The sequence below is a fragment of the Marmota flaviventris genome, chromosome 15 (assembly GCF_047511675.1).
Source record: "Marmota flaviventris isolate mMarFla1 chromosome 15, mMarFla1.hap1, whole genome shotgun sequence".
In the NCBI taxonomy this organism is placed as follows: Eukaryota; Metazoa; Chordata; class Mammalia; order Rodentia; family Sciuridae; genus Marmota; species Marmota flaviventris.
In genome coordinates, this window is record NC_092512.1 from 41,056,943 (window position 1) to 41,129,031 (window position 72,089).

Consider the following 72,089-nt stretch of genomic DNA (forward strand, 5'->3'; position numbering starts at 1 on the left):
ACTCTTAGGGATATCCTCATTCCAGGGTCATTTTGTGATTGCCCATTATTCCTTACCCAGATTGAAGCTAAGACAAGAATTGATTTAGGAGACCAGAAGAGGGAGAGAGAGCCCCCTGGGCTGGGCCTTTACAATTTAGCATCCCTAATCAGTATAAATCCATTTCTAGATCAGATAGACTTCATCACGTTCCACTCAAAGCCTCATGTATGATTTACTGATCATTATCTGCAGTCCACATCAAGGCAGAGAGCCTAGATATATTTACAGGCATCCACTAAAGCCCAGGGCGATGAAAAGGATACCTGAGAAAATATTCGGAGGCTGCTTTTGCTACCAGAACGTTATTTTATAGGCACTTGCAGATGCCCTATTATAAGAAATGCTTTAGAGATGAGATAGTAGGAGTGGAGTAGTTATGAATGAGGGGGACTGAACCTCAGGATGGCTGTGTGCCTCCACCCAGCAAGCCCAGCAAGATGAAGACTCAGGCTCTATGCCCTGGAATGAAGAGATAGAAGAGGAAGAACATTCAAGAGGCTCTAGGGAGCTCCCCTCTTTGCTTAGGGCAAGAAAAGCACTAGAAGCTCTTTACAATCAACCCCTTGCATGAACTACCAGCAGTTTTGACCAGACAATAGAAGTGGAGGCAGGCAGGGAATGTGGAGGCAGATGAGCAAACATGAGAAGAGCCATCTTTGTTGGCCAGCCTGAAGCCTGGTGGTCACTGGTGGTGGCCTAGAAAGAATACACCCCAAGTAGGGGGCCAATGAACAAATCTCTCCAGATTGGCATGGAGAGATTTGCCACAACATTGGCAAACATTAAGAAAGGACTCAAATATATAAAAGGCTTTGAGGCCTTGGCACTGGAGGATGGACCTAGCTGCACTCTGCCATTCCAGAGAGGCAAGACATTAGCACTGGTGGCTTGGCTCTGGAACCTGCTGATTAATGGGTATATTTTCAAAGGTCTAAAGGAAGAAGACTGTGGTCCCTTCATGTCTTGGCTTTCTTGTGTTGATCTGAGCTGCAGTTGGAAATCTTGGGAAAGAAGGCCCTAGGGGGAAAAAAAATTGTTTTTGTTTTTGTTTTTGTTTTGGGGATTCCTCCTTACCTTTGACACAGCTGTAAGTTTGGTTCTTTCCCCTAGAGCCCTCTTCAGTTCTGGGAAAGTACATGGCCAGGTTCCAAGTTCTAGCCAGGCTGGTGTATGTCACAAAGATCCTGGTACCACACTGCACTCACATTAAATTAGCATCTTGCAGAGGAATCCGAGGGTTGAGGGGGTGGGTGGGACCAAAACTAGGCCTCTTCATTGTTGCCAGAGAAGATTTTCCTGTTTTTAAGTTACAAGTAAACAGTCTTTTCTTCTTGGATAAGTGCTTTAGGTCAAAAGCAATTGGTTTTTCTGATCCAAACAAGAAATGGAAGAGGACTGGGAAGGCACTTCAGTGCTAGAGCATTAGCCTAGCTTGTGCAAGGCACAAGTTCAACCCCAGGACAACACAAACACTCACAAAGAATTGGTAAAAACAAGGCTAAACATGTTAGACTTTCCTAGGAGAGTGTTATTCATGCCTGTAGATTCTTTCGTGTTTCATAATCATACTTACATAATCACAAAAGGAAAAGATGTAGAATGTTAACCGCATTTATCATGTTAAGATGGCCTCAAAAAATTGACTAAGTCATATACGAGCTTTTTCTTTAACTTTTAATAGGTGTAGCCTTTCCACCAAAATAGGAAAAAAAAAAAAAAAAAAAGAAGAAGAAGAAGAAGAAGCCATGTAATGGAATTTATCATGTTTTGTCAACAGGTGTCAATAGCTATCAATTTTATGAAATCCCTTAACACATTTTATAGGATATGTTTTACTCACTAAATGCTATGGGTCAGTGTGCATATAGACAAATGGAAAAGAAAAAAACATACTGCAAAATGATGCCAGCAAGACTGTATAATGATATGGGGATAAAATATTAACTAAAAAGAGCACAGGAGGGCTGGGGCTGGGGCTCAGTGGTAGAGCACTTGCCCAGCATGTGTGAGACACTGGGTTTGATCCTCAGCACCATATAAAAATAAATAAATTAAATAAAGGTTAAAAAAAGGTCAGAGAAATAATCTAAAAAAATTTTTTAAAGTGCAGCACAAACTATAATTTCAATTCTAAATAAAAAAAAATGTACATTAAATTAAAATCTTAGAGACAGAAAGTAGAATGGTAGCTTCCAAGGTCTGAGAGGAGGAGTCAATGATGAGTTAATATTTAATAGTACAGAATTCCTATTTTGTAAAACAAAGAGTTCTGGTGGTGGTGGCTGCATAACAATGTGAATGTATTTAATGAAATTTTAAAGGTATATATTCAATTTTAAGAGATTAGAAGAAAATGCAGGAAAACCTCAGGAGTTGTCACTGTGGTAGAATTACACATAATTTATTTTATTTATACTTTTTTATGTTTTCCTAATTTTTTTTTTCTTTAAGAAACAGGGTCTCACTAATTTGCCCAGGCTGGACTCAAACTTTGATCCTCCTGCCTCAGCTTCCCAAGCACTGGGATTTCAGGAGTGCTCCACTGAATCCGGCTCCTGGTAAGATTTCATAGAATTAAGAAACTGTATTCCAAGAGAGTCCAGTTTCACTCTCTTCTTGTAAAATGGTTGAATCCCTAGGTGTGGCACTGTGCCTTTCAGGTTCTTCAGCGTGGACTCTCATGTACGTAATCTCTCTGCACTGCTTCCCATGGCCCCATTGATGGTGTAAGGAGTTGTGGTGACAGAGCGGATGTGGTTTCATACCTTGCATCATGATGGCCTTCGGTTCATCATCTCATTGTCCAGTGCTTTAGACATCGCTGCCCCCAATTCTGACTATTCAAGATGTAGCAGTAGACATGAAGGTTTTGTTTTGTTTTGTTTTTAACTCTTTAAGAAATTACTTTGGGAGCCAGGTGTGGTAACACACACCTGTAATCCCAGCTACTCAGGAGGCTGGGGCAGGAAGATGGCAAGTCTGGGGCCAGCCTGGGCAACCTTCAGGAGATTGCCTCAAAATAAAGTAAGACAAAACGGGCTGCAATGTAGCTCAGTGAAGGAGCATTTGCCTAGTATGTGTAAAATCAAGGGTTCAATCCCCAGTAGGCCAAAAGAAAAAGAAAAAAGAAGTGCAATAATGGACTTCGTCATTATTGGAATCCCAGGAACTTGCTGCCTGTTGGGTCCCATGAGGTAGACTCCATCAGCATTAGGACTGAGGAGCTGCCAGGTATCCCTGCAGAGCCACTGGGACCTTGCTTCATTGGAAAGTGTGCAAGATCTCTGCTTCTACTTTGGCAATCACAGGAAAATGAATATGATGAAATTTGAATTAGATTATCCAAATGCTTTGGTAAGATGTTTGTAAAGAGTTAACAAGAGGTATGTTCTAAAGGTATTTTCAAAATTAATCCAGTCTCATCTACTTTTTAGCTATGTGGCTTTGACGTACAGTTTCCACATATATAAAATAGGAAGAATACTATTGACCTCATAGGGTCACAGGGAAGCCTAAATTAGCAAATGTACTCAATAATATTAATTCTCTTTCATCAGCTATTGTTTCTTGATCTATTAATTAAGGACATTTTTTTCACTATTGATTTTTGTCACCTGGATTTTTTTTTCCTGTACAGAGGATTGAACCCAAGAGTACACTAAACTACATCCTCAGCCCTGTTTATTTTTTATTTTGAGACAAGATCTCACTAAGTTGCCCAGGCTGGCCTCGAACTTATGATCCTTCTGCCTCCGCCTCTCAAATCACTTGGTCACTTGGATTGTTTATAAAACCTGCGGGTAGTTTCAGATCTTTGAATGTGATCAGTGACTTGCCTCTGGTATCAATGGTGGTTTTCAAGGTGGGTGAGAAGCAGAATCTCTCTGCTTGACCTCCGGAAGATCTGGGACTCCTTCTAAATCCTGCCCTTTGTATTCTCACTCCTTGGCATTCTCCATCCTCCTGACTCTTCTCTACCTCTCTCATCCCCAGGTTCTGTGCCCCCTGCCATAGCTCCCAAACTTTCACACCCTCCTAAAGAAAGAGACTGTTGTAGGGACAGATGAGGCAAGGTACCGAAAATAGCAGGAAACAGTTTTATTTAGCTGCAGCCAGGCTCAGAGGGCACAGCTTTTGCTGTAATCAATCAATCCCCCGAACCTCGAGTTAAGGTAGTTTCAGGGTTTTATACCCAGCATGTAAGGGGAGGGGTTCAGAAGTTCACAGTTTGCAGAAGTTCACATAAAAGCAGCTTTTTCTTTCACTGTTTTGGGCAAGTTAACCCTTCAAGAACAACACCTGAGAAGGGGAGAGCTTCTTCTCCCCTTTCTTTCCTCCCCCTGCCAGCTGTTACCATGGAGCCCAATTGGTAACTTCTCTTTTCTTAAAAATGAAGCCCAGCTCAAGGGCTTTATGAAAAACTAGTAAGGGGGTGTCCAGCACCTAGAGTGCTGATTTCTTCCCGGCCAGTGGCCAAGTAAGACAGAGCAACACGAAAATTGGAAGTTTATCTACATTGAACTCTTTTGTAGAGACTCTTTTGCTGACAGTCCTAAAATCAGCCATGGTGAAGATTTCTGGAGAAGCCCAGTTAAGACTTTTCTGTGGAGAAAGGGGGTGCCACTACAGGAACACTTTCATCCTGATTTGAATGATTACCAACAATCACAGTATTAGTAAATCAGGCCAACTATCAAAGATCCCTTTATATAATTGCTAAACTGGGCTCAGTGGTACATACCAGTAACCCTAGTGACTTGGGAGGTTGATAACATAGGAAGATACAAGTTTAAGGTCATCCTAGGCAAGTTAGAGAGATTCTGTCCCCAAATAAAAAATAAGAGAGTTAGAGATTTAGCTCAGTGGTAGATTGCTCCTGGTTCAATCCCCAGTACAGTCAATCAATCAATCAACACAAAACCCTACTACACTTATCCAAATGATTTGTAAGCTAAATTTAAAACCTGGAGAAGGAGCCAGTTTTTAAAAGTTAATACACAGGAAAACAGAAAATCCATTCTAATAGCCTTTTTCAGACACACAAGAAAATCTGTACATTGACTATCGGGGATGGGGGTGGGATGGATGGCATGGAATTTGGAAGGAAAATTGGAGGAATTGGAGGGAGCAGTTAGTGCCATGGTATTTAACAACATCAGACCAGAACTCGGGACAATCTTGGTGGAGAGACCTTCAAGGATCCCTACCTGCCTGTGCTCTGCCCTGGAACTCAAGTGTTGATTGCCACTTTATTGAGAGAATGAGGCCACCGGGCCTTATCCAACCTGTGCCCATCAGATGTTCTTCCTTCTCTGACAGCACATGCGTGACTATCTTTCTATCAGGCTACACCTTAAGTCTCTGGGTGTGTCAGAACAGCTGACTTTCACTTTATTGACCCCTTGAGGCATATTGTGACAACTAAACATAGATCCCCATTTGCAAGAGGGAAAAGGATCCCAGACTACCACGAGTCAAGCTCACAAGTGCAGAGTCCACATCCTTGTCTTTTTTCTTTTCCTGACTCCAACTGGGAGGTGGTCAACATTTGTCAGGTACCAACAAACAAACTTAGAAAAGGATTAATACAAAAGAAGTGGAAAAGTTGGGCCGGGTAGTCAGAAGACGTGAAAAAGTAAGGGGAGAAAGTTGGGTTTTGAACTCTAAAATCCAAGCCACATCTGCCCTCCACCTCCAACCAGACGCACACACTTCACAGTCGGCTCTACTGGGGATTAGAAGAGCTACCCTATGAGTTTTATAGGGTGGGCACTGTACTTACAAATGTAGTTGGAACTAATTCAGTGACTTCAACATATGTTTTCTATAATTCAGATTCTTAGGATAAAATGTTCTCATGAAATTGCAGATCAGCAGAGAAACTGGTTTATTTTGGATACTATTACTGCAAATGTAAGGATGGGTATAGGATTTTGCATTTGTTAAAGCAAAACTCTTGCTTGAGACCCAGGGATCTCTGAAATAAAATAATTTATTGAGTCATTACAGATGCTGGCCAGGAAAATGGACCACGTCCTAGAACAAGGTCCCACAGGTTTTAGAAGCAAGGCTATGTAGCAGTTGGAAAATCACTGGGCCAAAGCTAAGAGCATTTTTTATAACAAAATTTTGGGTAAGGCAGGAAGAAATTGTTTACATTGAGCCTACATCCGCTGTAGATAAACACTTGGGATAAGGAGGGCAGTCCATAAGGAGAACTAGTTGTTCTTTTGGGATTGGTTGGGGCTATAAGCAGGACATGGTGGTGCCTAGGTGGGGATGGGATTTGAGTTAAGGTTTTGCCATATAGTCAGGAATGTAAGACAGTCTTTTTTCTTGGATGTAGCTTGCTAACGGATTTACCTCCTCCATCTCTCCTCTCCCTCATCCTCCAACCCTTGTAATTATATTCAGGACATCTCAAAATTTTTCTCTTTATCATACTAATGCAAAAATGCTTCCTGAGATATTAAACAGGTCTAATAAAAGATGCTGACAGTTTAGGGTCTAGCCTGGAGGCAGTAAGTATAGAATCAGTTTATGTCAAAGGGCAAACTGAGGTTAACCACAAGCTACATGATTTCATGTAGAGACAGAGGAAGTCATACAGGTGTGATTCAAAATTCTGAGTGCAATGTGAAGTTGGGGCACCAGACCAGATGTAAAGGAGAAAGGTGTAAATGTGAAGGGTGAATGATATCTAGCCTGTACAGTTAACATGCAGTTAGGCAGATGCCCCCACAGCGTGATATAATAAAAAAGGTGGGAAGAGTTGGTTCTACCTAAAGATATAAAGAAAAGGGTGAGAAGAACAGTTGAGTTGTTTTCATCTGCCAAAAAGAATGCAGGGAAAGGTTGTCTGGGGGGGAAGTGAGGGTATCCTAAGGTATTGAAGCCAGATTTAAAGTTAAGTAGTCAGTGTAGTTTAGGTAAATCAGGTAAATTTAGGTAAATATAGAGTAAGATCCAAAATGGAGGCCATGTTGAGAATGAATTCCGGGAAAAGCAGAACAACTCTTGGAATGTTAATGAAGTCCGGGAAAAGCCCAAGGCCCAGAGCCCATCCCAAAGAAGTGTTAATGAAACAGCTCCCAGCAAACTTGAAGATGCTGACTCAAAAGTCCTTCCTGCCCAGATTACTTCTTTGGCCCACCTGTGCCCCACCCTTCGGGCCTTCCCACCTACATTCCATCACTGAAAGAACCAGATGAAAAGGGGAAACAACAGCACTTCCACGGATTCCACCTCTTGGGTCCCCTTCTTCCTCCCGGAGAAGTCTTTTCTGCTGTCCTTTAATAAACTTCTATTTTCCACTCTGACCTTGTCTCGGTGTGCTTCTCTCGTGTTATACTTCAACATTGGGGAAGCAAGGACTCGTCACTGGTCAACAGCGGTAACAGTATTGAGAGGGTTTTCTGGAAAAGCCTCTGGGGGAATGAGGGTATCCTAAGGGATTGAGAGGATTCTCTAGAAAAGCTTCAGAAGGTGGATTTCAGCTTCTGGTGAGTATTTAGAGAATGGAAAGATGATCCCCCAAAATAGCAAGCAGTCAGCAAGAGGGGAGTAAGAAATAGGAGGGAAAAGAGAGTTCTTGAGAGAACTGTGACTCAACTTTGTCTCTAGGCAGCAGAGGAGAAAAGTGGAGGAGTGATCACTAGAGGAATTAACAAGGAACAGGTGAGGTAGGATAAGAGCGTGAGGTTCACTGTGGGAATCTCAAGTCCCCAAGAAAGATGAATGGTTGGAAAATGGAGCTGGAAACAAGAGTAGAACAGGAGATAAAGAACCCAAAAGTCAAAAACAGGAAGAAAAGAGGAATACAGAGCCTGAATTAAATAAGTTAACACAATCTTACAAATACCAGCATTATGATACTTAAGTAACAGTTGGGGCTATGCTACTGAAGTGGCCCAAGAATGGGAAATTCTAGAGCTGAAGTTTTCAGGGAAGAGAATCCCAGTGTGATACAGAGAAGGCCACTTCCTATGCACCGAAAAGCTGGGGGGGTTCTCCCCACAAAAAGTTATTTGGAAAAAGGAAGCACACTGGGTACAACTAGGAATGATCTGAAACACTGAGTAATGAGTAACCACTTACCAATTAGAAAGGACACCTGTTGAAATGCAGGGTCCTGGGACTCCCCACTTCCCTTGCTCCCCTGTTGTTTTGGGACCCTATAAGTGTGTAAAGGCCTTAGGGAAGGGACTTAGAAGAGCTTGAGGTAGGGTGGCAGATATTTATCCAACAAGTAGGAAAGTACTATAAAACCCTATAATATTGTGATAAGTGGGCCTTGTCACTATAAAGTTAATTAAGAATACTATTTCTCAACTTCTCTTGGATTTCCTAAAAATATATATGAAATAGAGAAGTTTAGTTTGTGCCCAGCTGACCCCAAACTGTACTGAGCAAGCTCAAATAATCACCAGGCAGTGAGCTAGTGACCTCACCCTGCACCCAAGATAGAATGTGGACCTGCCTGGAAGCCGCATGCCCACTGCCACTTGTGTTAATAGGCTGCCTAGGTTTGAGGCAGAGTGACTCACACAGCCATACCAGTAACTTCCTGGAGAATTACTGCTTCCACTCACTATGTGTTTGTGAAAGCCCTAAAGTTTAAGAGTGATTGGAGATAAGATGTGGAGGGGGAAATCCTATTCATGAAATATGAAAAGTAAAAATATTGACAACTTCCCCTTCCCCTTTCTTTGGATATTCTTCTCTATAGAGTGATACTAGTGGGGGAAGTGCAAAAGAATCTTCAGAAAAGTGATTTGGCTATAAATAACATAAAACTGACTTCCGAAGCCAAAGTCTGAGATCACTATATGAGAATACATAGTAATCAAAATCTCCAATGCATAATTCAAAAAGAGGTTTGGGGGCTGGAGATATAGCTCAGTTGGTAGAGTGCTTGCCTCGCATGCACAAGGCACCGAGTTCAATCCCCATCACAGCACACACACAAAAATAAAGGATTGGGCTGCAGAATCAGCAGAGAGGAGACTTATCCTGGTGGTTTTACAAACTGTAAAAAACTGCCTATGGGGAAGGGGGTTTGGAGATTGGGAAGAAGGGAAGTCAGTGTAGAGAGGCACCAGCCAGGCAATGGGCAATGAAAGGATACTCCACTTTAGCACCTGGGGAAGGAATGACTTGGATTCTTCCAATCCCTGTCCCCAGAGGGAATCTGGAAAGAACCTAGAGTGGACAAGCAGCAGCTTCATGCAATCCCTCTCTAATGCAATTCCTCTCCAACACTGGCAAGAGTCTAGAGGTCTCTATGGGGCTAGGCGGCAGCAGAGGTGGAAGAAACCCCTGAGGCTGAACTGCTCAGGCTGGGTCCGTGGGAGGCTGTCAGACCAGATGGGCTCCCCGACTTTGCAGTCCTTAACAGCAGTAAGGTCTGCAGAGGTTTAAGCGCAGTGGCAGCAGCAATGCGGGCACCTGTGCATGATCCCCTGGTGGTGGTGTGCGGCTGGCAAGAAGTACCAAGCAGCATGGCATCTGTGGGGGCAGCTACTCCCATGCTGCCCAAGAGTTAGGAACTTCTTTCCTCCTCTGCTACTGGGAAGCAGCTCAGTGGGGCGGGTGGAGTCTGAAGTCTCCACAATTCACTGGCTGGGGCGGCGGGGAATTCTTGAGAAACCGTGGATCGTGTTGTAATTGTGTGTGTGCCATCCCGCAGTCTTGAATCGAATGTGCAACAAAGGCTGTGAAATGTACCGGGAAGCCGCTGCAACTGTAGGTCTGTGGTAAGAATGGAAATCCAGGTCTCAAAAAGCCCGTGATGGATCAGCTTCACCCAGTGCTTTAGCAATTGTGTGTTAAAACAGAAAGAAAGGCATCCTGGGTTGAGGCAGGAGGATTGCAAGTTCCAGGGCAGATTCGGCAACCTACCCCGGCTCTAAACAACTTAGCAAGACCTTGTCTCAAAATAAAAAATAAAAAGAACTTGGGATATTGCACAGGGGTAAAGCGCCCCTGAGTTGAATCCCCAGTGCCCCTGAAAAAAAGATGGAAATTTGGATCTTCATGGAGGCACAGAATGGTGACCAATTAAATGTTTTAAAATAAAAGCACTTAAGGAAAGAAAGAAGCCAAAGAAAGTTTTTTATGCTGCAAATAGATTTCTGGCTGCGTAGAAGTTTAAATGGAAGGCATTCATGAATGGAAGAAATAAATATAGAGACATGAGCCATCAGACAGAAAAATGCAAAGAACAATTGCCATAGGCAAATGAGGGATGAGAAAAGGGTTAGGGAAACTTCAGGGGAAATATGAGTGGGAACTTTGTAGTGAATAAGCAGATTTTTACTTAAGAAAAAAAATACAAAGAAATTGCTGAGGCTGACCTCAAACATGTGATCCTCCTACCTCAGGCTTCCAAGTCTCTGGGACTACAGGTGCTACTGCAACCAGCCCTCCTTCTTGAATCACATTATCTAAAGACTTCTTTATCCAAAAAGGGAACTTTATAGACCAAACAGACCATGAAAAATGTCAGGGTCTATCTTGCAGACAGACATTAGTTTACCAAGATAATAGATCCCTGTTAAATCTGCAAGTTATAGTCAATAGGCTTTTCTGCTGCAAATCCAGTACCAGTTTTTGTTCATTTTGTGGTGTTGGGAATCGAACCCAGGGTCTCAAGCATGTAAAGCAGGAACTGTACCACTGAGCTATTCCCCCTGCCCTTCATTTACCAGTGTTGAGGGACCATCTGTCTTTGATGAAAATACTCCTAGGGAGTTATGAAGTGGTATTGTAATATTTTGCACCTTTGTTAAGATGATTCAGGACCAAGCAATGATGTTTTTAGTATAAAGATCATCATGGAGATATAAACCAAAATTACTGGGCCAGAATACATATGCTATTGATACCATGCAAGGGCTCACGCCCAATGTACATAAAAGCCAATACTGCCAGGCATGGTGGTGCACACCTATAATCATATTAGATTAGAGCCCATCCTAACAACCTCCTTTTATCTCTCTCTCCTTTTTTTTTTGGTGGTGGTGCTGGGCATTGAACCTAGGGCCTTGTGCATGCGAGGCAAGCACTCCACCAACTGAGCTATATCTCCAGACCGGCATTTGAATCTTAATGAAAAAAAAAATCTGGCATTGGAAAATGTCTGACTAAACATTGTTAGACCAGGACGCAAGAAAAGACCACTGACTCCAATTAAAATCAAATTAAAGCAAGCTTATTATTTCGACCGGCCGGGCTGCCTCTCCCTCCCAAAACGGCAGGAACAAGACAGCAACTCCAGCTTTCCTGCAGCCCAGCTTTATAGCCCAGAAAGTTACACAAAGGGGGGGTTATAGATAACAGAACTCTGACGAGCATAACACTGATGGTAGTTTACATTTTTTGCTGGCCCCAACATCGGAATTTATGAGGACCATTAGAGCCTCAGAGAGGGTCGTTGTCTGGCCAAGGAAGGCCAAGATTTGTGAGGCGTCACTAAAGTTTCAGAGAGGGCTGCTATCTGGTCAGAGAGCCAGGCATGGGTGAGTTCAAGGCACAGGCAGGCATTCCAAGCAGGTTCAGAATTTGCAGTTATTTATAGTAAAGCCGAAATTATCTTTTCATGGCTTTGTGGCAAGATGGCTCCCAGTTTTAAGAAAAGATCAGGTTGGGTCTATCAACATGTGCCATTTTTATTAAGAATTCCAGAAAATTGTGAATTGGGGAGGGGTACTGCCTTTTTTTGGTTAAAGTTTCATTTTTGTAATGACATAACATTAGGTAACAGAACCATTGAGACCTCATTTAAAAATTAATCCCTTTTATGACATAACCAGGCCAATTGCTAGAAATGGTGAGTCACTACTCTTGGTCAAAGTTTTTGAGGAACTGGAGTCAGTCAGCAGCCATCTGGAGAGCCCAGCAAGTGGATCTCTCATCTTTTATTATTGTGATTTTTCTAGTTCTGTTCACACTGCCATTAATCTGTGTTTGTCAAAGATTCTTTGATGAAGAGGCATGCCTGGATTCAGACGCTCCAAGGCTTCAAGTCACTCTCCCAGTTGTCTTCTTTTCTGTAGTCTGCCTGGCTGAAAAATACTCACATCCTGGGCTACTGCATCCCTTGTTCCCTTCAAAAAGGAAAGAGGGCCCTTCCTACCAACTAGAAAATTCTGAGAAAAAGCTGACTGGTCATTTATGTATCCTGCTCCCAAAGAAGCTTTTGGTTAACTAGGAGAAAGAAAATCCCTACTCAAAAAATGGGGTGCTAATGAATTTATTAATAAAACAACAAACATCTCTTTGGAGCCCTCAAAAAAACTAGTTTTCATTTAAAGTTTTTGAGTCTGTGTTTGGCCCTGATGATCTGGTGGCCTGATTTTCCTGAGTGATCCTTATTTCATGTAGTTTTTTCAAATGAAGATGATTATCAAGTGCAAAACTATAAACGTTCACTATTGCACACTATCATACAAACTCATATGAATGAATGAATGAACTCACAAATCTGGAAATCACTTGTCAAATTTTGTGCCCATGTTTTAGAAACCTGGTGTATTACTTTATGTTAGAACACACTAGATTAAAGGAATCTCTGGACCTTTCTTCTGTCATTTGTCTGTTGACCCACTCAAATGTGATGCTTGTGACCTTGGGATCCTTGTTGACTGTCTAAGTCTGGGATATTGTTGACCTAGCACAATCAGTGAAAAATGTTTGCTTAACAATTGAGAAATCATGTTTTCCAAGTCAAATTCCATTTGAGGTGTGAGGTTGCTGCCTTCCTGATAACTGCCATTCCAATTTTCTTTGAATGAGACTCTTGAGTTTCTAAGGGAAGGTATTTAAAGTTTTGTAAAGCTTAATCCTAAGTCTGTCCTCTTCTGCCTTCAAACTAAATATGAGGCTCTTGCTCTAATGACTCTCTCTAACAATCAGTGACAGGAAGGATAGTTGGAAAGAGGACAATGACAATAAAAGTGGGAAACTGGTGAGGAAGTAAATGTACACAAGAATATCCACATCTGGGTCAGATGGTAGCAATGAGAGTGGAAAGCAAGAGATATATCTGAAAAACACTGTTAAAGAAGCATCCATAAACTTGGTGACTAAATGGATGTACACAGAGAAGAGGAGGAGGAAGTCAAAGATGGTTAAAAGGCTTGTGGTCTGCAGTAGAGCCAGAGAAAAGGCTCTGGCATTTACAAAAAGGTAGAGCATGGACCTGGGGTTTTAGACATGGAGCTTGATGGAGATGGGACATCATGTTCAAGTGGTTGGAAACCCAGGGCCTCTTTTAGTTAATGTTCAGGAATGAAAGTGCAGAGAGATAGAAATCCAGGCCAAAGGCCAGACATGTGCCTAGCCACCTCCCAATTGATACTGGCTTTTTATCTAACACAGAGCACAAAACCAACTCAGGGACAAGCAGCATGCACAAGAGGAGCCACCCAATTCAGTAACATAAAGGACTTCCCATGTTTTCTTAACATACTTAACATGTTTTCAGGGCCATACTCATACTTAGCCCTGAAATGCTGAAGCTCATCAGCTGGAATATATCTTTTTTTTTTCCCCTTTCTTTTCTTTTTAAAAACCTTTAAGTGAACATTTTTTTTTAAAAATACAGAAAAATAGAAAATCCATATTAGGAATTCTCAAGGTTCCATCACTTACCCTCAACTAACATCAAATCATGGTCAATCTTGCTTCACCCTAACCCTGACATCTTCCTGCATTATTATTTTGAAGGAAATTTCAGGCACAAGAACTTTCACCAAAAAAAAATTTCAGTATGAATTTCTAAAGATAAGAACTCTACTAAAAAATAATAAGTCATTCTCATGCCTTAAAAAATGAACCATGGTTTCTGGTATTATCAGCTATAAAGTCAGGTTCAAATTTCCATTTTAAATCAGAATTCAAGTTGAGACCACAGATTGGGGTTGGTGGATAGGCTTTTACATTTCTTTTACTCTGGATTTCCTTCTAACCTCCATTTCCCTCCTTGCAATTTATTTCTGAAGAAATGGAGTGGTTTTCATCACTCTGATTTTGCAGCACTCTGGGGTTTGCTGGCCGCATTCCCTTGGTGTACTTTAACATGTTCCTCTATCCTCTGTGTGTCTTATAAGTAGGAAGCTGTAATCAGGTTCAAGTTCATTTTAATTTACATGTTGTGCAGAAATATGCCAGTAAATGTGTTGATGGAAGCTATAGCAGTGGATGGGAGTAGGAGGAAATGAGGTAAAATGACAAGGGCCTGAGGACAGACCTAGGGAAGCGCGACAATTGAGAGATAGGCAGAGAAGGAGAAAAAAAGGAAGGACAGGCTGAAGGGCAGACAGACCCGGCCACTCACGGCTGGTGCAGGCGCACGAGTGTGACAGGGGGCAGCGCTGCCCACTGGCATCACACCCTGAAAAAAACACCAGGAACACCACCTCTCTACTCCAGGGGATTCTGGCAGTCCTGGGAGAGAAAAGCAAAAATTGGCTCTGGCTCTTGAAACTCAAAAACACTGCGCTGCCGGCTCTTGGAGCACCTAACAAACACATCCCTGAACATTGACCTCATATCCTCCAACCTCATGGGGGCTCCCCAGGAGCCAGGGTGGCTCTGGTCGCCGCTTGGTCTGGAGAAGTTAAGTGGTGTCCTCGTGGCCCTCATCACGTCGATACCTCCCTGTAGACCCTGCAACTGCCTTGGCAATTGCACCCTCGCCCACTCATCTGCCGCCTTGGTGGCCGCCCTACAGAGGGCTCCTGCTTCTGGGTTCCAGCCTTCACTATCGTGTGCTGGGTGGATCCATGTCATTGACCTGCTTCCCCTCCCTACTTCGGGACCAGCTGTTCTCCAAAGCGCTCACTGTCCTGCTTCCTATAGGAGAAGTCGCTCTTGCGCTGAGCCATCACTATCGCTAGTGGACTTTCCCATTCAGCAGCACCAGCCTGAAAAAGCAGTAGGTTGCATGCACCACCACATAGATGTACCTCGTCTGAGTGGGTGAATCAGGCCAGCTCTGTCATTTGTGACCCTGCAATGCCCATTTGGTTACTTGGTTCCCCATCAGTTCAGGAACGAAAGCAAATCTTTCTCCGCCTTGTAGAATCCTAGAAAAAGTGTGATATGGCCACAAAGGTGTCCCTTCAGAAGGAAATGCTGGTCAGTTTCTGAGCCCTAACAGGAAATTTGTGAGCTGAGAAACAGCTAATTCTGCTCTCCTTCTCTAGCTGCTCAGGCACCCAAAACTCTGCATGACAATCACTGCTTTAGATTGACATCACATGTCTCTGTTCATGAGAGTACCAATGGATGTCCAATGCTGCTTGTCTATACAAAATGTAGATTCAAATAAAGGAGGCCATAACCTCAACCTTAAAAAGTAAGGCTTTTGAGAAATGGAACAAAAGATAGTTACGTTCAGATGGGGCCAGGAGGGCCTAGCACGTGGCGTAGCCCTGCGAAGTTCTAGGTAGGGCTGCAAAGTAGAAGCATTGGTTGTTAGTAGATGGCCAGAGTGAAGGGAGGCAAGAGATGTGGAAAGAAAGGACCCTGACATTTTATTGAGCATTGAGCCAGTTTTGGGGTGTGTACAAAGATTAATTTCTGAGGATTGAGGGGTTAAAAATGACTGGCCTATAAACCAGCATATTTCATTATTCTTCTCCCCCTGAGATAAAACCAGTATCTGCCAGTGTAGCTCATATCCTCACTGAAAGTCTCCTAACAAATTGCAGCCCCAAACTCTGCCCAGGGTATAGAGTTTGTATCAACCACCAGCTGCTTCTGAGATTTCCAGTGCATTGCTAAAGCTAAGCCCTAGGACTGCAATGACTTCAGCCAACTGCCCTCAAAGTTCCCACAAGCCATTCAGCACCAACACCTAGAGTAAACTCAGAGGGACACATCTCCACCACCATCCAAATTCTTATCTCCTGAGGGACTTTGCCAGAAACTACTTTCTGCCAAATGGAGGTATTTCAGGTATTTGTAAATAAATACCTGGGTATTTTTGGAACAGGAGCTATTTCCCTGTGCCCATTGATCAGACTCAGTTCTCCTGGAGCCCACAGAGAAGCTACAAAGGTCAGCCCTGGTGAATGGCTGACCTCCTCAATACCACTGCAGGCCTAAGAGCCTCCAGGGACAGCTTGTGGTGGTTGGCCAGACTGGATGGTTAACGGGAGTACTGTGTTGGTGATGTCTGCCTTAGGCTTTAAAATAACCCTATGTGGGACTGAATGTAGATCATTGAGCGTGTGCTTAGCATGCACCAGGCCCTGGGTTGAATCTCCAGCACCAATAAAATAAAATAACCATCTAGTATTAACAGAGGCAAATCTAGTTGATCTTACTGTTGAAGAAGGGTATCTTTCACTTCTACACGATCATCAATGATCATCAATGCTGTTTATCACTGATGTAGCTTCCCTCTTAGGAAAAAAAAATTGCTTTTTCCTGCTTGCTGTTTTTCTAAAAAATTTTTCTCCCTCTACTCAAATAATAAAAGAAACATGATGGTGAGTGGTGGGGAGATCATGGGAGATAGGATGAGAAAACATGAGAAGAGCTCAATGCAGTGGTACACAGCTATAGTCCCAGCAACTGCGGGTGGGGGCTAAGGCAGGAGGATCTAAAGTCTGAGGCCAGTCTCAGCAATTTAGCAAGACCCTGCCTCAAAATAAAAAATAAAAAGGACTGAGGCTGTGACTCAGTGGTAGAGCACCACTGGGTTCAATCCTCAGTACCAAAAACAAAAACAAACAAACAAAAAAACCTGAGGAAAAGGTTAAGTGTAGCATAAAAAGTTTTCTGCTTTTTATTGTAGTTGAATTATGTGGTAAAAAGTCATAAAAATGAATTACAACATCAAAAATTCTCGGCCCATCTTGATATATCTTAATACTTATACATGATATTAAATTTGTATGTTAATGATCTGTCATCTGCCCCATTTATTTAAAATATAGCTTCCAAATTCAGGGATTTTTATGTGGTTTTGTTTTCTTTGTGTACAATTTTTTTTTAATCTCATAATCAAAAGTGGAGAGAAACTCACACTCATATTTAGAAGTACATTCTCTGAAGCTGGAAGTTGTAAAAATGTTTCCTCTCTTAAAGTTATTTGTTTGCTAACCTTAAATCATTAGGCACCCAAAATGGAAAATATCAAGATTCCAACCTTAATGTCAGGAAGATTATCACAGATAAAATCAAGTGACCTGTTTCTGAAAGTCACAAAAGTATGACCACAAATAGATTTTTTTTGCAGCTGCCCTTTATTTGGGAAGTCACCATTGAACTTGGTCTTTGGAGCTGAAATAAAGGGCAGCTGCAAAAATGGAAAACACACATGTAGCACTTGTGGCCAGCTGGTATTTTAGCACTTGACAGTGCTAACTCATTTAATCTTCATGACAATTCTAGGATGATCCCATTTTATGGATGAGAAAATTGAAGCATAGAGAGATTAAGTAACTTGCTAATTTCTTTTTTTTTTTTTTTAAGAGAGAGAGAGAGAGAGAATTTTTTAAAAATATTTATTTTTTAGTTTTCGGCAGACATCTTTGTTTGTATGTGGTGCTAAGGATCAAACCCGGGCCGCACGCATGCCAGGTGAGCACACTACTGCTTGAGCCACATCCCCAGCCCCAAACTTGCTAATTTCTACATGATCTAGATTATCATCAATGTTGTTTCCCCTGCTATAAAAAAAAATCCCTTTTTACTGCTTACTGTTTTTCTAAAATTATTTTCTTCCTCTAATCAAATAATAAAGGAAGGTGATGATGGCATGGGAAGAGATCAGGAGAAGTAGTCAATCCCTACCTAAGAAGCAGGAGAGCCAGCACAGGAACACAAGCTGCCCAGTTCCAGAGTCACATTCTGGTCCTAGATGCTACACCTTTTAAAAAAATGAGGTCTTCCTCGAGGGTCGTAGGTAAACAAGGTACTTGCCTTGGACACACAGTGTTCATATTAGTTAAGAAACTTGCCCCAGACCATGCAGCTTGTAAATTCTTTATGTAACATCAAGAACATTTAAAACTGTTTTGAGGTATTTGGAAATAAAATTCTTAGAAAAAAAATGATATTTTATTTTCTAACTTAATAGAATGTTTAAATCACCATCTATGTGAAAGCACAGGCTTAAACCCTCATACAAGGGCTGGGGATGTGGCTCAGTGGTGGAGAACTTGCCTAGCATGTGCATGCCCTGGGTTCACCAGTACCAGAAGACAGGGCGGGAAGCATCATAGGAACAAATATAAGGTGGCGATAGTAGTCTTATGTAGACAACTCTTACCCTTATTAATTTTAGAATCTAATAGGTAATTGAGATTGTGCACACAAAAATTTAAAGGTTTGATAGTGTTGAAATGTGGTGTGGCGCCATAGCTGATTTACTGGTGGTGTTTCTTGCTTACTCTCTGTGTCTTCCATTAGAATAACAGCACCCTGGGAACAGTCACCCTCTTTACCTTGTTCACTGCTACAGAGCAATGCTGGCTACACAGCAGGTGCTCAATAAATGAACAGTGAATGAATGAGTGGATTTACCTTGTTGAGATGATGAACTTGATATGCTGAGAATGAGACCAAGGATAATGAAGAAAAGGGTGGAATCTTGAACAAGTCCGTGAACTTGAGGAGAGAGAGAAGTCAGAGATCAAATCAAGGAAGTGGAGCATTGTGATGTCAAGGACAGGGAGAAGTCTGGGATTCAGTGGACAACCTTAGGAAATACTGCAGAGAAACTTAAAAGGGTGAGATTTGGGAAGACACCATTGAACTTGGTCTTTGGAACTGAAAAAAAGGGCAGCTGCAAAAGAGAATTTGGAGTGGGACTCTATTTGTTCAGGAATTAAGGAATAATTAGGACACTAAGCAGGAAGTTTGGCAGTGAATGGAAGGAAAGACATGACAGCTAGGCATTTGCTTGCAGAGTGTAAGGACATTGTTAATTCAGTAGAAAAGTCTCATGTTGTCATATTGTCACTGTCTCAAGTGGGGGCTGCCTCTCATTCATCCTTTGTCCTAAGAGAACAAAAGAAGCCTTGAATTTCAAGAGCACCCAGTGATGCTTCTGAGAGCCAGAGCTTTGGAATGAGACTGCCCATGTTCAAATCCCATTTCTTCCCATTAATAGTTGTGTGGCTTACTACTTAATTACTTAAGAAATTACTTAATTTCTTGAGTTTTCTCATCTGGAAAGTAGGGATTCAGTCACTGAATGTCATGAAGTTCCTTCCACTGATCTAGTAGGGGACTCTGGATACCAGTGGTAAACAGATCTCTGTTGTCATTTCCAAATCAGGAGGCCAACTAATATTTTTAAATTATCTCTTGACTCTACTTTCAGGAAGATGTAGTAGGGATGTATTTTTTCCTGTTGTTTTCATAAAGTAAAACTAAAAACCTGCTGAAAAATGTCAGGAAGAAGGCATATCAGCTACCTAGCACTTTAGGATCCAAAAAACAACCTGGTGATGAGTTTTCTGGGTTTTCTTTTAGCCTCCTATATCCCAGACTTGGAGCTGAAGAATCTGGAAACCCAGAAATGCCAAGAGGAGAAACCAAAATAAAACCCCACAAAGCCTGTCCTTTCTAGCTACCACAGTTTTGGATGTGGTTTGTCCCCACCAAAAATTCATGTGCTAGAAACTTGGTCCCAGTGTAGCTGTGCTGAGGTGGTGGGATCTTTAAAAGGTGTGGTCTAGTGGAAGGTAATTAGGTTATGGGGCTCTACCCTCATGAATGAATGGGGATCTCACGAACGCAGAACTCATTTAGTACCTGCAGGAGCAAGTTATTATAAAAAAGTGAACCTGGCCCCCCCAACTTTCTCACTTTCTCTCGTACCACATGAACTCTCTACACACGTGCCCACCATGTGATGCCATCTACCATGCTGTGACAAAGCCATGGAGCCCTCACTAGATGCTGGTGCCATGATGACTGAAATTTCCAGCTACCAGAATCATAAGCCAAATAAATTTCTTTTCTTTATGTAATATCAAGCCTCAGTTATTTTGTTATAGCAATACAGAATGAACTAATGAAAGACCTAAGGAACCTCATTCTACTTGGGACCTCATTTTGCTCTGAAACTTAACCCCTGACCTACTGCAGTCCTAAAATCAGGAAAATACCACAGAAAAGCTCCGTGGAAACAGTTCTCTGAAAAGCCGCAGATGGTGATCGCCTAAAATAAGCCAAAATATCGAAATATCTGAAATTCCAGATGGCCCCCACCTGGGTGTGGTGACCAATATCTAAACTAGAAGCCCTGCAGCTTGGCACATACCCCCCTTGCGACACCCTCACAGTTTAAACCAATCATTTTTAAGTGCGTCAACCCCTTGAACTAACCAATAATCTTTTCCAGATTCTTTCCCGCCACTTGATATGCTAATCATGTCTTAGAGTTGTTTTATGATTTTCCCGAGGTGTGTGATGATTTGCTAAGAGATGCTATGATGTATGTGGGGTCCCTGCCTTCCCCAAAGAATGTATAAAACTGCTGCAAACCCTGGCCTGGGGGCTTCTCAGTGTCACCAGTTGCTGTGTGCACGCGGAGGACCAAGCTAGCTCGCAATAAACACCTCTTTGCTGCGTACATCCATCTGGGACTCTGGTGGTCTTTGGGGGGGTCTCAAATTCGAGCATAACAGTGTAAGAAGAGTCAGCTAAAAACAGAAGACTTAACTGAGGCAGGTTTAAGAACACAGGGTCTTGGGTGGGAAAAACAGTCCTCCCAGCACCAGCTCCATCCACATTAAAGGAATCTTGAAATTTTATGTAAATAAACATTACTTTATTAGACTAAATTATTAGTCTGCCTGACATTCCTTGGTTAAAGCCCTGGGACCAGTACACCCCTTCTGTTTGCTCTGGCTCACTGCTGAGCTAACCCATCAGGAGCCTGGAGACCAACAAACTAAAAAACTTTTCCATTTTGAACCTGACCAACACCAAGAGAATAAAAACAACAACACAGGGAGATAGTCCAGAAGATTTAGGGCTATTGAATATGTCATTTTCCTGCTCGGGCATGTGGGTTTGCAGTTCAGTTTACAAAGGCCTCTGGTGTGCCTTCTTCCTCTTTTCTGTTGCCTGTTGTTTATTTGAAGAGGGAAAAGATTGGGTGGAGGGCAGGGGAGAACCCAATGGGAAAATGACTTATTTAAATGCCTTATTTTTTTCTTGTTCTAGTGAAAGTAGAAGAAAAAGCTAAGGAACTGACTTAAATTTGATTAGACTATACCCCCTTAAACCAAAAGTAATTTAAAAAAAAAAATATCAAAATGACCAAATGGAGAATGACTAGCCACTTCTTTAAAAAGTACATTTTTCCCCCAAAAGTATTTTTAATAAAAGGGATTGAGGAAAATGTTTCTTAAAAAGGTGACCTCCTCTAAATTATTTAAAGTATTGTTATGCTCGAATTCGGGACCCCCAAAAAGACCACCAGAGACCAAGATCAATGTAAGCAGCAAAGAGGTATTTTATTGCGAGCCTAGAGCCCAGGGTTTGCAGCAGTTTTATACACTCTTTGGGGAAGGCAGGGACTTCACATACATCACAGCATCTCTTAGCAAATCATCACACATCTCGGGAAAATCAAACAACAACTCTAAAACATGATTAGCACAGTCACTGGCCGGAACAAGTTGGATAGGGGTGATTGGTTAGTACAAGAGGGGGATTCCTTTGAACTGACTGGTTTAAACCATGAGGGGAGTACGTGCTGAACTACAGGTTTCCCAACATGTTATCAACCACCATAAACTACTGGGAGGGCCATCTGGTATCCCAGGTATTTTCCCTGTCTCATGCTGATTGGAGGTTGCTAGGGGGTTGCTATGGGTTCTCACTTAGCCTAACTGAGTTAGGGACACCTGGCACTGCAGATCTCTCCTGTTATTTGTAGATAAACAATTCAGCAGGGTGGGTATGTGCCTAGGAGTGCTCTGTGAGTTTTTCCAAGGACAAGGGTCAGGCCCCCTTCCTTGGACAGGCTTTGCTCTGAGGTAGAGGCTGGTTTCTCAGTATCTTTCAGATTCAAATACATTTGGAAACTGAATATATGTTCAGATGACTTTTCAAATCTGATGGTCAAGGCTTCACTACCAACCATCTGTGGATCCATATTGATACCACCGGTTATCAGTGAGGAGTCCTGCTTCCCCACACGTTGAAGTTTGAACATCAGAGAAGCACGCCAAGGCTAGCATCTAAAGCAGGGTTTATTTAAAAAGGAGTAACATAGACCTCCTGGGAGGGAGATGGAGGCCACAGCTGGTATCCTAGTATCCCAAGAAGCCAGGTGTTCTGCCCTTTTTATGTGTTGTAGGCTTCCTTTGTTCTCCTGCCCTCTTCCCCTAATCTTTCTCCTTCAGGCTTACATGAGGAGACCTTTGACTAGGCCCAGGAATGCTGGGTGGGGTGGCCAAAAGGTGGGGAACAGGTGGGCTGAAGGGGGAAGGGCAGGGTGGTGCAGCCCAGGATCCATTAACAACCTCACAGCTCCCTGTAGGGAGGGGAAATTCCTAGGGCAGGTTATCTTGGCTACAAGTTGGAGCTGGGGCAGGTTCTTGATAAGGGTGGACAAGGGCTCTGAAGGAATTAACATTTCAATCCCTCAGCGGACAATCTCCAACTTCCCAGATTCACTCAAAATTGGCCTCCTTGATCCGACCTGACTCGATTTACCTATCTATACAGACTGCCTGTCTAATTCTGGCTTCAATATCTCACATCTTGCTTCAAACTAATTCCATGTAAATATAAATGCAAAATAAATACATAAATAAATAAAGAAACAAAAGTATTAAAAGAAGTTGTGGGAAGAAAGTTTTTTATAATCTTGAAGTTGGCAAAAAATAGAAATAATTAAATCAAAAGATAAACAAATGGCTTTTAATATATGGAAAGATGTTCAAATTCATCCGTAATAAAGATAAATGAAACTATACTGAAGAGGGATGAAAGTACACAAATCCCATGTTCCACTCTACCTTGGAACCCTGTGTAAATACTGGCAAAGCTCCTGTCAATTTTTCAGAGAATATCACATGGCATAGTGGCGTACATACTATATTTGGTATTAAAGGAAAGGCCAACTTCATAAGGTTGGAGCCCTTAAATTCTCTGAATTATAACTTCAAAATTAAGAGAGAAGACAGGGGCTAGAGTTGTGGCTCAGTGGTAGAGCACTTGCCTAGCATATGTGAGGCACTGGGTTTGATTCTCAGCATCACATCTAAATAAATGAATAAAATAAAGGTTCATCAACATCCAAAAAAAATTTTTAAAAAAAGAGAGAAGACAGTCCCACTAAATGAACTCCTATAGAGTTAAAAATACTAAGAATATTCGAATATGATTTACTTCATATTGTATTAAACTACAATGCAAACTGAGAAACATGTCAAATGTACCATTCTTGTATATTTCTTATATGCATAGGGGAAAAATTGGAAGGTCAGAGACCAAAATGTTAATGGTGGTTACTGCTTGCCTGAGTGAAATTATGTGTGGCTTAAAAACTAATTTTCTCTACATTTTTGTGTTTAGTTTCTTAAGATTTCTGCAATGGCACATGTAACTGGCTGCATAAGGAAAAAAAATAATGTTTTTAGAAAATGACGTCTTATGAAAGATTATCACATATTCCCTCAAAGCAAGATTAAAACAGAGCTATTTCTAACAACCACATGGAATAGCTTACAAGGAAGGGGTGAGGGCAGTGTCTTTAGGCTGTGAAATACCTCTCGACTTACTGGTCAATGTAGAAAATTAATATCAAACAAAGTAACTGCAGGAAGAACGAATAAAGGATATAGTGAAATAGCTTCTCAGGAGATTGGGGTTGTAGCTCAGCGGTAAAGTGATTGCCTAGTGTGTGTGAGGCACTGGGTTCATGTTTTTCAGTTTGCATTGTCATTTAATACAATATTTATTTATTAAATAAATAAAATAAAGGTATTGGGTCCATCTATAACCAAAATTTTAAAAAAGAGAAAGAAATAGCTTCTTAGATCATAAATGTTGAGTTCCTAAAGGATTCTTGCAGCACCCCCAAAAAGAAATCTTGTGGTTTAAAAAGAAGAAAAAAAAAAAAACCTCTTAAACTTGTTCTCTGAGAAATTCATTATGGAGGCCTGTGTTTAAACACACAGGACATTATTATATAACCAAGCAGCTGGAAAGATTAATCCTGATTAAAAATGAAAGGGAAAACAGCACACCATGGCAGGACTGTTTGATGAGAAAAGGGCGACTCAAAGGAAAACAGTATTTGTGCAGCGGAATAAAGCCAACCCACAGATTTATCAAATAGCAACAGGGACATGCTCGCTCAAATCTGATTTGAAAGGCATTACTTATCTGAAGATATGGCTGCCGTAGCAATAATAGCCAGGAGTATAATGTGTCCTGGGCCATTTGTGAAGTGCTTATCTCATTCCATTCCTTTGCTGTGACCTTTGATTTATTTGTCTTTCCAGGTATACTTTTCCTTTCTCTCACCCTGCTTTCCATTTGTACCCAAAACCTACTTTTTAAAATGCCATATGCATTGCCCAACTATTACATCTTGGACACCCACTTCCAGTTCAGCCTTCACCCTATTAGTCCCAACCCCAATTAATATTCCCTGGGATGAAATCTTAGAGTAGTTTTTATTTGCATTTCTCTAATTGCTAGAGATGTTGCACATTTTTTTCATATATTTGTTGATCAATTGTATTTCTTCTTCTGTGAAGTATCTCATCAGTTCCTTATTCCATTTATTGATTGGGTTATTTGGAATTTTTTTGGTGTTAAGTTTTTTTTTAGTTCTTTATATATCCTGAGGATTAATGCTTTATCTGAAGTGCATGTGGTAAAAATTTTCTCCTAATTTGTATGCTCTCTCTTCACATTATTGATTGTTTCATTTGTTGAGAAGAAGCTTTTTAGTTTGAATCCATCCCATTTATTGATTCATCCCCATTTATTGATTCTTAATTTTACTTCTTGTTCTTTAGGAGTCTTGTTAAGGAAGTCATATCCTAGGCCAACATGGTGAAGATTTGGGACTACTTTTTCTTCTATTAGTTGCAAGTTTTCTGTTCTAGTGCCTGTCTGATCCACTTTGAGTTGAGTTTTGTGCAGGATGAGAAATAGAGGTTTAATTTCATTTTGTTACATGTGGATTTCCAATAATTTTCCTAGCACCATTTATTAAATAGTGAATGTTTTTGGCACCTCTGTCTAGTATGAGATAACTGTATTTATATGGGTTTGTCTTTGTGTCTTCTAGTTTGTATCATTGGTCTTCATGACTGTTTTGGTTCCAATACCATGCTGCTTTTGTTATTATACCTCTGTAGTATAGTTTAAGGTCTGGTATTTTGATGCCTCCTGCTTCACTTTTCTTGCCGAGGATTGCTCCAGCTATTCTGGGTCTCATTTTTCCAAATGAATTTCATGATTGGGAGGATGCAGGGGGTCAGGGGCAGGTACACTCAAACATTGCTGGTGGAAATGCAAATTGGTACAATCATTATGGAAAGCAGTATGGAGATTCCTCAGAAAACTTGGAATGGAACCACCATTTGATCCGGCTATCCCACTCCTCAGTTTATACCAAAAAGACTTAAAATCAGCATATTATAGTGATGAAGCTTTATAGCAGTTCAACTCAATGGCTAAACTATGGAACCAAATTAGTTGTGCTTTAGCAGATAAGTGGATAAAGAAAATGTGGCACACACACACACACATATACAATGGAATATTATTCAGCTTTAAAGAAGAATGAAATTATGCATTTGCTGGCAAATGGTTGGAGTTGGAGAATATCATGCTAAGCAAAATAAGCCAATCCCCAAAAAACAAGGGGCAAATGTTTTCTCTGATAATGCTAATTCACAATAAGAGGGTGGGACTAGGGAAGAATAAAGTTACTTTAGGAGTAAAGGAAGGGGAGAGGGTATGGGGAGTAGGAAGGATAATAGAATGAAACAGACATTAGTACCTGATGTACATATATGACTACATGACTCATGTGATTCTACAACATGAGAAATTATACTCCATTTATGTATATCAAAATGCATAAATGTACTCTACTGTCATGTATAACTAATTAGAAAAAAATAAAAGATTGAAATATTCCCTGGGAGTCCACTACCCCACTAGCATGTTTTTTCAGACCACTAAGATTTTTGGAGTAGCATCAGAATCTATGGTAAATTCTGAAGATATGGAGATGAGTAAAATAGTGTCTTGCACTCAAGGTACTTGGCCAAGTGAAGGAGAAAGGCATAAACAATAATTCAGTATGGTCAGCCTTTGGGGAGAGAGCCTGGCTGTGCTCCCTGAGGTCAGCCTCCCATTGCAGATCACTTATTAATCCAGCACCCACCAATTCTCTTAAACCACTGCTGCCAGCTCAAGTGTCAAGTACTGCAAATGTGTGAATCAGGCTGGGTGTGAGGTTAGCTCATGCTGGGACCTGTGGCCAGTTGGTGAGTACCTGTCCTGTCTAAAGGCATTCAACTTCTCTTTTTCAAAAGCCATGCCTGTGTTTAATTTGGATCAGGCTGCCAATTTCTGACTTGTTTAAGAATGTAATAACGTTTATTACTACATGCAGGTCATGATTCTAAATAGTTTGCAGGTATTAACTCATTTACTCCTCACAACTGATGAGGCTGGTATGACTACCTAGTTTACAAATTTGCTGAGGTTAGTTACCAGTGAGTTGAGGCTGGGATTAAACCCAGGCAATCAGGCTTTTTCAGATTCCCACTCTTTCCACCCCTCCCCACCACTTTTTTTTTATTAGAGCATTATATATATTAGTTGGGTTCATCCTGACAAAATCATACAGGCATGGAATTTTATTTCAGTTCATGTTCCCCACCTTTTCCCTCCCCTCTTCCCATTCCTTCCTCTACTGATCTTTCTTTTGCTCATCTACCTATTTTTGATTGGTTCTATTTATATACAAGGTGAAATTCTCTGTGGTGTAATATATGCACATAGCATGATTTTGAAAAATCGATTCACTCTTTACTCCCCTTTCCTGTCCCTCCTCCCTTTCTCTCAAACTCTTCCTTCTACTCTATTGATCTTCACTCTGTCTTTATAATATCTGAGCCTCCCCTTTCTTTTCTTTATTTTGCTCTAAATTCCACATATGAAAGAAAACATTCAGTTCTGGATTTTCCGAGACTGGCTTACTTCACTTAGCATTTCCATCCATTTACTAGCAAATGCCATAATTTTATTCTTCTTTATGGCTGAGTAAAACTCCATTGTCTACATACCACAATTGTGGATAGATGAATGGATTAAGAAGTTGTGGTATATTGATAATGGAGTTTTCTCAGCCATAAAGAAGAATGACGACAGAAAGACTATGTCCACCTATATATTCATTATTCTATAATCACCTTCCCTGTAGATCACATTTCTCATTTGAAGGATTCTAGTTTTTTTAAATGTAAATTTTTTTATTTATATATGACAGCAGAATGCATTACAATTCTTATTACATATATAGAGCACAATTTTTCATATCTCTGGTTGTATATACATAGTATATTCACACAAATTCGTGTCTTCATACATGTACTTTGGATAGTAATGATCATCACATTCCACCATCATTAATTACCCCATGCCCCCTCCCCTCCCCTCCAACCCCTCTGCCCTATCTAGAGTTTGTCTTTTCTTCCCATGCTCCCTCTCCCTATCCCACTATGAATCAGCCTCCTTATATCAAAGAAAACATTCAGCATTTGTTTTTTTGGAATTGGCTAACTTCACTTAGCATTATATTCTCTAACTCCATCCATTTACCTGCAAATGCCATGATTTTATTCTCTTTTATTTGCTGAGTAATATTGAAGGACTCTAGTTTTTAATAACTTTGCAATTACCCAAGGTATCTATGTTCACTATAGGAAAAAAATAGGCAAAAATGTCCACATTATTTTAATGTATTCTCCCAACTTCTCTTTTTTCCTCTGACCCATTTCCAATATACTTCCTACTTCCGGGTGTGTGTAGTTTCTTATTCAGTCCTCCTTACAGGAACACACAGTAGGATAATGTTCTATTTTCAATAACTGTGCAAAATGTTTACAGTCTGTGGCTTTTTTTGGACAATCAATTAGGTCAATGTCTTTAGAGAAAGCCAATTCCTGTGAGCTAAAAAACATTCCCAGGGTCACCTAGAGATTTGTTGAAATGAGCAAACTATAAGTCTTTGATCTTATTTCAAAGTGTTTCACTAGTCCAGAGGATGTGGCCACTTTTTATCCACAAACTTTTCTAAGAATGCTGGATATTACATTCTGTTCTTTTTACTTAAGCTAAAACCAAAAAAAGTAATAAGAGTCTTAACATTCTGCCTCCTGGATCTTGTATATACTACTCCTTCCATCAGGACCTCCCAGCAAGACCATTCACACCCACTCTCCAAGCCTTGGCTTCTACCCAACCTTTCGGACACTATTTACATGCTACCTCTTCTGGGAAACCTTTGACCTTCAAGGCAGTTTTAAGTACCCACTGACCAACACTTGCTATTTCAATTGTCTATTTCTTCTTCACCTAATTTGGAACTTGTGTAGTGATTACTTTTAAATCTGATTTGTACCTGAAATTAATGCAGTAATACTCATTTCTTTAAACTGTGTACCTCTGAGCTTTTACACTTGGAAGTTCAAGAATGGTACAAATAATGGGCTTTAGGCTTTGACACTGAACTGACGTGGGCTTGCCATCCAGCTTTAGTATTAATGGCTGTGTGACCTACAACTTACTGAGATAGTTTTATCATTGGAAAAGAAAGACCTACTTTACAGTACCTGGGAGGCTGAGGTAAGAGGACAGAAAGTTCAAGGCCAGCCTGGGCAACTGCACTAGAACTTGTCTCAAAAAAATGAAAAGGGCTAGAATATAGCTCAGTAGTAGAGTGCCCCTGGGTTCAATTACCAGTACCTAAAGGTGGGGGGGAACCCTACTGACTGTGAAGATGAAAGCATACAAGTATAAGTACACCACCTGTCTGTGTTTGTGTTCAAGAAGGGTTACCAACTATTACATTTCTCAATAGAAATTTATTTCATCAAAAGGAGCGATATAACATTTCCAATTGACTAGGAACTACTAAAAATTTATTTCTTTTCAATATTTTTTTAGTTGCTGGTGACCTTTATTTACTTATATGTGGTGCCAAGAATTGAACCCAGTGCCTCACACATGCTAAGCAAGTGGTCTACCACTGAGCCACAACCACAGCCCCTCAAAACTTATTTCTTAATGACAGACAACTCTACTCAAATTTAATCTGTAACATACACTTAATATTTGTTATTGGTTACTCTCCACCTATTTAGCATCAAAATACATCTAAAACGGTTTTTAAATGTATCTGACTCTCTCAAATACTAATAAAACCCCAGAGATTTGCAAAGTAAAAAGAAATATTGGCACCATCTCAGGAAGGTTTTAGGCCAGGAAATTAATAATAGAGTAAATGTTATTGAATAAGACTCCATTTTAATCTCTAAGAGATTGGTAACTTTAATTCTTCCAAATCTCTAAGCATTAAATTTAAAACAGCTTAGAAAGTATTTTGAAATTATTTACTTAATAGTAAATTGGCTTCTGAGCTAGTGAAGAATCTAGTAATCCAGTTGAATGTTTAGACCCTCTTTTTAATTTCCTTATACAGGAACCAAGATATTTAGCAGCTGATTAGTGCCAAATTTAACCTGGGAAGACCCACAGACAATGCTAACAAAGACTCTCTTTAATGAACTCTTCAACCCTGGAGCATTTGCAATCCCAACAGGAAACATGTCCCATTTCTTTGTACTTGTATTTAAAGATAAGCTAAAAGCTCTCTAAAGCCACAGCATTAAATAAGAGGATGCTCTTTCAGCATCAGTATCAACCAAGCATAACACACAACACCATGTTAAACATTCCTTCAACTAAACATTTATTAATTTCTACTTGCTCTAAGTAAGAATGGCTTGCTCAGAAGCCACTCTAGTTACTGAGGTGCCAAGACGAATGAAACAATGCATTCTTGTCCTTGAAAAGCTCTCAGTTTGAATTTTATTTACACAATGTAATATTTTAAGGCATTAACTCACAATTTAAGTAGGAACTAATTCATAGCTAGGTCCAGAGACTTTGGAGAAACGGGACCAATACACTAGAGACATTAGTTGGGTAGGAGAGAGACAAAACCATGAAAAACAGGAAAACTGAAATGCAGAACAAAGGAAATAGTGGCATAATGGCAGAATCCTGGGAATTAGAGACTTAGTCACACTGCAAATTTATCAATTACCACTAATGTAAACAATGTTGTTTTTTACAACTGGTATGTATTTTATGGAAAGTATTTTATATTTAAAAATTTTTAATTACCAAAAGAGGGTTGGGGATGGGGCTCAGTGGTAATTTGCCCAGCATGTATGAAGTCCTGGGTTTAATCCCTAGCACCTCCCTGCACACACACACACCACACACAAACACACACACACACAAAAATACATTAATTACCATTTATTTAATAGGGCTTTTAAGAAGATCAAATGAGAATACACACACAATGTGTTTGTTTACAGTGCTTATCACGGGGAAGCTCAATGTATACAAGTTTTTAAAATATACATCTACTTAATGGATGTTCAATATAATATTAACATAATTAACACTAATACAAATTTTGCCAAAACAGTTTGTTCATGATCATAATACTGAATGACAGACTGATGCAGTAAGGTTAACAATAAGGTCAGAGCTTCCAGACCAACCACACCTAAAATCAAATTAGAGCTCCAGTTCTCACAGAAGGTGCCGTACCTTACATAAACTGTTTCAGCATCATGATAAACTTTCACACAAGATCATAAAGATTAAACATAAGGGATATAAAGCCCTCTACATAGAAACTGATCCTATTCAAAGGTTAAGTTCATCCTTCACGACCTGCAAATAAATGCATTTCCAGCTGTACAGAACACCTGAGTTTCAGATGTTTAGCATATAAATCCCAGTGCTAGTTGAGTCTCTTCCCCTTTCTCTTCCTAAGGGTGATGGAGGAAGGAATATATTCCCTCTCCCCACCCTTTGGCAGGAGCATGGCTCCCTCCTGGGCTCTGACTTCCCAGGGATGGCACAACAGACCCTGTCTGGGCTGGTGGTGCCAATGGTGGTGTGTGTGGCAGAATCTTGGCAGTGTCTTGACACTCCAGTCCCACAGCAACTTCACATCAGTTCTGTGAGCTAACTCAACTCCCAACCAATAATTCTTTTTCTACTTAAACAAACAGTTAGTTGCTATTGTTGCTAAACAAGAACCCTAACTAGAAAATTTCTGTAAAACTAATGAACTAAAAATAAACTCATATCAACATCGTGAAGTTGTTCTAATAGCTTTTCCTCCATGATTGAATATACAAAGATAATGGAAGTAATGTATTTTTCTGCTGTAAAGATGGATGGAATATATCAAAATCCACTTGTTGAATTTTCTTTAAATAGTCCTCTAAAGAAACCTGAAAAAAAAAGAATAGAGGTTACTAGGTCATAAAGTAATCAAGTCTTTCAAATCAACTAAAGAAAAAGTACAAGTATTAAGGTTATTTTAGACTTTCAAGATAGTCTTCTACATAATAAGAATTTAAATGGGAATTTAAAAAGGGAGAGAGAAAATAAAGACATCTTCCAATAAGTTATGCTTAGGACAATAAAAGTATCACAAAGCTAGTATAAAATGCCAAGCCTCGTCTGCTTATGATAAATAATGTTCTAGTCAAGATGCAAGGATTAGAGGAAATTATGTTCTCCTAGTCTTACACAAAGGATGTTTTAATCATGGTACGTAAAACATCCCCCATCCTGCCCCACAAATGCAATGTGGCAAGAGGGAGATCAAGTTGTCTTTTTTAAAAACTATTTTGTGAAAAGTTTAATGGGTTACCATGTTTTTAATAGAAAATATGATCTTTCAACTACAGACAATAATCACAGGTCCCTATAAGTGTCATCTATCCTTTCTCCATCACATAAAATTTGACAAAATTTTTCCAGATAGAGGCAGGATAGAAAATGCCAACAAGCCAGGTGTAGTTGTGCATATTCATAATTCCAGCAACTCAGGAGGCTGAGGCAGGAGGTTCACAAATTCAAGGATAGCATCAGCAATTCAGCAAGACCTTGTCTCAAAATAATAAAAGGGCTGGAGATGTAGCTCAGTGGTAAAGTGGGTTCAATCCCTAGTACCCAACAACAACAACAACAAAAACAAACCAATAAACAAAACAGCAACATGTGATATTCTCTATTTTTTGGTTTTCTGTAATTTTTTGCTATTTTATAAAATTCTATTTTAATAACTTTTTTTATTAAACAAGAAGCCATTTAATTTTGCACTCCATGATTCTGAGGCACCACTCCCTTCTCAAGTCACATGCCCAGCGCCCCCTAGAGTTCTGCAGCATAGAACATGGATGATACAACACAGGGTTTATGCCTGAAAATTCTTTAAAATATATAGATGGAAAGAAAACTCAAATTATTTTCTTCCTATGCATTTATAAACATGAGTGTATACATACATATTTAGCAGCTACTTTTTTAATGCCCTAATTATATATATATATATATATATATATATATATATATACAACAACCAATATGTGCATTAAAATGCATAGCTGCCTTGTTTTATATTAACTAAAGACCTGGAAACAAGCTAGAAATTCTCTGACAAAGGAGATAAATTGTTCATATGATGATATATTGCAATGTAGTGAAATGAATGTACCATAGCCAGATGTAATATGGAAAAAAAATTTAAAATGCTGTGTATGTATGTGTGTGTGTGTGTGTGTGTGTCCTAGAAGACAAACAGAAAACGACCCACTTTTATAAAGCTCAGAAATAAAATTAAGGAACATATTGTTTAGGAAAATACAAAATGAAGAAAGTTTTATGGAACAAATGCCAAGTGATAGTAAGCACAAAATTTAGGATAGTTATCTGAAAGTGGAAGGCAAAAGCAGGGGGACGAAATGGGGAACACAAGTACAATTTTTTTTTCTTTGTTGAGGGGTGGGATTGAACCCAGGGGCACCTGAGCTACATCCCTAGGACAGTCTCACTAAATTGCTGAGGCTGGCCCTGAACTTTGATCCTCCTGCCTCAGCCTCCCAAGTTTCTGGGATTATAGGCATGGGTCATGGTACTCACCTAAAACAAGTACAATTTAACAGTGACACTCTAGTTCCTGGATTGACTGGTAAGTTCATGAGTATTTACTGTTTTGTGCTTTGTAATACATACAACATACATATATTCATAGATTCATTTGTATATTAAAAATTGCAAAATTTAAAAAAATCTTTAGAGAATATTTTAGTGCACCTATTTCACATGTTACCTTTTTCTGAAAATATTTTAGTGTTCATCTCAGTGTTCTTGGGGAATTGGTTCCAGAATATATATTGAGAACTGTGGGACTAAATTAGTGGTTCTTGGGTCAAGCTGTACTTTACAACTGCTGGGGAACCTTTTAAAAAGTAATAATGCCTTGGCCCAGTCTCTTAGGTATTATGATTTAATTGCAAAAGGGTCCAAGCATTGTTCTAGTTTTTATTTTTAAATGCCCAAAGTGATTCTAATGGGCAGGAAAAATTGAGAACTTTTTTTTTTTTTAATAGAAGTACACAACAAAGTCCATAACCTTTATTGAGCTTACTCTGTATGTTAAATAGCTGGTGGGACTTCCTCCAAATAACTATCAAAAAGGATAATAGAACAATATTAAGATGAAGACATTATTTCTGTATAGGGTGGAATTGTGGGAGTTCTAATGCCTTCTTTTGCATCCTCTCATATGATGCAAACATTAAAATGTTAACGTATTGCTTTATAATAAGCAAATCAATAAAGAAAGAAAATAATTTCAAACACACAGACCTAGAAACTTAGGATAAAACTAGCATAGAATTCATGAAAGAATAGAAATAAATCTTTAAATACAATGTGGAGGGAAAAGATAGAAGAAAATATGTTTGGTTTTATAGAAAGCCTGAGTTCACAATTTTCAAAGATCACAAATATTTGAAGTTTGCTTTCTATGCCATACCTAAGTTTATTCCCAGGAAGACTAGCAATAATGTATGGAAAAATCTAGTTCAGAGCCTGTCCCATGATGGGTTCCAGATAACTGGAAGAAATCATAATGTCTCGGGGCTTGGGCTGGAGCTCAGTGGCAGAGTGCTTGCCTAGCATTGCACTGTGTTCAATCCTCAGCACCACATAAAAATAAACATATAAAATAAAGGCATTCTGTCCATCTACAACTACAAAAATAATAATAATAAATTATAAATTCTCTATGTAGAACAATAGTTCTCTATTTTAGAACAACAGTTCCCAAAACTGGTTACATAGAATTATTCTTTAAAAATCACAGAGTCTCCTAGGAAGTGTCCCCTCTTCAATATCAAGAGTTTTATTTAATGAGACCCCAGGAATCCACATTCTAAAAAAGCTCTCCACATTATTCTGATGTGGCCAGCTCAGTACTGGGCTGTGAACCACTGTTCAGAAACCAATTCTACAATATGCTCAGTTTGCTATGCAGAAAAAATTAATAGAGTAAGCAATATTTATATTGCTACTAGTAGCAAACAATCCTATCCTATAAGATAGTTTCTCCTATTATTTGCCATTTTATCAGTGGGTAAACTGAGGCACACAAGGATTAAGAAAGTTGAGATCCCATGGCAAATAAGGGCAAAGCAGATTCAACCCAATGCAGTCTGGCTGTAGTCAGTGCTAATGACAACTCAGCTCACCAACCTCTGGAAGTACAGGAATAACCATCACCAAAAACACCACGTAATTAATAAAGCCCACTATACTGGAGGAAATAAAACCAAAGGCTCCAAATGGAAGAACTGCACTGCAAACCTTGTAAAGTACAAAAGGAAATCACGCACATCTGCTTCACTAATTATACAGCCTTCTCTGCTAATGTACTTACCGTCTGAAGAAAAGCAGGAAATGCTTTCACAGGAACACTTTTGTGAAAGGACCTAGCCTAAAAAGGAAGGGAAAAGAAAACTGGTTTGAAGTATTTTTACAAATAAATATTCTCCTTCTGAAAGTGAACACAAAGCAACACCAGCAGTTTGATAACACAACTAAAGGCCTCTCAAACCCAAAAATAAACAGCTCATTTCCTGCCAAATAGATTAGTTTCCAAAGTATAATGGACTTGAGAGAAAGTGGCTACTACACTATATTAAAAATTCCATTCTTTCTTATGTATTGACCTTGGCATTTTCCAACTAACTTATAACATTTTATAATAACTCTGGCACTTCAGTGCTGTGATAAAGGGTAAACAAAGAAATACTTGCATCAGTAAATTCTAGCACCTCCTTAGCTTAGAGTGACATTATCTCCCATTTAGATGAATAGAAAATCCTCTTAAGTGATTCCACACAGACAAATTAATGTCCTTGGGGCATTTTGCAACTTTTGCACTTCATTTTGTACTTTTTTTAACTTAATTCCCTGATAAGTCAAGTATCAACTATTCATCCTGGAATTCAAAGGCCTTCACATCTCACCTCTAATCATCTATCCAACTTCACTCCTTACTACTCTGGCTATGAACACGTGGTCTACTCAGACTGATGCTTATCATTCTGCATTCACCACTCTTATCCCTGTCTTTACTCATAGTGTTCTTTACACTAGGAAGAGCACATACTCACCGCCTCCACTTCATTCACTGCAGTTTGGGTTTACCCCCAAAGTCTATTAAAATTGGTCAAAGATAATCCATGCTTGTTCTCTTCAATCTCTCACCACCAAGTAATACTTTGCTATTCCTTTCTTCCCTAAATTTTCAGTATAGTAACTCAGTTTTCCTGTTTCTTTAACCATTCTACCTTTTCCTTCTTTCTAATAAAGGTTCTTTCTCTTTTTACTTTATAAATGGAGGAAGGTCTTAAAGGTTCTCTGCCCATCTCTTGTCTAAATGTATATTCTCCTTGAACCACATCACTCAAATTTAGAGATTTAACTGTAAGCCTTTCATATGGATAACTTCCAAATCTCTTATCTCCAGTCCTGACCTCCTTTTAAAGTCACGATCCTGAATTTTCAATAGCCCATCTCCCAAAATGCCCTCTAATCCCCTTAAATTCAATTATGTGCAGCAGCTAGTCAGAAGTCTAAAGATCAGCATGAACCATACCTGCTTCTTTACTGTGTTTATTACTTAATGGCACCATTATCATCTATACTTGAACTTTTCATGCAATCTTTGACTTTCCCTCTTCCTGATCTCGTCTCAATCCAATGAGTTGTCAAGTCTCATTGATTCCACTTCAGTTACGTACATGTGTGTATAACATATAAACATCTACTCTCTTTAAATCACAATTGTTCCCTCTCCTAAGTAAGTCTTCTAACTGATCTCCCAACCTCCAAAATGTGTATTCTCAAATACTGCTGGCAGTTTTCTACTGTGCAACACTAATGCCACTGCTTTACTTGATGATGATGATGAAGGCTAATTCTATTGCACTTATTACAAGCCCAGCGCTGTTATCAACTATTCATGTAAGTTCACTCATTTACTCAAATAATTCTTTGAGCTAGGGGCTAATATGATCCTCTTTTACAGATGAGGAAGCTGAGGCACAGCAAGGTTATAGTCACATGATTAGTAAATGACAGACCACGCTCCTTTGCTTCTCAAAAGCCTCTACAGCTCCCTAACTTTCTGTTCATCCACTGTTCCACACTTACTTTCCAGGACTGGATTTCATATAACCTACAAACCAATAGTTTTCAAACTTAGCTATTTAAAAGAATTTGGAAATTTAGTACCAGTCCAGGTTTACTGTACCCATATCCAGGAAGTAAAGCATAGGAGTTGCTATTTCCTAGGCAGGGTACATGTCCACTGACTAGGACTACTCAGTTCCACATACAGGTCCAGGGCTTTCCTGCCTCTGCAAATCTATAGTGTTCTCAGATCTTACCTTAAACTTAGCTAGTCTTAAGTATTTCTCAACTAAAGTCCCATGTATTTTTTTTTAATATTTATTCTTAAGTTTTAGGTGGACACAATATCTTCATTTTACATTTATGTGGTGCTGAGGATCGAACCCAGTGCATGCTAGGCGAGCACTCCACCACTGAGCCACAACATCAGCCCCAAGTCCCATGTATTTTATCAATACTTCTGTCATGGCAGAGAACTGGGTTACATTCTTCAAGAAATTTAAAAGCTTAAGACAAAGTCTTTAACCTCGAAGAGTTTTCAATCTAATTATTTATTTAATAAATACATGAGTATCTATAATGTACTGGGCACTTTAGATGCTGAACAATACAGCACAGAACCAAAGTCATTTACATTCCATAAAGTAGGGGGGACAATAAACAAACAAACACACTTTTCATGTCAGAAAGTGAAAAGTGCTAATCTAGGAAAGGAGACTGGGGGTAATGAAAAGGGAGGATGTTATTTTAAATAAGCCGGCCAAGAAATATCTTTCTGATAAGGTGACATGTAAGCACTAACTATAAAGAGTAAGGCAGAGAGGACAGGAAACAGAAAAACAGGAAGTAGAAAGGCCGAGGTGCACATGTAAATGATCAAGTCTTTAGGATTTACAGAAGGCTAACTCTTCAGAAGCCACTGAAATCAAGCAATGGTACAGGAGCTTTGGTACAGAATAGCACAGAGATAAAGAACACAGTGTCAAGAAAGACAGAGTAAACAGCATCAAATCCCAAACTGAAGAAGTCTTAGAAGAAAACTCTTGGAGAATATCTAAAGTGGTATGTAGGAGAAATCAAGAACCAATTCAGGAGCCAAGTTAGAGAATCAAGGGAAGAAAGAAAGTTTCAAAGAGAAAAGAAGTCAATGGTATTAAAAAGGAAGAAGAGTTAACAAGAACAAGAATTTTAAAGAGCCATTATACCTGTAATCCAGTAGCTTGGGAGGCTGAGGTAGGAGGATCATGAGTTCAAACTCAGCCTCAGAACATAGTGAGGCCATAAGCAGTTCAGAAAGACCCTGGTTCCAAATAAAATATTAAAAAGTTTTGGAGGGCTGGGGTTGTGGCTCAGTGATAGAGTGCTTGCCTAGCATGTGTGAAGCACTGGGTTCAATCCTCAGCACCACATAAAAATATATAAATAAAAAATAAAGGTGGGCTGGGGCTGGGGCTCAGCAGTAGTGCACTTGTTTGGCATGTGTGAGGCATTGGGTTCGATTCTCAGTACCGCATATAAATAAATAAAATAAAGGTCTATCAACAACTAAAAAAAAGAATTTAAAATAAATAAATAAAATAAAGGTATTGTGTCCCATCTACAACTAAATGTATATTTATACGTGTGTGTTTGTGCGTATATACATATATATAAAAAGCATTGGGGATGTGGCTCAGTGGTTAAGCGCTCCTAGTTTCAATTCAATACCAAAAACATAAAATAAAGAGCCATTAAATTTGGCAATAAGATTATTTACTAGCAACTGTTTATTAGAGTAGATAGAAGACAAATTATAACAGGATCAGCATGTCTGTGTGGGAAGAGTCTAGGGGTAACAATGAATTACAAACCACTTATTCAACAAGTTTAACTAGGGGAGAAAAGGAAGAAATAAAAGGTTTCACGGGCTACCTGTAAATTTAGTAGCAACAAACCAGATGATAAAAGGGGCAACTTAACAGGAAACTGAAGCTAAAGAGGAATCACTTCAGCTTAGGAGTTTGAAACCAGGGCAACATAGTGTGACCTCATCTCAAAAAAAAAAAAAAAATTCAAGGGGTTGGGGAGCAGGTTATCAGAGACCCAAAGTGAAAACACCAGTGGGGGACTGCTGAGGATGAATGCAAAGTCCTGGAAGGGAGGACAGAGACACCAGCAGCCATGGCACATGGCAAGACACCCTGTGAACAGAGCAGAGGAAGCCACATACAAAAGTTCAGGCTTGACTTAGTAAAGGGTGCACTCATCTGCTGGCAGAGGGAACACGGATTTTCTTTTTAAGTGGGTAAAGTTGGCCGGGCGCAGTGGCACACACCTGTAATCCCAGTGGCTCAGGAGGCTGAAGCAGGAGGATAGTGAGTTCAAAGCCAGCCTCAGCAAAGCGAGACACTAAACAATTCAGTGAGACCCTGTCTCTAAATAAAATACAAAATAGGGCTGGGGATGTGGCAGTGGTTGAATGCCCCTGAGTTCAATCCCTAGTACCTAAAAAAAAAAAAAAAAAAAAAAAAGGGCAACATTTACAATAGTCCCTGAGATAAATTTACTGGGAATTTAATGAAAAATGGAACAAAGACTGACTGCTAAGGTAAAAATACCAGAACCATGTTCTAGGAATAAACACATCTTGAAATGATAATTTCCTAAATGATTTTCAAAAAAGACGCTACTTACATGCTTTAGGTGTAAGTGTGCCTGGCTGGCGATGTCATATATTACATCTCTCACATTTTTATTTTGGTTCCTCCGTAGAAAGTCCTCTTGTGAAACACCATGCTGTGTATGAAAATATACATTATATTAGAACTCTATAAGCATACTAAAACTAGCTTAACCCAAGAAAACAGCTGAGGCTGAGGTTGTAATTCACTAATAGAATACATGCTTAGGATATGTGAGGCATGGGGTTTGATCCCCAGAATAAAAACAAGGAGACTATAAGTGATAGAACAGTATGGTATATACAATATAATGCCTATTTTCTAAAAACTAAATATATGTATGTGTGCATGTCTGTGTGTACAGAGAGAAACACACACACTGCTGGAATATGCAATAAGATGTTAACTAACAATAGTTGTAGGAAGAAAAAAATTACATGAGCCAAAAATCAAACACGTAAGAATTTTAAAATCAAAGACAATAAAGAATCTGACACAGAAAAATGAAGTTCTGATGAATAACATTTTAAAATTTGGACTGAGCTGGGGGTGTGGCTCAGCGGTACAGCACTTGCCTAGCATGCATGAGGCTCTGGGTTCAATCCCCAGGACTTAGAAAAAGAAAAAAGACTATTTCCTCTAATAAAATAAAGAACAGGCCAAGGCAAACACTAGGAATAATTACTGTGATTGCTTGGAAGGGAAGGGAATAAAGCATCAATTTGAAGCTACAAAAAATGAAGTTCTCTAGACCTTCTTACTCATAGCTCCTCCAAAGACCTAACACACCTAACAAATTAAATTCTGACTTGATTAACTCTGGGGCAAAAAAGAGGAAAAACGTTTGCCGGAAGCAATCAGTTTTACTTTCAAATTGGAATAGACTAAGCAAGAACCAAGAGATAACTTCACTCCATGCATTCCTGAGGTAAATTATTAGAATGTGCAAATTACAGCCTCACCTGCATACAAATATCCATAGGAAGGAATACTTTTCTTCTGCTACCATGATAGGGTGTTGCTCTTAAGCAGGTGACAATACCTTGTGCTTTTCCAATGTGACTTGCAGCATGATCTGCATGAAGGTCCTTTATACCTATGATTTTGGAAATGAAACATGGCCATTCTATTCTTTTTAAGTGTGTGAGAAATCAATATAGAAACATCATACAGAAACAACCTAAATACATTAAAGTAGATGTTTGTCCTATTTTTTATATATGAAAAACAGGCTTTAGGCAGAACAAACTAGGCAAAGGACAGGTTGACCATTTTCCTATTAGCAGGTATCTGTACCAAACTTTAAAATGTTTTCCTCAAACTTCAGCACACCAAGAACACAATTAGAATTTTAATCAGTTATCAAAGAAAAACAGCACAAGTCTTCCATTTTTTCTCCTCTGTGTAATTTCCATATGACCTCATTTAAAATATATACTTTACAAACATTCTGCTCTTTGCTTCTTCCTTTCACTGTAATGGCAAACATCACCAGGGGTGCAGGCAGAAGAGGCCTAGGAAATTCATTGGGGACTTGTATTTTTTCTTTTAGGGGGACATAAAATATATAACCTTCTTCAAATGAGACAGTATTATCCTCAGGCCAAATAATTTCCTCATTACAAGACATCACTAATTTGGAAAAGTCAGAGGAGGAAAAGAACCATCTAAAAAATGTTTTAAAGAGAAAGGGAGGGGCTGGGGTTGTGGCTCAGGAGTAGAGCTCTCACCTCATACATTCGAGACCCTGGGTTCAAGCCACAGCACCACATAAATAAATAAGTGAAATAAAGGTATTGTGTCCAACTACAACTAAAAAATACACATTAAAAAAAAAGAGCGAGAGAGAGAAAGGGAAAGAAAAATCTCATTAAAACTTTTATAAAGACAATTTATTTTTTTCCTTCTTTTTAAATGTGGTCAAATATTATTGACTGGGAAGGAAGAATCAGGCTACAGGCCTTCCAAATTATAGGAGATGCTATAGTAATAAAGTAAAACTCTCAGCAATTACCAGATTATAAACTATATAGCATTCCCATGAAGTACCTAAAGTGCCTTTGTAAGAGCCTGAGTACTTGGAATAGTATGTTTGCAAAGGAGAATATACATATTTCCCTTTTGCTGTTAGAAAAAAAAAAAAATGTACCTTTATAGATGACACAAAGAAAAATTTCAGTGCTAAACTGGTTAGACTGTCACATTAGGAAATAGTGAAATCTGAAAAGTGTTTTATTTGAAAAAAGAAATATGAAATGGAAAAACAACTTACCCAATATTTCTAATGTTAAATAAAGAAGAGAGCTCTGTGTGTTTTCAGCATAATTTTCAAGTTCCTGGATATTACGATATGCTTTGTCATCTAAATTTTTTTCCTACAAAGAAAATGCAAGTAAAGTTTGTTGGTTATCAATATTTTATATAGAAAATTGCTATTTTTATCCTAAAGAACTAAATAAGAGTATCATTTAGCATATTTGTTTAGTAGGCAGTAAGATATTTAAAATAACATTAATTAAAATATTATAGTCCTATACATTCAATACTTACAAATCAGCTCTCAAAATAAAACTCAGGAATAATCTCAGTGTACAAATCTCCACAGACATGGGGTTGGCTTAATTTTTAGTTCCTCCTAAAGCCCAAGGTAATAAAAGACCTTGATTTAACTGGGTAGGTATATGGTAACTCTATGTTTAACTTTTGGAAGAACTGCCAAACTGTTTTTCCAAAGCAACTGCATCATTTTACATTCCCACCAGCAATGTATGAAGGGTTCTAATTTCCCCACATTCTCACCAATACTTGTTACTTCTTTTGTATTATATCCATCCCAATGAGTATGATTAGGATTGTTCATTTATTATAGCCATCCTAATCATGTGTAATCTCATAGTGCTTATTTGTGATTTTATATCCTCTTTGGAGAAATGTCTACTTGAATACTTTGCCCGCTCGGCTTTTTGAACTTTTTTCTTTTTATGCATTTGTAAACTAGTTTTTTACTTTATTTGTCCTTTGCCTCTTTTCAAATTGTCTTTTCACTGTTGAGTTGCAAGAGCTCCTGATACATTAGATACTAGTATATAACTGGAAAATATTGTCATTCTCTGAATTTTCATCTTCTTGAAGTATTTAATTTTGATGAAGTTCAATTTATCTATTTTCTCTTTTCTTGAATTGCCTTTGATATCCTAAATAAAAAATCACTGCCTAACCTAAAAATACAAAGATTTATACCTATGTTTTCTCCAGAGTTTTGTAGTTCCAACTCTAGCATTTAGGTCTCTGATCCACTTTGTTAGTTTTCATGTATAGTGTGAGACGGGGGTACGGATTCTTTCTTTTGCATATGGATAGTCAGCTGTCCCAGCACCATTTGTTAAAAAGGCTAATCCCCACTCCAGGACCATTAAAAAAAAAAAAGAAGAAGAAGTTATTTTTTCCCCCCACTAAATTGTCTTACCCTATGTACATGTATGATGAAACACAAAATGGTGTGACTCTACTTTGTGTACAACCAGAGAAATGAAAAATTGTGCTCCATTGTGTGTACTATGAATCAAAACACATTCTGCTGTCATGTATAACTAATTAAAACAAATAAATAAATCAATTTTAAAAATTAAAAAAAAAATAAATTCACTCACCTGTCCATAAATAAGTAAGTTTACATCTGGACTCTCATTTATATTTTATTGATCTATATTCTTTATCAAAACTACACAGCTTGGTTACTATAGCTAAGTTTGAAAATCAGGAAATGTGAGTCTTGCAACTTTGTTCTTTGTCAAGATTGTTTTGGCTACTCTAGGTCCCTTGCACTTTCACATGAATTTTAAGTTGAGCTTGTCAATCTATATAAAGCAAAGAAGCTATAATTTTGATTACGGTTCTATCAAATCTGTGGATCAATGTTTGATCTCAGTCCTTTACTTTTAAATATCTTCCCTTTCAAATGCCAAAGGTTACTTTTCATTAAATAAAAAGGTACCTCTGTCTTAAGTTTTCTCATTTTATCTTGTAAAAACAAAAATACCTTAAAAACAGATTTTCTTAATGCTTTTTCGCTCTGTGGGTTAACTGAGCAATTTCATTTTCAATGCTAAAGTCATCACCCAAAACTCAGCTCTAAGAATTTACTACAGGATTCCAATCACTGAAATTGTCAGACTTACTTTCTTCCCTCTGCTATTTGGACACAGATCCATGCACTGGGATATGCATAAAAGTATGTATATGACTACTTGAGTAAATGATATTAAGAAGTTATTAGTAATTTTTAAGGTATGATAATTGCATGATAGTATGTTTTTGAAAAGTCTTTACATTTTTAAGATATATTTGTATTTGCAGATAAAATGGTATGTCTGGGATGTACTTTAAAATAATACAGTGGAGGTTAATGGTGGGGAGTTGATATAATACAGATGCAATAAGATTAGACATGTGCTGGTAACTATTTTTTTTTTAAATATTTTATTTATATTTTAGTTTTCGGCAGACACAACATCTTTGTTTGTATGTGGTGCTGAGGATCGAACCCAGGCTGCACCCATGCCAGGGGAGTGCCCTACCGCTTGAGCCACATCCCCAGCCCCATGTGCTGATAATATTAAAGCCAGGTGTCAGATACACGAAATTATATTACAGTATTCTATTTTTACAAAAGTATGAAAATGCCCAATTAAGAAAACCAAAATAAACAGGTGTCGTGATGCATTCCTGTAATTCCAGTGACTAGAGAGGCTAAGGTAGGAGGCTTGAGGAGAATCACAAGTTTGAGGCCAACCTCAGCAACTTAGTGAGACTCTGTCTTAAAATAATAAATAAAAAGGACTGGGGATGTAGTTTAGTGGTTAAGTGCCCCTGGATTCAAACCCCAGTATCACAAAATAAAAATAAAATTAAATTAAAAACATTTCCAAATTTTAAAAAACAGAGTGCAGTTGTGCATATACATGCCTCTGCCTAGATACCTATCTTTGCCTATGTGTCTCCAGGTGTAGGAACAGAGAGCCAAAGGTAGTGGAATATAAGGATGAAGGATGAAAGGATGAAGGATAGATAAAATGACATAGTTCTCTAAAAACTTCCTTCATCTAAAATATTAATATACACATATTTCCTCCCTGAAGAATAAGCTTAAGGATTAAAAAGAAAAAAACCTTAAGTCTTGGACAATTTCAACTTACTCTTTCATCAATGATTTTCATAAGCCATCTTTTAGTCAGATTATGTCTTTTGACAGCCTAAAAGAAAACAAAAGTGTTGTTAAGTTTTTGGAAAGTATTAGAAATGACTTACGCAAATTAGACTAAAAGACAAACCAAATACAAAACTAAGGAGCATTTGTAATAAGTCATCACCAGATAAGATAGCAGTGTTAGAGAAGTATCACTAGAAAGCATTTAGAAACATTTCTAATCTCTCTCTTTCTCTGCTTCCTGGCTGCCATGAGATGAGCAGCTTTGCTCAGCCACACCCACAGAGATGTTCTGCCTCACAAGCCCTCACAGCAATAGGGCCAAGTGACTATGAACTAAAACCTGACACCATCACTCACTCAAAGAAAACAGGTGCTCTGTTGTTGTTACTAATAGGGCATTATGTAAAAATGTAGATGTGTAACCGACGTGATTCTGCAATCTGTATTTGGGGTAAAATTGGGAGTTCAAAACCCACCTGAATCAAATGTATGAAATATGATATGTCAAGAGCTTTGTAATGTTTTGAACAACCAATAAAAAAAAAAAAAAAAAGAAAACAGGTGCTCTGCCATGAGGATACTCAAACAGTCCTATGCAGAGGTCTAGGTAGTACAGAACTGAGGCATCCTGTCAACAGCCACATGAGTGACCCAACTTGGAAGTACATCTTCCAGTGCCTCTGTAAAGTGCAACCCCATAAGACTCTAAGCCAAACACAACCAGTGAAGTTGCTCCTAGATTTTTTTTTCTTTTTTTGGGGGGGATAGAAAGGGGTTCTGGGGATTGAACCCAGGGGAGCTTTACCACTGAGTTACATCTCTAGTCCTTTTTTAAGTTTTGAGACAGGGTCTCACTAAGTTGCTGAGGCTGGCCCCAAACTTGAAATCCTCCTGGTTCAGCATTCCTGAGTCACTGGGATTTCACGTGTGCGCCACTGTGCCTGGCAACATTTATTTCTTAAAATATGGAAGTTTAGAAAAATAGACACTAGTTTCTTAAGGTTAGAAGCAGAATTTGACCCTGTGGTAGTTATTTTCCTCTTGCCCATTCCATTCACTGAGAATTCTAATAAGGTTATCAGAAGCAGAGATAAAGATTACACAGGAAGAAAGGGGAGACAGAAGGTTGAAATGTCATCTCATAATTCCCTGTTCCACTTATTTCCTAAAATGTTAGTCTTACAAGAGACATCGGTGATGGAACGTTTTTTCTCTTCCACACCTCCCATTGGAACACAGCTAGATGATCATTTTCTCAAAAGTAAACATAAAACAAATTTATCAAAATTTAAACACCTCTGATAATAGAAATTAAAATAAACTGAGGCATCTAAAAAAAAACCACTTCCAAGATAATATTTCTAATACTTTTCTAATAAATGTCTTGCCACCCCCATATTATTAGTAATTTAACAATTCCACTTTCAAATAAAAACAATAATTAAATACTGAACATCTCTATTATGTGATACACTTTGATGTCTATGTTTATACATTATATACAAGTTTTTCCCCACAGGATACAGATTTTATTTAGCAAAACTAACCACTTCTCTAAAAATGAAAAGAGTAACTAAAACTCCAATGAAAATACTCTTCAGGGCAAACTCTTATATTAGCAAGTAATATACTCCAACGGCAAAGAACCCACCTTGTACCCAGATAGTAGTCTTAAAATAACTCCCAACAAAGGAATCACAGTTCAAGAGAAATGTGTGCTTCCAGAGTTGGGACAGGGAAGGTTCAAGATAATCCCAGAATATCTTATTGTGCCAGAAAATAAGAAAGTGTTAAAAAAGATGAGGGATGTTATAAGGATAGAGATGCCAATTTGAAGGAGCTCCCACTCTGGGAGAGCTCTGGGAAATCTGAACACCAAAATGATTAAATCCACTAATGAATTATAAACCACTGCAAACATAAACACATAAACACACATACACACACACACACCCCAGTAATTAATAAGAAAACAATTAAATATAGGAGAGTAAGAGTTCATATCCATTGCCAATTGATAGATGTAAACAGAGTGCTGGAGTTGAAAAATTATCTTTTTGGAATTTTTTGTTGTGCTTCAGTTTTGCAATACTAAGAATTGAACTTGGGGCCCTGCACATAATAGGTAAGCTCTCTACCACTGAGATATATATATATATATATATATATATATATATATATATATATATATATCCCAGCCCTCCCACCTTATTTTTTTTTTTTTTTGTCATTTAGTTTTTATTCATGATCACAAATTTAACTCTGCAATCCAGCTAGACTTGGGAGGAAAATAAAATATGGAACCTAAAGAACTGCAGCGAGAGCACAAACATTATGGGATACTGCAAGCAGATGGTGTAGAGGGGTGCTCTCCAAAGCTACAGAAGGAATGGTTTGGTGGTTAAGATAAACAGAAGTCCAATGTGTTAGAATTGTGCACAGTCAGTATTGGTAATCTTCTTACTGGTCTTGCCATTCCTGGATCCAAAATGCTCCATGGTTTCCATAATGTTCATGCCCTCTCTCATCCTCCCAAAGACCTCACGCTTGCCATCCAACCACTCAGACTTGGCAATGCAGACAAAAAAACTGGGCACCATTTGTGCTTGGCCTAGGGCTTGTATGCTTCAGGGTGAAGTTCTCATCTTCAAACTTCTTCCCATAGATGGACTTGCCACCAGTGCCATTGAGGTATGTGAAGTCACCACCCTGGCACATAAATTCTGGAATAATTCTGTGAAAGCAGGAACCCTTATAACCAAATCCTTTCTCTCCAGTACTCAGAACATGAAAATTTTCTGCTATCTTTGGAATTTTGTCTGCAAACAGCTCAAAGGAGACTCGACCCAAGTGCTCATCTTTGATGGCAATGTCAAAGAACATGATGGGGTTGACTGTTGGGAGTTGCCCCGGCTCCAAAGATGGCGCTGACTGCGCTTCTCTTCTGGTACTAACTTCCCCATCCCCTGAGACAGTGGCGGGAAGAGCCACCCAATGGTGAGCCCTGCTGACCCTCATGATCCTTACCCACCAATCAGAAAGTGCCCCATGCCAACTGTTAAACCACCCCTGGCTCTATAAATGTGCAAAGTTGTTCCTCAATAAATGGGCACTTGTCCGACGACGAGCCTTGTCCAGTCTTTCTTTCATTGACCATGGCTGAGAGAATGACCACAGGCAATAGCGGCATGTAAAAGTGCTATCCCAGCCTTTTTAAATTTTATTTTGAGACAGGGTATTTGCTAACTTACCCAGCTGGTCTTGAACTTGCAATCCTCCTGCCTCAACTCGGATTACAGGTGTGTGCCACTATTCCAAGCTGAGAAATTATCATTTTGCAACCATAATGATAAAGATTGAATATATAAGAACCACCAATGACAACGAAGTTTAGGGGAAAATTTTTGAGGAGGAGCAGGATATTTGCAGAGTTTTAAAGTATCTCTTCAAAGTTAGCTATTTAAGTTGCAAAGAGGATTATAATTAGAGTAAGAAAAACAGAAAACATCTTGACTCGGTAATCAAAACTAACAATGCCAATAAAGGAAAAATGGACAAAGTATCCTTCCTAATAGGATCCCTTGAGAAGGACCTATCACCTATTAAGTTCCAGTCAAGAATCTATAACCTAAATATAATAATAAGAAAACATTACACAAATCTAAAATGAGTATTCTGGGAGGAAAAATAGTGGGAAGGCTATATTTAAAAAACATCAATGTCAGGATGGGGATGTAGCTCAGTGATAAAGCACTTGCCTAGAACACACAAGGTCCTGGGTTCAATTCCCAAGTCAATGTCATAAAAGACAAAAGATACAGGCTGGTGCAATGGCTACTGCCAAAAATCCCAGCTACTTGGGAGGCTAAAGCAAGAGAATCACAAGCTCAAAGCCATCCTGAGCAACTTAGTTAGCCCTTATTTAAAAAAAAAAAAAAAAAACCAAACAAACAAACCTGAGCAAAGCTCAGTGGTAAAGCATTCCTGGGTTCAATCCCCAGTACTGCTAGAGAAAGTGGGGGGCGGGGGGCAACAAGAGATATATAACAACTAAATACTTGACCCTAGATTGGTTCTTATACTGGAGGGGAAAAATGCTATAGTGGACCTTTTAGGTCAACTAACAAAATTGTAATATGAATGGGAAATTAGACAAAAGTGTTATATAAGGGAATATCCACATTCTTAGGAAATACTGAAATGATTTAGGTTAGTGTCATAATGTATATAACTTAAATTTTGAGTCAGGAAAAAATTATGAACATAATATATATACATATACACATATATGTGAATATACAGAAGTGGGAGAGAGGGAAGAGAGAGGAGGAAGGAAAAGAGAATGCTCATCAATGATTTTAAAATGAGATAAAAATGTTAATATACCAATATAGGTAAAGGATATAAAGATGTTCATTGTACTATTTTTAATTTTGTAACCTTTCTGAAAGTTTGAAATTACCCCCAAGTAAGTTTTTAAACATTTTTTGCCAGATCAACACTAAGTATAAAATAAATATAGCAGTGAAACATTAAGTCTTAGGGATATCCTATACTTCAACTAAGACTCATCATATACAATTGATACCAGAAAGTAAATGGCAGCATGCTCATCAATGCACATGAATGTAACAAAAGTGTAAGTATAAAGAATGGGGCCAACAATGCCTGGTGGGAGCCTGATAGAAGCTGAAAGGGCTGTGTGTGTGAAGTTGGTTCCAAAATGTTCTGAGCACTACTATTTTCTCTCAGGACTTCCCATGGGTTTCTCTCCCAAATTCCAGAAGTCAGCCAATCAGTCATTAGACTCCTGTTCTTGTTTTAGTTTATGTGTGTCTGAGTGGGTCAGGCATATTTGATCTTTGTTACTACACCATTTAGTGCTATTCCTGACATGTCAGAGTACTCAATAAATATTCAATCTATGAAAAGTCAAACTCCTATTTACTTAAGGATGAAGCTATAACAGTTGTAATTCCTTGACCACAAAATATGGTTCTGTCTAATTCTGAAGAAATTTAGAGATCAGGGTTAAAAGAATGAATATTGAAAAAGAGCTGAATAAAGTATCAACTTTGGAAAATAAAGCCAAACTGAATAAAAACCTTGATTCTAAACATAAATTCAAACTATAACTCATATTCATTCACAGAGAAATGGAGTACCCTATCTGGAATGTATAAGAAATTATAAATATTCAACTATTTTGTACCCTGAAAAATATCAATGGAACAATACAACAGAAAAGTGTTGGAAGCCATGTATGAATTATGGGTTTGTCTGAGCCACCACAAGGCAGGGGGGTTGCTTTTCTGAGAACTCTTGGTATGAATCCACCAGTTGTAGATTGCTCAGATTAAAGCTGACACTTTACCTTAGTTCACAGCCCTAGGTTCAAACGCAGCCCCCACCTCCCCTAAAGTGGATATAACTTCCCTAGCCCCAAACAACTTGTTTTTCCCATCTTTATCTTGTTTTCCTTAAGAAGCCTGCCACACTGAAATCTTTTGATGTATTTTCCCTTAAATAAATAATTTGGGCCTTTTTTCTTGTTCGATTTCAGTTCCTATCAGGGCTGGAAGCCCCACCAGAACCCAGCTCTCCAGACAACATAATATCATTGCCTCCCCTCTAAAAAGGACCTGACAATCTTCAAAGAACCAATGGGAAGTTTTACTGGATCACAATGAGCACACAGTTCAACAGACTGGTGAGAGGCAGAGAATATTCAACAAGAACAACTGCTCTGGACACCACCTGCTTCTTTCAAATATTCATATTAACCTTATGATAGGTCACTTTGGAAAGTCAGCCAACATTAATCATCATAATTTAAGCACCTTGTGTTGGAGATATAGCTCAGTGGTAGAGCTCTGCTTGACATGTTCAAGACCCTGGGTTTGATCCCCAGCATCACAAAAATAAATAAATAAATAAATAACAAGTGCTTATTAAAATTTGACAAATTATCGATCCAAAATTGATGCATACATAAGCATACTGCAATTCAGATGTATCATCTGTTTTTTTAAGAGACACTAAGGAAAGATAAATTTGCATTAAAGGAATTTCTGATCTTCTACTGTATTTCCTGAAAAAGGCCACGAACCTTTGATGCAGTCAACATAAACCTGCACTGCAGTCAGGTTTGTGTGTAAAATAATCAATAGGGTTTCTGGAATTTAGAGGAACTTTTCTTTCTACTGGGTAATCTGGTTGACCTTGAAGTGGGTCAAATAGAGGTAGTAAACAACTAGTCTAATACTCACAGCTTCCCATCCACTCTTTCTTCTGAGTCCCCGGTGTGGGGGTCTGGCTTTCCATCTTTACTGGGGCTCTGTGAAGTCAATCTGGAGCCCAGAAACCAGGCCTGTCTCTGCTGGTGCACAGACCTGAGAAGAGGTGTGTACCACTGTCAGGTCTGTTGATGGCTCCTGTTACAGAAACCCTGTTCTGGCACTTATCATATTACAATAGGGACACAGATCAGTGACAAAAGACATCTAATTCCCTTCCTCTGTGCATAATTTATGCATGTTTCTAAATTATGCCTGTTTATGAATGAGGAATCCATATACTTGCTTTAATATAAAGTCATTTACTCTCTATATACATCTAGCAATACAAGTAATATTCTAGTCCATAGTATCCATTCTCTTAACACCTAACAATTAGTGAGCAATTTTATTAAACAGGACAAGGTAGTTTTAGGTTTGTGTTTGGGATATGCTGAGAGCAAGTCTCTCTTCACAAAAAAATTAACACTATTGTTCTAGAGCACAGAGTGTGCATTAAAACACTGGTACAAGGAGCTGTTGGGCAGACAGAACAGAAAATTTATCTGCCACTGCATCAGAATTCGCAAGGATTAAATTCTACAAACAAATATGGAAACGCCTATGCAATTTACAATATAGAGAGACCACATTCTTTTTTCCTTTAATAAATAAATACAGCAAAAACCTGTGCAAATTATCAGTGAATGATTTTAAATACTTCTACAAATAAAAAATAAATTCTTCTGCCAAAACTAACACAGATCTAAATATTACATGGGCCTAAGAAAATTTTCAGGATTCTACTATCATCACTTCTACCGAAACTGTATCCAAAGTAGACTCATAAATTCTTATGAATCAAAAGCAATAATTTCTTTTTTTACCTTCCACAGTTCAATGGCCACTGGCTGATGTGGTGGATTGTCATGGTATATTTCTTCCACAGTTTTTTTCCAAAACTGCATTCGCATCAGTCCAATTGCTTTTTCAGAGACTGAGTCCTTGATCTGTAAATAAGGTTAAAAACTTTAATAAATACACTGTCAACACTCTGAAACTACAGTATTTATTAAAAAAAAAAAAACCTGCATATGTAGACAGAATGATTGAGCAAATGGTGGAGGGTGGATTTCTTGGCAAAGTTTAGGGTTCAGATCCTGGTGGCATGTAGTAAGCACAGCAATACAGCAGCAAAGGTAATCCTTTTAAAAGGTGACCAAGTCGGGCTGGGGTGTGGCTCAGAGGTAGAGCACTTGCCTAGCATGTGTGAGGCACTAGGTTCAATCCTCAGCAATACATAAAAATAAAAAAAGGTATTAAAAAAGGTGACCAAAAGATGCTGTCCCTCTCTGCTCAGGATCCTCCAATGGCTGCCCATCTCATTCAGAGTAAAGGTCAAGTGACTGCAGTCATCTCCAAGACCTTAACTTTCATCCTCACCTTCTGTGCCCTCCTTTCCCTGCTATCCACACTGGCTTTCCATTCTTTGACTGTATCAGGCATGCACATGCCTTGGAGCCTTTTTACTTGCTGCTCTTTCTGCCTAGAATACCCTGCCTACCTACTATATAATACACTCCCTCACTTCCTGCAATTTTTTGCTCCAATACCTCCTTCTCAGTGAGGTTTTTCCTGACCACTACATAAAATAGAAAACCTTGCTATGCTCAGTTTCCTTCTCTCCCCCTTGTCCTGCTTTACTGTTCCCCACAGAACTTGTCTCCTCTGATATATAATACATTTATTTGTTCATTGAATGCAGGAACTTTGCAAATTTTATTCAATGCTATACCCCAAGGACCTAAAATAGTATCTAGCATATTTTAGAAAATTAATTCTTGTTGAATCAGTGAACAAACAAGTACATACAAAAAAGTAGCAAGATGCTTCTAAAAAGTGACAGAGGATTCAGAGGGAACACTGAGGGTTTATTAAAAATGGAATTTTAATCACTGATAAATTATAGTGGAAGACCACAGTGTGACTGTTTATAGCTAAACTGTGACTGACTTAACATGCTGATGTGCAGTTTAAACTTGAGAAAGGACAACCCATGACATCCAGGAATACTTCAGAGAAAAAAAAAAAATAGCCAGTCTCATAAACACTACAGATTCATAGTTGTGAATCTCAGTTTTACCTTGGTGCTATACTCACATCCTTTTATTCATTCTTTGTTCACTTCCTATAATATTCAGCAGAGAAACTGTACCAAACTTGCCATTCTTTTCAAGACTCCAGTACTTTCCTGCTCCTTTACTCTCAATATCTGAACTCTCCATTCAATTTACTGAGTAGACAAATGCCATTCTACTTAAACTCCTTCATTTCCACTCCTCATTTCAATTTGTTTTTATCAGTACACATACATACTCTACATTTGAAAAAAAAAGAAGTCTCCTTCCTTTGAAACTTTTAAGACAAAAATGAGTAAGCATGCTCTAAAGTCTGGGTTTGCTAAAATTTCTTTCATCCTCACTTCATATTACATTTATAATATTAATTTTAAAAGTGTTTTAAAATCTAGGCATGAGGGCACATACCTGTAATACCAGCTACTTGGGAGCCTAAGGCAGGAGGATTGCAAGTTTAAGGCCAGCCTAGGCAACTTGACTAGAACTTGTCTCAAAAATAAATATTAAAAGGGGGTGATGGGCTGGGGATATAACTAGACACCTGCCTAGCATGCATAGGCCCTGGGTTAAATTCCTAATACAGACCAAAAAAAAAAAAAAAAAAGAGGGCAGAGATGTTAGCTTAGTGGTAAAGCACCCCTGGGTTCAAAACCCAGTATGTCTGTGTCCCTCTCTCTCTCACTTTCTCACTCACACACACATACACACACACACACACAGCTGAAAAATTTCCATATACATGTAGATTATATAATTGGAGAGAATAAGCAGTAATGCTCTGATTAACTTAACAGATAAATGTGCAATGTTAATAGCATAGTTTTGTAATATCCTCAGAAAATAAATTTAAAATTCCAGGATTTATTTGTTTTATTTGTTTTCTACAAATAAAATTTGTAGAAAAATTAAGTTTATCAGCTAGTTTTATTTTTGGTATTGAATTAAACCTAAATAGTTAATAAAAAAAGAAAGTACCATCAGAGATCTAAAATACATGTAATATAATAATTACAACTGTATTTCTTTAATATAGTTATATTTGTTTAGTATTAAACATATCACCATCTTGCAAATAACAGTTTAAGGTATTTTAATACCAGCCTGAGCCAGTTCCACATTGAAGGCTCTCAATGCAAAAGCAGAACTTCGGGATTCGGCAGGGAGCAGCAGGGAACATAAATAACTTTCATAATCTCGTTTCCTGTAACAAATAGAAAAAAAAAAAAAAAGGTAGTTACTCTTCACTTTTCAAACTACACACAAATACAGACGAAAATTAACTGAAATCAATGAGGCTTTCATTCAGAACAGGTCTGACCTTTCTTTTCTTGTCAATTATTTCTAATTATAAAAAAAATGTACCTGCTGCCAATCTCAGGACAGTTAAAAAGAAATTTCAATTTATTATTATTGATGTAGTACTTATAATTTTAATTGTTTCAGAGTCACTTTGCTTGAAGTAAGAATTTGAACGAGCTACAAAAGAAGAAATCAAGAAAATACTTTATGCAGTATTGGTATAAATTCAGAGTTCTTAATATAGAGATAAATAAATCTGAGAAATAAGACATGGAAACCAACATAGGACTGTGTGTGCACAATTTTCCAGCAGCATTTGCTTAAAGAACCTAGAAGCAATATCCTCTCATACTCCCAGCATCAGTGAACATACCAAGCACCTGCAACTTGTTCCTAAAACCGATCTCCACTGAAAGAACCTAGGGGTCCTTAGAAGAACAACTGACTCAGGGCTGGGGTAGGAAAATAAAGGACAGGCCTGAAACATCTTCTTGAGCAGAAAGATACGTTTAAAGGAGGGGGAGATGGGAGATGTGACAAAAGAACACAGAAACTGGCTTGGCCTAGTGTGCAATAACTTGAACATCAAAAAGAATAAAGACAGCTGGAGGTAATGGTATATTCAGGAGGCTAAAGCAGGAGGATCACTTGAGCCCAGGAACTCAAGGTCAGTCTGGGTAACATAGCAAGATGATATAGAAAAAAACAATAAAATAATGGCTAGGGATGTAGCTCAGTGGTTAAGCACTTGCTTAGTTCACAGGAGGCCCTGGGGTTAAAGTTTCAGCACAGAAAATAAAAACAAAAACAAAACACTGAAACACATGTATTTTTAAAATTCCCTTGCCTAATCAAATCCAAGGTAGTTTAGTCATTCTAGTATCAGAAGCCCTTGGGACCAAGTACTTTTAAGACATGATACCACTTAGAATACTGACATAGTAAAAGCAAGGCCCTGGGTTCATCCCTAGCAGGGGTGGAAAAACAAAACAAAACATAAAAAAACGAAACCTTTATGCCAATGTGTGTGGGTGGAGTGGTAAGCCACTGGTCTCTATAGTCAGTCCTGGATTACAAGGCAGGCTTAACCCACCTCCACAAATATTAAATAAAGAGCCATTCTTAAATGCCAACCCTTTCCCAGAGCTACTAGAGGAAACAAAACACTTCAAGTCTCTGACTTCATGAGGCTATTCTAGTGAACCTCTTTCAAATTCCCCTAAACCCCATTTCCGTCAGATAATAATGACTTACACTGCACTTAAAGTGCCCTTAATTATGTGCCAGGCACTGTTCTAAATGCTTTCTCACAACCCTAAATGGTAGGTCTACATTTGTCCACCACAATTTATAACGGGAATTAAACAATTACTTATAAACTACTTTTAGTAATGCACATCGGCATAAAAAGAACACAATGTAAACTATTGTTAAAATTAACAGCTAGCTGTTATGTGAATAAAAAGGGGTATGCATGCAAAAAACGAATGTCGGTTAAAATCAAGGTTCTGGCAAGGTGATAGGTGTGGGCAAGCGAAGAAATTTTGCCACGATTTAGTAGTGGCCCATATGAATGTCCCTGTCGCCTCGCTCCCTCCACGCGCGCGCACTCGGACGCACCACAACGCACACAGCCCAGAGACACAAGGAAGGCGTTGATCCCCTAGCCGGGGCAGGACACTAGCCCTAACGGCGACCACCTGACTCTAAGGGCAGCTCTACGACCTGCCGCCGGGGCAGGCCGGGCTGGCTCACCGTAGCAACTCCAGGCAGTAGTGGTCAGTGCCCGAGACGCCCGGCCCACTGGTTGCCACCACGCTCCTCCGGGTCACCGCGGGCCCCGGGAGCCGCCGCACGCACGCCCACATACTACGGGGCCCCGGCCCGAGGCGGCACAGACTAGGGATGTTAAGCTGTAGCGGGCGCCAGCCACAGCCCACCGTGGAGGCCGCCATGACACTGACGCCGCGTGCCCTTCGACCCCGCGCCGGCGGCGCGCAGCGACGCCCCCTGCAGGTCCAGCGGCCGCCTAGCAGCCGGGGAGGGCAGCCTCGCCTCTCGGCTCAGAGAAGAGCCAGGTGGCGCTGTGGTCCTCTGCATCTGGGCCACCGCGCTTCCTGCGCAGATTCCGGGAAAGCCCAGCCCAAGTCCGGCCGATTCCTCCGGGCTACCCCTCCCACATCCATCCAGGGAACCCCCGTATTCCTCCCCGCCTCACCTGAGTTGTGAAGGATGCCTTCTTGAAAGTTGTGAAAGGAGCTGCCTTGCCCTGTTCTCAACAGGGGAGCTCTTTTTTTTTTTTTTTTGTCTTTCCACATTTTTTATTGGTGCACTATAGTTGTACATAATGATGGGGTTTGTTGTTATATATTCTTGCGTGCACACAATGTAACAATATAATTTGGCCAATATCACTCCGCAGCACTCCCGTCCGGCCACCCATGGTCTCTTTCCTTTTCTGATCTCCCTTGGATTTTATTGAGATTCTCACCACCCCCACACCTTACTTTTCCTTTTCCCTCTCTCCATATATGAGAAAAAACATACGACCCTTGATCTTCTGAGTTTGGCAAACCGGTGCACTCTTGGCACTTTGGGAGCAGCAGCACCTTCTGGGAGGGACTGTCCTGCACACTGCTAGAAAGAAGTTTGCCATTCCTCCAGAAGACCACCTTCCTCAGGGAGAAAAACACTAATGATCACCATCAGTCAGCCACTACCTGTAGCTCACCTGCTTGTTGATTGCCTCTCCCACTGCACTCCCTGAGGGTGGTTTCATCATTTTGTTTCCTGCTTTATCCCCAACGCCAGTCCTTTGAACATTATAGAAACTGATTTGCCTCAGTTCACTTAAAGGTAAGGTCAGGTATGGTTCAAGTATTCAAAATGTCTGTATTATTTTAAATTGGTGTTTGGTGAGGAAAAAAAAAAAAAGAGGGGCAGGCTACAAGCCACAGTCTGCTTTCCTGGGCCCCCAAGGTCCAACATTTAACTCCAAGAAGTCCGAAAATTCTCAATTTATACCTTAGGTCCTTATGAAGATGTGTGTATAGAGGTAGAAAGATCAAGTATATTTTTATAGTTTCCTAGCTTGATTTATAACTTTTAAATATTTGTTCACATGGTACATGGACCTCCTTTGGTATTCATACCCTCAGACCTCTTAATTTTTAGTTAATTGCCATCACTGATCTGACCCAAACCACCAGCTGCCTATACCTTGATCCCAGGGATTCCTCCCCGCTCCAATTTGCAATGCAAACTGTTCTGTATTGAATTGCAGCCAGACTGGTTCTTTCTAAAATGTGCATCTTATCGTGGCCCTTTCCTACTTGACAACCTTTACTATGTGTCCTTTACTATGTGTCCCTTTATGGTGTAGCCTCTATTTACCATCAGTCTCAATTCTGCCCATTTGCATTTGTGACTGTAGCTTAATGTTTGTTTAAACCAAAGACAGCAGCTTGTTCCCTGGACCTAAGAACCCCTTCACCTAGCTTTTGATTTCCTCTTTGAAATTGCCTCTCTTAGGCCTATACATTAGCCCTGCTCCAGCCCTTTTTGTAATAATGTCATCTCTTCTCTCTGAGCTTGTCCTTTAGCTCTGATAGATACATGCCACAGTTTTCAATACTACAATTTAAATCCACTCCACTAAAAAAAAAAAAAAAAAATTACCCATCCACATTTTCATTTTGATCTCCTGCCTGTTTTTTTTTTCCCCATCTTGACATCTTGTTATTACTTCAAAGTCTACATGTCTGAAAACCAAATCAAACGAACTTTCCTCCTCATCTCTTTATTTGAACAGTGTCCCCCCTCTCACAATCAGTGGAAACACTCTGAATCATCTTTGCATCTTTCCTGTTCTGTATCTAGTATAATCTATCTGGTCCTTTCCTTCACATATATGCATGAAGATTCTCCACCTAATTATTTTAAACAATATTACTTTTGGTTGGATATGCAATATACTTAATAATTTTGCATCCATGGCAGCATAGCTGGTACAAAAGTACCTGGATTCAGATCCTGGCTCCACCTCCTATTGCTTCATGACCTTGGGTGAATTACCTGCCTTTTCTTGTACCTTAGTTTTCTCACCTATAAAATGGAAATAATGATAGAATCAACCTCACAAGATTACTATGATAATTAAGTAAATTAACACATCTAAAGTAACTGAGAAAGCACCCAGCCCATAATAAGCACTCATCAAAAATCAGCTATGTAGGGAAAACATTATGAAAGGCTTTTCAAATGAAGAAAAAAGGTTGTTGGTTTTCTTCAATAGAAAACTAGACAAGAGTCCAGCATATTTGCCTCTGTGGTATGTGTACATTCTTTGAGCTATTTTACAGGTTTATTTGTTGTTATTGTTTGTTTTTTTGTTCTTGTGGTACTGGGGATTGAACCCATATTTTACAGTTTTGGAAGTTATAGTGACCATAATAAAAATTATTCTTGCTCCTAAATATGCAAATTGTGCTCAATGGAAATTCAGTTGATTATTATTCTATGACTATTGACCAGTTTTACCAGTTTAAGCAGATTAATTTATGCATCCCTGACTGCCTATGTATGTCTGGTACCTTGGGTAGTACTTTGAACTAGTTGTAACATCTTACTGGTTCCCTCATTAATTAGTTAATGAGTTGAATGAAATGTTTGACGTAATGCATTCATCTTATATCTGTATGAAAGTCACAATTTCATAGCATTTAAAAATTATTAACAGCTATCTTTAGCTATTCCATTGTACTTCTATTATCCAGTTTCACATATTTCTGAAGAACCTGTTTCACTTATTTCCTAATTAGTCTAGGCCAAAGAGTCTATGTTGAAAAATACAACCATTTCTCATCATCAGATACGAATACTAAAGATGTTATGAACCTAAAGAGATATTAAATCTGAAGGCAAATCTGTTATTCAGCTTTAAGTTTCCATAACAAATACCTAGAATAAACCAACCTAAAAGGAGGAAAACTTGACAGGTGTGTTGGTACGTACCTGTAATTCCAGCTACTCAGGAGGTTGAGGCAGGAGGGTCAGAAGTTTGAAGTCAACCTGGGCAACTTAGCAGGACACTATCTCAAAAAAATAAAAAGCATTGGGAATATCTTAGTGGTAAAGCGCCCCTGGGTTCAATCCCCAGTACCACAGGGGAAAAAAAGAGGAGGATAATTTTATTTTGGCTCATGGGTTCAGTCCATGTTCACCTGGCCCTGTTGCTTTTGGGTGTGTGGCAACACAGTACATCATGGCAGAAGCACATGGTAAAAGAAGCATATTCACTTCAAGCCATCCAAGAAGCAAAGAGAAGAATATCCCCTTCAAAGAAGAGGCATGCCTTCCTCTAATTAGGCCCCATCTGCTGAAGGGTGTAATGCTTCACAGCAGTGCCATAGGCTGATGACCAAACCCTCAACACATGGACCTTTGGTGGACATCCATGTGTCAGCAGGCTTATAGCAGCAGGCTTCCAATTAATGTCTATAGAGGAAAAAATTAAGAACTTTTAAAATTATACCAGGAAGAATAGATTATTGCCAACTAACATTAATTGAAATCTAGTATTACAAAAATTTGAGAGATTTTTTTCTTATACGTACTACTACTACTACAGGTTTGTTCTGTTTTGTTTTTGTGGCACTGGATTCACATCCCCAGCCTTTCTGTGTTTTTATTTTGAGACATGGTCTTGCTAAGTTGTCTAGGCTGGCCTCAAACTTGCCCCCCCCCCAGCCTCAGTCTCCCAAGTCAGTGGGATTACAGGTGTGTGTTCCCACACCTAACTCTGCTACAGGTTTATTAAATAATTGTGAGTATGTGAATTTATTTCCTTTGTCTAATTCCTTAGTGTCAAAACTATTGTTTTGAAATATGAATACACTTTTATTCATTTATAACCAAGGCTGAAGCTCTGTGCTTATCCAAAAAAAATAACGTAAACATAAATGACCACAGAAGCATAATTTGTTAACTTGGCCTTTTGCTGAGTCATTTGCTCACTGGGTTCCCTTCAAGTATATGACTCTATCCATAAAGATATAAGGGATCTGTGTAGTTGTCAATGAAACATAGTAACATTTCTTTCCAAGTTTTAGCCCAATAAAGATTGTTCTTTGGTTGATTGCTACATTGTGAGTTATGCCGTATAGCATGTTAGTTATGTCTTATTATTCCAACTTTTACTCTACTCTTTGTGTTTACCATGGCCTTTTGTTAAAAAAGTGAACTCCATTGATTATGTTAGTTGGCAGGCTGGCCCTCAGCTTTCGTATGACACCTTGTGTGTCTAAAGGGTCTGAGAATCTACATCAGACCACAGCTGGTTAAACTTCCTGGACAAGAATTCTCTCTAATCCAAGGCTCTCAGGGATCAAGTAACTTCTTCATTCATTTCATTTCATTACATATTTTCCATGGAAAAGTATATATATGAAATCTGGAAAACACAGGCAAATCTAGAAAAACATCATGCTAAAACCTGTAATTCAAACAATTACTATTCATATTTTTAAATTTTCTTCCATCCTTTTCCTGTGAATTGGTTTTTTGCTTGTTTTGTATATTGACTTGGCCTAACATTGTCATAAACATTTCCTTATGCTATTATTCCATTCATTTAAAAGTATGTGCAGTGGCACATACCTGTATTCCCAGCAATTTGGGAGGCTAATGTAGGAAGATTGCAAGTTCAAAGCCAGCCTCAGCAACTTAGCAAGAACTGTCTCAAATTAAAAAATTAAAAGGGTTGGGGATGTATCTCAGTGGTAGATCACCCCTGGGTTCAAGCCTCAGTACCACAATAAATAAATAGATAAGATAAATTTATTGAGAGTTTTCTATGTGCCTAAACTGGACCAAGTGCTAGATTGCCAGGATAAATAAATAGAAATATCCCCATATCCTTCCTCAAAGAGCATAATATCTGGTGGTAGATAAAGACATTAAACAAATAAAAATCATCACAAGAGGCAGGGGATCTAGCTGTGGTAGAATACCTACTTGCCTAGCCTACACACACACACACAAAAAAAATACAGAAAATGTCATCACAAATAAACATATAAATACAAAATGCCATAACTGCTATTGTATTCAGAAGAGTATAAATTTAGCTGTTTAAATAAAGATACAAAATAACTGATTTAAACAAGATAGACTCTCAAGTAGCAATTTAGGTATAAGCAATCTAGAGTTGCATGGATATCCCAAGGTCATGAAAGTTGTGCAAGCTTAGGAAACCTCAGTTTTTGCCCCAGGCAAACTGGACAGTTGTCTCCCTACCGATACTAATGTTATCATCTCCATTTTAAAACAAAGTATGGAAAGAGTGAGTAATTTTTACCCAACAGTACACACTTAGTAATTGGCAGAGGCAGAATTTACACTCAGGAAGGCCTCTCCAGAAACTGATTCATCTCTGTATTTTCCTACCAGGCAAAGAGTGCATTGGAAGAAGAATATTCTACAAAAGGGAACTTCATTTACAAAAATCTTGAGTTAGTAAAGGATTCAGAGCCCTCAAAGAACACAGTAAAAGCTATGTACCTGGAGCTGAGTACACAGAAGGATAGACCATGAGACCCTGGTGAGGTAAGCAAGAATCAAATGATATGGGGGCCCTGTAGGACCAGTTGAGATTTGGGGCATTTATATTAAATAAATTGGGAAGCCATTGGAGAAATTAAAGAATTAAAGCAGTGTTTGACATAATCTACTAGATTTTATTTTTTTAATTTAATTTAATTTAATTATTATTATTTTTTTTAATGCTGGGGATTGAACCCAAGGCCTCATGCATGCTGGGCAAGTATTCCACCACTAAGCTACATCCCCAGCCCCTCTAGCTTAGGTTTAAAAAGACAGCTCTGGTTTTTGCTTGGGGAATAGCTTGAAAGCAGGGAGACCATGTAGGAACTTATTGCTGGAGACCCCAGACAGAATTGTTGGTGACTTAGATGAGTATAATTGTGAAGACGGAGAAAATTGGGTGGATTTCAGACATATTGGTAGACTTAGGGCCAGTAGAACTTGTTGATGCACGGGAGAGTCGGGGAAGGGTAAGGCCTGATTCCTCCTTTTGGAGGAGCCCCTTTCCTTCATGTCTAGCCTCTTCTAGAGGAGCCTAGCACCATCCTTGGTCCAAAGTGATACATTTGATAAATGAATTTAAGCTCGGTGTTACCACTTCCATCACCAGTAATTGTCCCAGGACAGTGCATATGTCCCTGATCTGGCCAATGAAACTTGAGGAAAAACTCCATTATCATATTTTCATCACTTTCTCTTTGTGAAAGTCAGCTACCATGTCATTTGAGGGAGATGAGTCCTTTGCCTGTGATCTAGAATATGAATTTTCTCCATGTTTGGTTTTGCTTGTGAAATCTTTTCTATGTAGACATTTTATAATATATGTTTACGTAGTCAAATATATCATCATCTTTATAATGTCTGTGTTTTATGTCATCTTTAGAAAGGCCTTAACCAAAAAAAAAAAAAAATGAGAGAGAGAAAGAAAAAGAGAAAGGAGCCAGGCATGGTGGCACACTCCTGTAATCCTAGCAGCTCAGGAGGCAGAGGTAGGAGGATTGCTAGTTCAAAGCCAGGCTCAGCAACTTAGCAAGGAACTAAGCAACTAAGCAACTCCATTTCTTTAATAAAATATAAAAAAGAGTTGGGGATCCTGCTTAGTGGTTAACCACCCCCTGGGTTCAATCCCTGGTACCAAACAAAAGCAAACACAAAAACAAACAAAAAAAACCCAAAGGAATGATCTTACCTGTTTTTTAACTTTTTTTTTGGAGGGATAAGAATTATGATAGTGACCCAATTTTTTTCTTTATATCTACTACTGAAGCCAGATTTAAAGTTAGGTAGTCAGTGTAGTTAGGTAAATCGGGTGTAATATGGGTCTAATATCGAGTGAAATCTAAAATGGAGGCCGTGCGGAGAATGACTCAGGGAAAACACAGGACAACTCATGGAATGTTAATGAAGTCCCAAAAAGGCCCTAGGCCAAAGTCCACCTCAAAGAAAGGTTAATGAACAGCCCCCAGCAAAAAGGTGCTGACTCAGAAGTCCTTCCTGACCAGATTACTTCTTTGGCCCACCTGTGTCCCACCCCTCGGTCCTTCCCACCTACATTCCATCACTGAAAGAACTATAAAAAGGGGAGACAACATCCCTTCCACGGATTCCACCTCTTGGGTCCCCTTCTTCCTCCGGGAGAAGTCTTTTCTGCTGTCCTTTAATAAACTTCTAATTTCTACTCTGACCTTGCCTCGGCGTGCTTCTTTGGTGTTATTCTTCAACACTGGGGAAGCAAGAACTCGTCACCAGTCAACAGCGGTAACACTACCATGACTTATTTAATAACCCACCCTTTCCCCCTTTGATTTGAGGTGCTTCCTTTTTCACAGGAGAAGCTCATGTGTGTATTTTGTGTCAATACCATTGCATTTGTCTATTAATGTTCTCCTGCCACCCTCTTGATGTTGCTGAAGCTTTAAAATATGTTCTGATATGTATATGTTAGACTTAATCCTTCCTCGTTGCTCTTTTCCTCTCCCAGAGTTTTCCTGGGCATTCGCCTTTATTTTTCCATTTAAATGTTAGAATCCATTTTTCTATTAAAAATTTCTGAAGATGTTTGCATTAGGGTCATGTTAAATTTATACCTAACTTGCTGGGCATGGTGGCACACACCTGTAATCCCAGCAGCTCAGGAGGCTGAGACAGGAGGATTGCTAGTTCAAAGCCAGCCTCAGCAACATCAAGGCACTAAGCAACTCAGTGAGACTCTGTTTCCACATAAATACAAAGTAGGGCTGGGGATGTGGCTCAGTGGTTGAGTGTCCCTGAGTTCAATCCTCTGGTACAAAAAAAAAAAAAAAAAAAAAAAATATATATATATATATATATATATAATTTTATGAGGAATTGGCATTTTTATTACAATGAACATTTATAAACATTTTTTATGACAGCCTTCTAGTCATTTTATTGATGTATGTAAAACATTAATATATGCCCTTATTCAGTCCTCATATTTTTGCCAACTAAACAATTCTCAAATTAATCATTATCGAAAAGAAAAAAAAAATATTTTTCTATACTCACACAACACTTCTGACACCAAATGTGTGGTTCTTTCATATCCAGCAAATCTAAAATGAACTGTTTGGAGTTAGCAGACTCCACTTGTTAAGAAATTTGTCCCACAAAACTGTCTCCTACTTCAGACACCAATAGCAAGTAGTGGATTCCCAGATTACCCACACTTCAGTTTGGTTTGTCTGTAGATCAGAGTTTGTTAGGACTGTTTTCCTTAGGCTCAGTCATTCACTACAGTGACTCACAGAATGCTGGGAAATACATAAGTTTTCTGGTGTATTATATAGAAGATAGTAAAGAATATAGACGAACAGCCAGAGGAAGAGGACATAGGATAAGGTTTGTGAGAAAGGGCACAGTGCTTCCGTGCCATCTCTGAGCGAACCACTCTCCCAGCACCTTAATATTTTCTCCACCCACAAAGATCTCTGAACCACATAGTTGAAGGACTTTTATGGAGGCTTCTTCATACAGGCACGATTGATTATTAACTCAATTGCTAGCTCCTCTCCCCTTTCTGGAGAGGAGATGGAACTGGAAGTTCCAAACTTCTAATCAAGACCTCTTGTGACCAGCCCCATCCTGAAGTTAACCAGGAACCTACCAGCATTCATCTCATTAGAACACAAGATCCTCCTACCACCCAGGAAATTCCAAGGGACTTAGGAGCTCAGTGTCAGGAAGCAGAGACAAAGACAAATATTATAACAAAATATAACCAAAGATGCTCGTTACCCCTGACACTCAGGAAATTAGAAGGGCTTTAGTAGACAAAGAGCTAATATATATTTCTCACTTTGTCACAATTTATAGTTGAAGCTTTGTCCTTAGCTGTAATTTTTACCTTATAATGTTTTCCTAGAAATAGAATTGCTAATCAAAGACTGAATCTTTGAGATATCTGAAATTGCTAAATTTCTTTTCAAGAAAAGTGAAAAACTGTGGATGAAAATATTAGAGATTTATTACATTAGAAAAAACCTCACAGTCTTGCTACTCTAATGGACAAAAAGTAATATCTCACTTTTAATTTTTATTTGTTTAATAGTATAGAACATTTCTTGTTTACTATATACTTGCACTTATTTTTTAGTTTTATTGTTAACATCATCATTTTTTGTTAAAAGCCTGGAGTTTATCTCAAAGTGTAATTTGTTATTACCCATTTTAATTCAGATGCTCTTAAAGTTTTTCTTTTAAATCCAGATAAGTTTTTTTTTTATTATTGTTGTTGTTTGCTTGTTTATTTATTTGTTTGTGGTGTTGGGAATTAAACCCAGGGCCTCCTGCATGTTAGGCAAGTGCTTCACCACTGAGCTATATACCCTAGCCCTTGTAATATTTTTTTGTTTTAAAATACGTACATAATCAATGAATAAATTAAATAATACAGAAGCAGCTATAGTAAAAAGTAAAAGCTCCCTGTCCTAAGTCCTAGGGCTAAGGAATATGTGTCATGATTTTTTTTTTTTTTTTTAATAGTGTTGGGGTTTGAACCCAGGGCCCTTGTGCTTGCTAGGTAAGTGCTCTACCACTGAGCTATATCCCCCAGTCCTCAGATTTTTTGTTGTCAAATCTATAAAACTTTTTATTTGGGGGTTTTCTTGTTTTTGTTTTTGGTGTTGAAGATTGAACCCAGGGTGTACTTTATCACTGAGCCACATCCCCAATCCTTTTTATTTTTTATTTTGAGACAGAGTCTCGGGCTGGGGATGTGACTCAAGCGGTAGCGCGCTCGCCTGGCATGCATGCGGCCCGGGTTCGATCCTCAGCACCACATACAAACAAAGATGTTGTGCCCGCCAAGAATTAAAAAATAAATATTAAAATTCTCTCTCTCTCTCTCTCTCTCTCTCTCTCTCTCTCTCTCTCTCTTAAAAAAAAAAAAAGAGACAGAGTCTCACTAAGTTTCTGAGGATCTCACTAAGGTGCTGAGGCTAGCCTCATACTTGCCTCAGCTTCCTGGGTTGCTGGGAATTACTGGCATCTACCACCACACCTGGCAGATTTTTTCTCTTGTTAATGTACACCATTTGTTTTTGTGAGAAATACCTTCCCTATACATAAATCACAGTTGGAGGGGAGCTGGACTGAATATGAAAATATCATTAAGTAGACTATGGAGGTTATCCAGACAAGAGATTATTGTGGCTTGGACTGGAATGATGGCAGTACACACAAAAAAAGAGGTAGAGAAGTCAACCTATATTTTTCAGGTTGATTTTCTCTTATATGTGAAAAATAGAGAAGGAAAAGTGGGGTAGAGTGTCATGAAAATCAAAGGGAGATCAGTAAAATAGAGGAAATGGACCAGGGGAGGGAGAAGGGAACAGAAAGAGGAATTACTGAAGAAAGATATTGACCAAATTATATTGTTGTATCATGTGCATTTACAAATATGTAACAACATATTCCACCATTATATACAACCATAATGCACCCATAAAAATATGGAAAAGATAAAATGATTTGTAGGTTGAGTTGCTGATTGACTGATTGATTGATGGGAGAAGGTAATGAATAAAAGAAATAAGTAATGGTTCCTAGTTTTTCTATGGAAGCAGCTGGGAAATGGGTGTGTGTTTTCTTGAGCTGAGGAATGTGAAGTCTTTAAGGGATGGGGGAGGATATTTTGATGCATACTTTCTTGGTGATATTCATTGACATATGATTCCCTTCAGCAGGATCCTTAAGTGCAAGTTGATGGCGTCCCTGGACTCTGTTCTTGCCCTGGGATTTTACTCTTTAACCTGCCCTGTTCTAATGTACTTGCCTGCTTTGTAGGAATGTTCTCTTAGTGTTTACAAAGTATTCTTGAGTTTACCTTCTGTTCCTTTGATGACTGCTTCCTGGGTACTAAGGTAAGCTAGGTTTTCATTACCTGGCCAGTGGGGTGCTTGAGAAGGGGTGTTTTGGGCCCAGAGGATCATAACAAGGTGGGAGGTGCTCCTCAACATTCTGCTTTATCAGATTGTTGCAATGAGGGCCCTTGGCAGTTACTGAGGACCAGTGCTGCCTAACTCACCACCACGTTTTATTTCAACATAGAGTCATCAAGGGAGAATCTAACTTATGGATGTGTGCCTGGAACAGCTAGTTTGGAACTAATCAGTAAAAACACAGTCGGTGAATTTTTTGTTGTTGTTGATGTGGTTACTGTGCAGAACAGTGCGCAGCGAAGCTTCTAGTCCACCTTGAACTCCACAAACAAGTTCAGAAGACACCATCATTTCAAAACATCAGAGCAATATCAGAGTGCCCACTACAGGGTAAGAAATAAAAGTCGTAGTCTCTCCTCCCCAGCCCCTCTCCCACCCCACTCCCAATATAATCAGTTTGATACTATATTTGACTGTGCTCTCTTAATGACCCAGAGAAGATGACTCTGACTTCCTGCCAAAAGCGCACTTTCTGAATTGTTTTTTCAGAGAGCTACAGTGGCCTGTGTGGAGCTATTCTGTGCACACATATACCCTGGAGCCTTCTGGCAACCCAGGGCATGTGCCAATAAGGGAAAAAGGCTCACTGGCGTTAGTAATCTATGATCTTAGAACAGTTTGTTTGGGCAAAACTACTGCTCTTTCTTGAGAAATAAGCAGTTTACATCTTTCAGAAATTACGTTCTAGCTGATTCACAATTTTATTGCATAACTAAAGGTCACACCTGTTTGTCACCAAGGATATTTCCATTTGGCAAACAAAATACCTGGAGATTAAGTTGTTCCCTCTTCCTGGAATGTCCTTGTGTTCAGTATCTTCAAGGAGGCCATTTGGCGATGATCCCAAATCCCTGGCCTTTGACCAGCCACCTAGGGCCTCTTCAAATTCCCAAGAGAGCTACATAGAAGGACAGTTCTGGAAAATAAACTTGTTTATTATACCATTTTTACAACCCCCACTGCTGGGCTTGTCTGAATCACTTCAAAGGCAGAAAGACACATAGAATGACAAACTCAACACAAATCATGTGACCCAAGACCTAGATCCAATTGATAAAGCTGCAACCCCAAGCTTTCCTGAGATTTGGGGGTTCAGGAAGAAAACCTTGAGTTCATCTTATTCACCAAAAGTATAAATGTCTTTTACCCACCTCATGAACTTCTGCACATCCTATAACCCTATTCAAATGCCTCTTCCTTTCTGAATTTTCTTTGACCATAGACACATGCAAGAAAAATTAGTTCCTTCATTTGTGATCCTGAGCAGTTTGTTTCTCTTTGATCACATTACCTGATGTTATTGTGCTAATCTATTTACATGGTCCTCTTCTTCCTCTGCCAAAGGTAGCCTCTGTGTTATTCCTCTTTTTATCTCTAGTGCCTGGCTGAGTGCCCAGCATTGGGAGGTGTTTACTGTATTGTTCTGAAAGCCAAGTTTTTTGGCACTGGGAACAAGGCATCTGGTTGTGCAGTTTGTATACTTCACAGGCGTGCCCAGCCAAGACAGCAAGAGGGGCTGGCGTGGACCCATGTGGGATTGTCTCTGGGCAGGGGATCCTTTATGGTCACCCAGGCACATGCTTGCAGGGCTGCATCTGCCCTGAAGGGACTCCTAGCTTGCATCACGCACTTGCAATTGTACCAACTGGAAGAGCAAATTAGACCCAGCAACTTCAAGAATGGCAGAGTATGAAGAAACTACAAAGTTGAAAATAATATTTCCCCTTGTGAAAAGTTTCCACTACTTTTTAATAGTCAAATCTTGCAATTATTGGTTTTAGGGAATGTTTTTGTCAATTTGAGCAAGAACTTGAATGTATCATTTTTCTTAGTGTACCATAATTACCATCTTTTAAAAATATAGAATTGTAGAATTTTAGACCTGAAAGTTAGTCTTCTACTGATTCAACAAATATTTTTTGAGTAGTTCATAGTGGTTATATTTTTACCATGAACCAAGCACTAGTAACTGCAATAAAATTGGCCAGTAACAAATACCTGTTCAGTGATAGGATTTTTTATTTGCTAAAAGGGTGCCTACCATGTTACTATCAGAAACAGAGGCAAGGAGGTCACTATGGTAGTACAATTACAGTTTGCTCTTTGGTTTCCACTGTGGTCTTATATGGCCACATTTTCAATGCAGAAGCTGCCTTTTATTTAGTTGTTCAGCTTTTTCTCCATCTCTTCCTACTCGCCTATCATAAATAGACTATCAGCCATTCTGGGGATATTGCCACTAAATGTTTCATAGATTTAAGGCACAAAATCATATGTGTAAATAAGGAAGACTGATGGTGGCCTCTACACAATATCTGTCAAAATTATCACATAGTTATTGTCTCTGCCCATAGGAAGGGGCATAGCTATGGTGAATTGCATCTTCACATCACAAGCTATGGTAAATTGTATCTGCACAAGTTGTTTCTCTTTTTTTTTTTTTTTTTTTCTTACTGTGGTAAGATCAAAAAGAGATCAACCCCAAGGCCTCATGCATGCTGGACAAGGACTCTACCACTGAGCCACATCCCCAGCCTTTTCTTTTCTTTCATAGTGTTGGGGATTGAGCCCAGGGGTACTTTATTACTGTGTTACATCCCCAGACCTCCCCCACCTTTTTGTGAGATTGGGTCTTGCTAAATTGCCCAGGCGGTACTGGAACTTGCAAAGCTCCTGCTTCAATCTCCTGAGTTGCCAGGACTACTGATATACACCATTATATCACATCTGGCAAGCTGTTTCCAATAAGACCGGAAGAACCAAAGTTTAAATAGTATGAAAGATAAAATAGATGATAGATAGATAGATAGATAGATAATGATTCCAGGTTATCTTTGTGATAACGTCATTGCAACAAGGGAGGAAAAAAAAAGGTGGAGTTGCAGTTCTGTGCCATAAACTGCAAATAGTTTATGTGTGTCATCGGGTCAAGTGACTGGGGAATATGGCCTATCTGTGAATATCACCCATCAACCACATCCTCCCTTTTTGTTTTTTACTGGGCCCCCTTAAGGGACTAGGGCATAGATAAATCTTCTGTAGCTTCTTCCTGCTGGGAAGGGGCAGTGTCTGGACACTTGTTAGGGGCATGGGATGTCATTGAGGTAATGGTGAGGTCAGGTGGTGTTGGCAATGCTCACTCCAGAAGGCCCAATTTTGGTGAGGGGTTGGTATTCCTGTAACAGAAGCTAGTTCACAGTTTGGTTTAGAAATTTTTTGAATCTGGTCTTGAACAAATCAAATGACGCAGGGAGCAAGCATTAGCAGAAGGCCTATGACAAGGACAGGGGTCAGGAAAGGAAGTGCCCACTGAAGAAGGAAGTTACTTGGCTACCATCCTCCAACAGAGGAGGGCTGTTGTTTCCGAAGTTCAAGATCCTGTTGGAGTTGTTTTATCTTGTCTTTGACAATACCAGATTGATTGACATAAAAACAGCATTCCTCCTGTACGAGTACACAAAGTCCGCCTTTTTCAGCCATAAGAAAATCAAGGCCCCTTCGATTCTGCAAAACCACAGCAGCTAAAGAATCAAGCTGGGATTGTGTGGTTAGTTTGGTTTGAGCAAGTTGCTGTAAGTCCCCTAGAAATTGGAATGATAACTCCTGATAATAGTACATAGAGATGGCTATACCAGCTGTACCCGTAGCAATGCCAGCTGTGACCCCTCTGATGTTAATAGGTCCAGTTCATGGTGGTTTTGTAGGATCGCAGAGGCTAAAGAGTCCAGATGATTCTGGAGTGTTAGTATAGACTCAGCTACCTGTTGGATACCCCCTATCAGCCGATTGGAGAACTGATGAAAATAGGTAATGGATGTGGTTATTCCTGAGTTCCTGTGGGTAGGCCTAGGAAATGCTGGTGGGGTGGCCAAAAGGAGGAAAACAGTGAGCTGAAGGGGGAAGGGCAGGATGGAGCAGCCCAGGACACATTAATTAACAACCTTATATCTCCCTCTATGGAGGGACAATTCCTGGGACAGGTTACCTTAGCAACAGGTCAGAGCAGGGGCAGGTTCTTGATAAGGGTGGAGGAAGGGCTCTGAAGGAATTAACATTTCAGTCCCTCAGGAGATAGTCTTCAACTTGCCGAACTCAATCAAAATTGGCCTCCTTGATCCAATCTGACTCGATTTACCTGTCTATACCAACTGCCTGTCTAATTCTGGCTTCATTCTCTCCTCCAATTTTAGGAACTCCTTACTGCTGTAAGGAAAAGGGGCAATGGCGGCTCTGGTGGTTTCAGAGCTGAGAGGGGGGTGAAGTGAGGTGGGGAGAAAACTTCAGACCAAAATCTCTAATGAACATAGATGCAAACATTCTCAATAAAATTCTGGCAAATCAAATACAAAAACATATCAAAAAGATCATGCACCATAATCAAGTGGGATTCACCCCAGGGATGCAAGGTTGGTTCAACATACAGAAATCAAAAAATGTAATTCATCACATCAATAGACTTAAAGATAAGAATCATATGATCATCTCAATAGACGCAGAAAAAGCATCTGACAAAATACAGTTCCCCTTTATGTTCAAAACACTAGAAAAATTAGGGATAACAGGAACATGTCTCAACATCATAAAAG

The 72,089-nt window shown here is 39.1% G+C and overlaps 1 protein-coding gene and 1 pseudogene across 3 annotated transcripts; both read right to left on the bottom strand.

Annotated features, from left to right (window-relative positions):
* Positions 1-30,591: 30,591 nt before the first annotated feature.
* On the bottom strand, positions 30,592-56,408 carry Ndufaf6 (NADH:ubiquinone oxidoreductase complex assembly factor 6). 3 transcript variants are annotated; one of them, XM_027947065.1, is made up of 9 exons: positions 56,195-56,408; positions 54,242-54,341; positions 51,890-52,012; positions 44,714-44,770; positions 41,791-41,893; positions 40,481-40,614; positions 39,532-39,633; positions 35,099-35,155; positions 30,592-31,601 (listed from the first exon to the last, which is right to left on the bottom strand). In XM_027947065.1, exons 1-9 carry the CDS (start codon positions 56,392-56,394, stop codon positions 31,473-31,475), a joined length of 1,005 nt encoding a protein of 334 aa, XP_027802866.1. In that variant the 5' UTR covers positions 56,395-56,408; the 3' UTR covers positions 30,592-31,472. The 3 variants fall into 3 exon arrangements, with proteins under 3 accessions (XP_027802866.1, XP_027802873.1, XP_071458329.1); XM_027947072.2 differs by lacking the exon at positions 56,195-56,408 and having other exon boundaries at positions 54,238-54,336; XM_071602228.1 differs by lacking the exons at positions 54,242-54,341; positions 56,195-56,408 and adding an exon at positions 50,997-51,119 and having other exon boundaries at positions 51,890-51,977.
* On the bottom strand, positions 46,946-47,641 carry LOC114101487 (peptidyl-prolyl cis-trans isomerase A pseudogene; annotated as a pseudogene).
* Positions 56,409-72,089: the final 15,681 nt, after the last annotated feature.

Bases quoted from the DNA above. Each gene is read 5' to 3' on its own strand.
- Ndufaf6 (XM_027947065.1), bottom strand. From the start codon at position 56,394: ATGGCGGCCTCCACGGTGGGCTGTGGCTGGCGCCCGCTACAGCTTAAC. The intron at 54,342-56,194 runs GTGAGCCAGCCC...TATTTGTTACAG, and splicing joins TACTGCCTGGAGTTGCTACG to GAAACGAGATTATGAAAGTT. The intron at 40,615-41,790 runs GTAAGTTGTTTT...CCAAAATCATAG, and splicing joins TTTAACATTAGAAATATTGG to GTATAAAGGACCTTCATGCA.